The following is a 72,089-nucleotide window of genomic DNA, read 5'->3' as shown; positions in this document are numbered from 1 at the left end:
ACCTTAAGAACCATTCCAGAGTGTGCCACTCTAATTAATGGGATTGCTGTATCCCTCAGGTATGTTGGGTAAATTTCTTGAATCTATGAGGGTGGGTCATTCAGGTATACCAACCTCTGCCTCACTTTGTTACTGCCATCTACCGACTTCCCAGTTACCACTCTTCATTAATTGACAATGATAGGACCTGGATCTTTCTCTCTACCCAGTTACTATCATAATTATGGGTGATATCAAGGTTCATGTAAATGTAAATGAGCCATCCAGAAACACAGACTTGGACGTCCACAATTTCAGTGACTGTCACTTCTTTCTATTTGTCCAAGTCACACCTGGAATCTTACTACCTACATCACATCAGAAATTCTGAATTCCATTAGTTGATTATGGGTCTTAACATCTTTCTACTTTTCTTGTATCTATTTCCACTAAACTTACTTTTTGACTGCAGGGACCTCCAGTTCCTTAACCCCATAATTTTTTCATACTCTATGGGTACCTTCTAAAGCTCCCTTGCCAATCTAGTCTGTGATAACATAACTGGTTGACTCAATTATTTTTTACCAGTATCTTTGACACTTTTTTATTAATATACTTTCCCTGCTACAGCAACTATACAGTAAATCTCCAGCCCAAGATTGATGCAGCATTATTGCTTATATATCTCTTTATATATGCACATGTTTCTTAGCAACCCCTATTGACCCTTTGGTTTGCTCTTGGTAAGACTGCTCTTCAAACCTCTCCAACAATTATTTCAAACCTTTGCCATTCTCCCCAAAACTCCTCCCCTTAGCAGATTACCAAGGCCCCTATGTCATGGAGAAATTGAAATCATCAAGCTTACTCTCCATCACCTTCTGGCTTTTAGTCAGCAGTTTTAATGTACATTCGAGCTCACATTCTCATTCATATCTGCATTCTTGACTCCTTTCCCAAAGTCTAAGAACATAAGGTAAACCTTAAGGTATCTAAGGTCAATGCCAATACTTAACTCACCCCCTTCTGACTCCTTGGACCCTTTATCAGCCATCTTCTTTTCTTAAAGTTTATTTATTTATTTTCAAAGGAAAGGAGGGAAGGAAGGGGGGAGGGAGGGAGTGAGCAAGTGGGTGAGAGACAGAGAAAGAGAGAGAGAGAATCCCAACCAGGCTCCATGCTCTTGGCACAGAGCCTGATGTGGGGCTCAAACCCACAACCATGAGGTCATGACCTGAGACAAAATCAAAAGTCAGATGCTTAACTGACCAAGGTACCCAGACATCCCAGCCATTTTGTTTTTGTTCAAATATCAATTTCTTCCCACTTGTTCCTTCTCTTCAGCCTATAAACATGTTCATGTTAGGTCCATAATAAAAATCAATCATCTGGACCACATGATTTTTCTAGCTACTGTTTATCTTATCATCACCAGCTTATTAAGGTTGTGCTTTCTGGGGCCACTGGGTGCCTCAATTGGTTAAGCATCTGACTTTGGCTCAGGTCATGATCTCGCAGCTTGTGAATTCAAGCCCCACATTAGGCCTTCTGCTGTCAGTATGGAACCTGTCTCAGATCCTCAGTCTCCCTTTCTCTCTGACCCTTCCCCTATTGTGCTCTCTCTCTCTCTCAAAAATAAACATTTAAAAATTTCAACTTAGAGATATCACCTTATACCTGTCAGAAGAGCTAAAATCAAAAAGACAAGAAATAATAAGTATTGGTGAAGATGTGGAAAAAAAAAGAACTCTTGTGCACTGTTGGTAGGAATGTAAATTGGTACAGCTATTGTGGAAAACAGTGTGGAGTTTCCTCAAAAAAAAAAAAAAATAGAAATACTATATGATCCAATAATTCCATTACAGAGTACTTACCCAAAGAAATTAAAACACTAATTTGAAAAAATATATACACCCTTATTTCATTTTAGTATTATTTACAATAGCCAAGACATGGCTATTGTATCTTGGAAGCCAAAATATGGAAGCAACTTTATTGTCCATCGATGGATAAATGGATAAAGAGTATGTGGTATATACAAACATGTATATACATACATACACACACATATACAATGGACTATTACACAGCCATAAAAAAGGATGCAGTCTTGCCATTTGAGACATCGATTAACCTAAAGGATATTATGCTAAGTGAAATAAGTCAGACAGAAGAAGACAAATACCATATTATTTCACTGATATGTGGAATCTAAAAAACAAAACAAATGAATAAACAAAGAAAAAGGCAGAATCTGACCTATAAATACAGAGAATTGATTGCCCAGAGGGAACGGGGAATGATCAAAATGGGTAAAGGGGACAGGGACACACCAACTTTCAGTTATGGAATTCATAAGTCATGGGAATAAAAGGCACAGCACAGGAAATATAGTCAGTGATATTGTAATAGCATTGTATGATGACAGACGGTAGCTACACTTGTGGTGGTAATAGCATAATGTTTGGAGCTTTGAATCACTATGTTGTACACCTGACACTAATATAAGATTGTGTACTAACTATACTCAAATAAAACAATTAAAATAAAAAAGTAATTATTTTATTTTTATACATGAACAATACACAATCCAAAAATGAAATTTAGAAAACAATTCCATTTATATAGTACTAAAAAGAATAAAATATTTAGGAATACATTTAACACAGGAAGCATAATACTTGTACACCTAAAATTATAAAATATCATTGAACAATATTAAAGAACACCTAAATACCTGGAAAGACATCTGATATTTAGGAATTGGAAGACATTATTATTAAGATAGCAAAACTCCCCAGATTGATCTCAATTCAATACAGTCCATTTCAAAATCCCAGGTGGATTCTTTTAGAAAATGACAAGATGACCCTATACTCCATATGGAAATGCAATAAACAGAACAATCTTTATAGAGAAGAATGGATTTGGAGGATACACTTCCCAATTTCAAAACCTACTACAGTGCCACTGCAAACAAGAAAGTGTTGCCCTGGCATAAGAGTAGATATAAAGATTGAAAAGTAGAATTGAAAGTCCAGAAATAAATTCTCATATTTATGGTCAAATGATTTTGGATGAGAATGCCAGAAGATTCCATGGGGAAAGAATAGTCTCTCCAATAAATGATGCTGGTATAGATGCAAATGCAAAAATAAGTATGAAGTTGGACCTTCAGGGTTCAGCCGTACATGTAGATGTTGTCATTACTCCCAATCTTATACAAAACAACAACAACAAGAAACAACCTTGAGCAAACTAAAAATTAATGACTTTTTCTTGGACTCGTGAGGGAGCTGAGGTTGCCAGGCAAATGTCCCCTCAGAAAACTGGACATTGAATGAAATCCAGAGAGTTACTGAGATCGGCTTACCTGGAGCACAGGAGCCATACTTTAATAGGAACTCTTTCATGGTAATTCTGACAAATCATTGGAGCTGAGTGTGGACTAGTATGAGAGAAATAGACTCCTGGAGTCTGTGCTCTTAGGGGTCTCTCTTGCTTTCATGGGCTTTACTTCTCAGAACCCCACCAGGTTCTCATGGTGAAGAGCCAAGAAAGACAACCTCATAGCTCTGACAGATAATGAAGACATTTTCTAAGACCTTTTCTTTTCTTTTCTTTTCTTTTCTTTTCTTTTCTTTTCTTTTCTTTTCTTCTCTTTTCTTTTCTTTTTTAAATAAAGCCAGAATCTCTTCCATAACAAAGTCCTATTCTCCAGGCGAATTATTTACCAGATTTATGTACTGGGAAGAAGTACACTGCCTTGACTCCAGCTCCCTGGATCCTTCCTGTCTTACTTAAGGGATTGGGGGTGGGGGTGGGGGGTTCTAAGAAGAACTCGTGAAGGTCACATCCCAGGGGCCCAGGCACATTAAAACACTGAGATTTACCATACAATTACAGAGCGCTTCCCTTTCCCAACACCTCACCACCACAAACACTGACTCTGTCTAAGGAAGAGAGAATCCCAGGACAATTGGGGAGACAAAAATCAAAGACACAACAAAAATGTGAAGCCTCTGACACCTATAGCCACAGCAAACATTAAATACAGCCCAACTCATAGTAGATCTACTTGCTTCATTTATTTTAGTCATTCATAAATTTACTCACCCTATCATAAACTCCTGTATTGAACATGTGATGGGTTACATAGCAAAAGATGTCTAACCTTTCTAATACTTTTCACCTTATATAAATAATTGTATTATTGTATCACTTTAATTTCTGCCTATCTTATTGCCCCAGTTTCAGTTGAAGCCCTTTAAGGACAACATCTATATTTTACTTTTCTGTACTTTCTATGGGTAGTCTAACTCAGTGCAAAGTGAGTAAATGAATGAATAAATGAATGAATGAGTTGGCTTAAGATTGTCTTTGGAGGGGCACCTGGGTGGCTCAGTTGGTTAAGCGTCCGACTTCAGCTCAGGTCATGATCTCACAGTTTGTGGGTTCAAGCCCCGTGTAGGGCTCTGTGCTGACAGCTAGCCCAGAGCCTGAAGCCTGTCAGCCTGTCTTCGGATTCCATGTCTCCCTCTCTCTCTGACCCTCCCCTGCTCATTCTCTCTCTCTCTCTCTCAGAAATAAATAAAAATATAAAAAAAAAAAAAGATTGTCTTTGGAGTTATGAGGGAGTCCTTAGGGGAGGTGCTGCAGTTCTGATTATAAGTATTGTTCTGATAGAACTTTCTTGGTCCTGAACACCCTCCTCTAGGGAAGGAGTATGGTACAGTGCGGAATGTTCTAGAATCAGGAAATCTGGTTTTAAGACTTGAATGTGCCATAAGGTAGCTACGTGGCCTTAGAGAGCTCAACTCAGGGCTTTTTTGCAGATCTCTAAAATAAACATCCCTTTCAGTTCTATTGTTCCAATATTCTTGAAGTCACTAGTCCTTATTAAAATGGAAAAAAAAATAAACTCTGAATTTAGAAAATGAATATTTCTTTTCTTATAGCCTCTAATACCTAGGACCTATTAAATCCCTGACTAAGACACTGTTTAAAGTGCATCACCTGTATTAACTTATTTATTCCTATGAGATAAAATTATTTTATCCCTCTTTTACATATGAAGCACAGAAAGGTTATGTAACTTACATCGCTGGCAGCAGAATTAAATTCAGATCAGGCAGTCTGGTTCCAGTAGCTGTGTTCTTGATCCTAATATTTCTCCCATGCCCAAGGGTAGTACCAGCCTTCTCTTCTGCCCTTGGAACCACTGGCCTCTTCCATCACCATATAGTTCAGTGGAAAGATTAAACTCCTATCTCGATGCAAAGGGATAATTCAGAAAGATGTTGTGAGAGAACACAATTCCCGGGAAAGCAAAGACATATTTGCTAATGCCTTCATTTGGGGTAAGGGCCTTGGTTTTACTTGATATTAGCAGTCCTGGATTGGGAAATCAATGTGTGGAGAAGCTTTTGACCTTTTGGACAGAATGCTGTTCTTTTCCCAAAACCATATCAAACATGAGGTTGAAAGGTGAATCCTTTTGTTGCAACATCACCTATTTTGCTCCCGCTAGGAGGGTTCTGTTGGTTTCAATGCTAGAGAAGCCTTCCCATATCAGTCCTTCCACATGAATTGGATTTAGGAAGCCACCATGACACCCCTTCCACACATTCCTCACAAGCTCAGAGGTATATCAGCTTTAAGAAACCTACCGAAATGGTTAAATAGCCTTTTAAAACTAGGTAAGGAAGAATAAATAACCAGGAACTTGCCATCCTATGAAACATGTACTTTGAATCCAACAAAGTATACAGAGAAACAGGTAAGATAAAGTTAATTCCAGAACTAACAAAGGTTGTGATCAACATTCAGTGTCACTGAGCTCTCTTCCTGTTAGCACAGCCACATATTTCCCTCTCATTCTTCTTTCCAGTCTTATCTTCCCTTTTTTCTCCCCAGCTCCTCTCTCGACCTGTCCCTTCCTTTCCAAGCACCCACAGAACTGTCATATTTCCACCTCCTAGGTCACTGAGAAAAAGAGTCTCATATGAGCACATATAAAAAATCCTGAATATCTATATATGTATAGCATATGCTTACACTTTGAGTTTTTTCATCCTTATAATCATTCATTCATGCATTCAACAGATTATTATTCAGTGCCTATTGAGTCTTAACTCTCTTACCCTACCTCCTCACACACGTATGTATATACCTTAGGACAGATGTATGTGTTTCCGAAGGACATTGGATTTAGCTGGAGAGGCCCAGCAGAAATTTGGACGTGTTCTCGATAGTTTACCACTGATCATGGATTTAGGGTTTGGTAGAAGCCAGGTCTACAAATCACAAACTTGGAAAACCAACTGTTTGGGAAAACTAGCAGAAACAAAGATCTTCCTGTCTGGTGCTTTTAATGCCTTTCTGGAACTTTCTTTTGGAGCTCTGGGTAAAGCTCAAGTACAGGGAAGAATCAAACAGTGTCCTTCTGTCAGTCCCTCTTATCTGTTCACTGAAGAAGCCCTACAAACTTGGTAAATGTTTCCAATGCCAACCCATCAACCAATGGCTTATATACTATCATAGATAGGAGATTATATATGAAGTATAATCATACCTCATAATAGGCATGGCTTTTGACCAACCATATTATACCCTTCCATTTCTCAGGTAGTTACCGGGAACCTCCTGCACATCCAGCCTGATGCTAGGTGCATCCTTGGTCCTTTAGACACGTACAACTAAGGTGGGAAAGCCATACAGACACAAATCAGATAATGGATGCAGCATGATAAAGTGGAAAGAGCCCAAGATTTGGGGCCTTACGTCTCCACTCCACCACTTGGTAGCTGTGAAATACAGTTAAACCTACTTCAGAACTGTTATAAGCATTGGCTCTGGATGTTATGTAAACTATGTATGAATAGAAAATATTTTTATGGTGTTTAGAGAATATTGAAAACAGGGTAGCATTCCTTATCAGGTTCACTACAATCCCATGAGGCAAGCCAGTGTTTTGCAAACAAAAATTAGCCACCCATTGGTGGATCATGAAATCAATTCAATGGGTGCTGACCAGCATTTTTTTAAAATGAAATAGAACAGAAAATACCAAATTGTGTCACATGTAGTAAAGTTAAGTTTTCTTTCAGGTAACTTTTGTCTCTAGTACATATTGTGTATTGTGATGGGAAAATAATTTTTTAGTATGGGTCACTTTCAAAAACTTTGAAAAATGCTGAGGAGACTGCATGTCTCATAAATGTTCATAGAATTATTTGGATTCAGCCCTGGTACCTCTCTAATGATTCAATAGCTTGATTTCTAACTCACTCAATCTAGAAATTCTTGATTTCTATACTTGCTCAGCCCCATGGGGCAGTGCCTATAGGTATCGTGTGCTCAAGGATCTAAAGGGAAGGAGAATGACCAGGAACAACTGGAGACTATTGGGAATATTTAAATGCCACATGGGTAATAATTCCTCTTCAGTAACAGGAGGTCACTGAAAGGAAGGTGGAGCTATTAGGGGAGATTTCCAGAAAGTCCACTGAAAGCAAACTCTAGAGAAAGAGTGACATTTGGCTCACAGAAGGACAAAAGGGAAGCAACTAGAGTAGAGGCCAGGGCCTGAACAATCTGCCTGGGCCACTGTGTGGAGCCATTCTCCCCTTCTTGGGTCCTCGTTTTCCTGGTTGACCCCAACTACCAGCTCTCAACAAGCAGAGCCTAGATCTTCTCTTCCTTGGATCATCTTCCCAGTCCTGACCCTGGTCAGTCACTATACATAGTCTCTATAGGCCAGGACAGAGTAAGAAATAGGCAGTAAAACAATCTGTAATTGAAGACTTGCCACATTTGTGTTCCTGATGTACTGTAATTGAAGTGAACCTTTGCCTCTAGGGCATTCTCATAGTAACCTGATATCTGCACTGGTGAGCTCTCAGTGACACATTCTGCTTCATGGCTTGGTGTGGCTCCACTCTTAAGGACTACCAAGGCATGGGGGGGGTGGGTCTCTGAGACAATGCTGAAGGCTCTGAACCAGGAGTTAAAGTCATGTCACAGGTCACATATGCTTTAGAAAGTATAGCCTCAAAATATCTCTCAAAGCATGGTTTGAGTCCATAGCTTTGGGACCTCCTTCTCCATTCCCCTGTCACTTACACACATCATAATTCTCTCCTCACTGTGAAAAAGACACAATTCTAAAGCCAGAGCATGGAGGGGTGCCTGGATGGCTCAGTCAGTTAAGCATCCGACTTCAGCTCAGGTCATGATCTCACAGTTTGTGTGTTTAAGCCCCACATCAGGCTCGGTGCTGACAAGCTCAGAGCCTGGAGCCTGCTTTGGATTCTGTGTCTCCCTCTCTCTCTGACCCTCCTCTGATCATGCTCTGTCTCTCCAAAATAAATAAATGTTTAAAACATTTTTTAAAAAGTAATAAAGCCACAATCAACTGATGAATGGATCAAAAAGATGTGGTTTATCTATACCATGGAATACTACACGGCAATGAGAAAGAATGAAATCTGGCCATGGGTAGCAACATGGATGGACCTTGAGGGTGTTATGCTGAACGAAATAAGTCAGGCAGAGAAGGACAGCTACCATATGTTTGCATATATAAGAGAATTAGGAGGAACTTAACGGAGGACTGTGGGGGAGAAGAAGGGGGGAAACAGGGGAGGAGAGGGAGGGAGGCAAACCATGAGAGACTCTTGAATGCTGAGAACAAACTGAGGACTGATGGGTGTGGGAGAGAGGGGAAGGGGGGTGATAGGCATGGAGGAGGGCACTTGTGGGGATGAGCACTGGGTGTTGTATGGAAACCAACATGACCATAAACTATTAGAAAAATAAAAATAAAAAAAGTAATAAAGCCAGAGAATGGAATAAATTTGAAGCTACTTCCTGTATTCTTTCTATAACACGAATTCCAGGCCAAGTCCATTGGTTCTGGACCTATGCCTCAGTGCACAGGTTCTCTGACTCACTCCAAAGATTTCTTGGTGGCACAAGAGCAATTAACTATACTATTTATTAAAGGACAATGATATTCTAATACCTAACATCATAGGCAAAGAGCCAAAAACAGGGTCAGCCTGACAGCAGTGACCTCACTCATGACTTATCCAGTGTAGTCAGGTTTGGGCTGCTGTTGCTTGCATTTGATTGTCACCCACATCCACCACTCATTATCTTCTTGGAATCCTTCTCTCCCAAACACAAGAACAAGAGGCAGTGGCAGGAGAGCACTAGACCTCTGGTGACAGCCAACACAAGAGCATTGAGTCTCTAGGAGGTTTTCTTCTGGTGCTCTGGAGCTCCCTGTGGATGAGAGCACCAACTCCAACCCCCAGTAAATTATTTATTCCCAAGCCACCTGAAAGTCTACTCCAGGCCAGTCACTGCACTAAGAAGTTTAGAGATACAGAGAAGAATTAAGTATGAACCTGATCTTTTAGCTGATACAGTAAGCATCTTAACTAAGGAGTTGTTGGGGGCCATGGGTGGGTTTCAGGGGCTTCACTCTCTTGAAGTTTTGTGCAAAACTTGCTGGACATTTCTAGGTTTTTATAGAAAGAAGATACTAGCTCTTATCAGATCAGCAAAAGGCTCTGTGTGTTGCCAAGTTTATCACATAATTAGTTTTCTCCCCTGTAGTTTTTATATATTTCTATATTAAGAAGAGTAGTCCTGTAACCCTGGGTAAAAAAATGAGAGGGGGGAGGTGCTTTTGAGTAACAGAAGCTGGCTTCTCTCTAGTTTACTGCCCCAATATCTATTTGTTAAGTAGTCAGTTATCAAACCCTTGTGATAGGGTATCCCTGCCTCCATGGAAATATGAACCTTGTGGAAGATCCATTAGAGGTGCTCTGACCAAACCCAAGGGCTGACCCTCATTTTCTGAAAATATAGTGCCATATGTCACTAATCCCTGTGACATTTGTGCAAGCATTCCAGTGTCTCTCCTACTGTGGCAGCAGGTTCAAAACAAGTAAATTGAAGGTTACCATTTTGTTATGCAACGCAGCCAATCCCACACGTTCTGTCATCAGTTTGAAGAGTACAGACTGACCCATGGCGGAGTCTGTCACTGTTACTGCTGCTTTTGAAAATATGGAGACAAAGGACTAGGTGGGCTATCTCATATCCAGTGAGGCCATCAGGTTTCTTTTTGATCTGGTTTATTGCAATCCAGAGTCCCATTTGGCTAATTGTTATTTGATTGCATTGTGTATATACAATCTGTTTTTTAAAAATTTGCATCTAAGAAAATCTAAAACTTACTCTTTGAAAGTAGCTATTTCTTTTTGCTTTTGTTATGGGAGAAGCATTTTTTCTTTATTTCTTTTCTTCATTAATGAGGATCTGAGGGGAAAGTTTACTTGTAGGAAGTGTCCTCTAAATCACTAAATAACTTTTACACAATTGCATAAGCTAAATCCAGGTGTTTTAATCAGAAGATTAACTGTGGCTCAATTTCACAGCTATAGTTTTCCTGAGTTCAAAGAAGGTTAATTCCATACGTAAATTGGGATGCTTCTTTCTCTGTATGAAAATACCTAATTATTTAGAGTAATAAGTTTCTTACAGATCATTAATACTAGGAAAGTGAATTCATTCACTTTTTAAAACATTGGTCTGACAAGTGAAAAAATTTAGGCTGTAGAAAACATAAGTTGTCCTCTATTTTTTCCAATATTCTAAATCAACAACTATCTCTATGTAAGTGGGTCATTACCAATAGAATAATAAAGAGTAGGAAATATTAACAGTTAACTACACTGTGTGACTTCTGTTATATAGAGCTGATTTGGAGAGTTGTATAAGAGTTGTATAAAATAAGATCTGGTTGGCTTCTAAAATAATAGAAAATAATATCATGCAGCTTTATAGTCAGTGAAAATCTAACATGATAATATAAAAATATCCATTTAGTTTATGATGCTGCTTTTCAATATACATTTAGATGATAATGGGAAAGCTGATTAAAGTTGGCCCAGTGACATTTTTCAGATAGCTGAGAAATAAGAAATATATTCTCCCCTTCAGAGCTTTATAGATCATTGGTATGAATTAATAGGTTCTTTTGCTGAAAAAGTGAGCCAGTGGTTCATGTACTAGGGTGTTTATATTTCCAATTCTATACTACTCTTCTTTTTCAAATCCCAAAGAATTTTACTCGAATAAAAATTACATCTCATTGCTTAACCATAAAAATGAATTAAGAAGCAGACTCTGTGCTTGTGGTCAGAGTAGCACAATATTTTATAAAGGGTAGAGGCAGAGGAATTCCACATAGCACTAAAGAACATTCTCCACGTTAAGTCTGACCAGACAGACAGATAGTAGAAATTACCAAAAACCATCAACTACATCAAGAGAATATGGATTTTTTCCCTTCTTAATTCAATAATGTTTGAGAGTTGTGAATAAAGTATGTGTGCGTGTGTGTGTGCAAACAGAACTTCTAAAAAGTGAACTGCAAATAATTCTGCAATAGAAATTCTCTTGGTTGATCTTTTAAAGTACATGTGTACTCTCTTAAAATGCCAATGTCCTTTTCAAATCCAACCGAGCATCCAGAAGCATTCCTATTAACACTGTGCCTTAATTCAAAAGATGATCCTTCCATGGAACAATGGAAACTACCTTAGAGGAAAACAGTCTTGTTGTCACATCTCATAGGCAACCAAAATGGAAAGGAGACAAATTGTTAATGATAGATGAGAAATATTAAGTTATGAATCTCCATCAAGACATGTGATTAACTATTTGCCACCAAATATAAAGATAGCTCCTTCCCACTCAAGATACAGAAGATGGAAAAGTTTTGTTCAACAAAGTCATTCATTTATTCATTGAACAAACACATCATGTTTGAGATGTTTGCAAAACACACAAATACAAAGGGGATTTCTCAGAGCCCTGACAGTCTCCAGGAAAGTTTATTAATTTCACCTTGCAGTCTCCTTGAAGCTCAAAGGAACTTCATCATCTATAACTGGGCAGAGGGGTCCACCTCTCTGTTTATTCAATCAATAAAAACTTGTTGAATATTTGCTATGTCCCAGGCACTTTGTACAACTTGTAGGTCTGCAATCTTTTTCTACCATTCATGCCTTCTTGCATCAAAAACACATAAAAGATACACACTGTAACATAAATGCTTCTGGGTACTTGATTATGATGAGGCTCACTTGGAGAAACTGGTTTTTACTCCTTATCTCCCTAAATGTAAGAGTAAATTCTGAGCAAGGTGTGTACTCTCCTCCCCATCTTCCAGTCCACACCATCACCATCTTACCCACCACCACTCTCTAAAAACTATATTTTGTTTTTTAATGGGTAATACTTATGACTGATGTAAAATACATTTAATATCTGTAATACTATATATACATATATATACCTACATATATATACTTACACACATATAGGTTCCTATTGGTTCAATTTCTCTAAAGAACTCTAATAAAAAGGACATAGGCATATACAAGCATACATTTGTATGTTGTAGCTATGTTGTACATGTATATGTGGTTTTACACAGATAACACACTATACCTAGTATTTTCATCTGCTTTTCACCTAACAGTGTATCTCAGAGACTGTCCTATACTGGTACACAGATAGAACTGCATAGTTTCCATTATGTATTTGTTCAGCAATTTATTGAATTGGTCTCCTATGAATGGACATTCCACATGTTTCTAAACTTTGCTACAATTTATTGAATTGGTCTCCTATGAATGGACATTCCACATGTTTGTAAACTTTGCTATTACAAACAGTGTTGTAGGAATATCTTTGTACTTCTCTCTCTGCCCCCTCCCATACATACATGTACGCTCGTGCTCTCTCTCTCTCTCTCTTTCTCTCTCTCAAAAATAAATAAGCATTAAAAAAAAGAAAGGATGTACTGACAGACCGGTGATGATAGCTAACACTTACCAACCCTTTGCCATGTTCCAGAGCCGGGACGAGTACTTTCTCTGCATTAACTCATTTAATAATCACAAAGCCTTATTAGGCAGGGACACCTACTATGATTTCCTTTTTATAGGTAGGGTAAAAGGAAGAAGACACTAAATAACTTGCCCCCTATCACACAGCCAGTGTAAGCCTTCAGTAGTGTGTGCTCTTAATCACTCTGCTGGTGCACTTCCTAAAAAGAATAGATACATGGGGGTGCCTGGGTGGCTTAGTCAGTTAAGCGTCCGACTTTTGCTTGGGTTATGATCTCGTGGTTTGTGGGTTCAAGCCCCGCATCGGGCTCTGTGCTGACTGCTAGCTCAGAGCCTGGAGCCTGTTTCAGTCTGTGACTCCCTCTCTCTCTGACCCTCCCCTGCTCACGCTGTCTCTCTCTCTCTCCTAGAAATAAAATAAAAATAAAAAATAAAAAATAAAAAATAGATACACGAGCAAAGGAACAACCAGTACCCAGCTCGGAAAAAATGGTGGGTTTCTGGGGCTGCCTTCCATCAGCTTGTTCTACAACAAGAGTAAGTTCCTCAATAGACCATCCAACATGTGGAAGCTCTGCCATCCTCCTTAGTCCATAGGTGTCCTTGAACCAAGTCCGGCTCACCATATGAATTAATCAAACATAGAAAATCTTTAGAAAGAGAAGTTACAAATGCTTCAATATATCAGTATAAGCCTATACACATTGATATACATAATGAAACCATCCAATTCTCTTAACTGGGCCCATATCTCAAAATGCTTTTGTTGATTGATTGATTGATTGATTGATTGATTGATTGATAGGAGGAAGCCTTATTCTTTTTGTTTTTTGAGCCTCAGCTTCATTTCTAGTCAGGTACTTCAACACCCCACTCTCAGCAATTCATAGAACCAGTAGACAAAATAAGCAAAGATATAAAAGAACTGAAGAACACCATCAACCAATAGAATCTAATTGACATTTATAGAATACTATACCCAACTCAGTAGAATATAGTTTTTTTTTCAAGTAATCATGAAATATTCAACAATATAGACCATAGACTTGGTCATAAATAAACCCCAACATATTTAAAATAATTGAAAATACACAGCATAAATTCCCTGACCATAATGGAATCAACCTTTGGCTGGGTTCAATCAGACTATTCAGCCAAGCAATATAATGCTATTTTTGCCTTATTTTGATATCATTTTTACCAAATATACTATTACCATACTGTTTTTTCATAGGCTGATTGATAACAAAAGTGTCATTTTTAAAAATCTCCTAAATAAACAAAAATATTTCTTCTAGCACTTCCTTGAAGAAACTTGATATCTCACGATTCTTTTCTAATTTACATTCTTTGCACTTAATCTTTTCATGCCAGAAACACCTTTATTTCTCTGTTCCCTACCCAAAGCATCCATAGTGTCAAGCATTAATCTGCCCTTCCAGATTAGACCCAGGTAACTGGCACCATTGTCTCTTGAGCTAAGTGAATTGCTGGCCTAGAGGTGGAAGGGAGTCTATAGCTCTCTGGGAGGCTGCCTTTAATCCCCCAGAGATGAGTTTACTCTGCAAGAAGAAAAATAGCTCCTGGAGAGCAAAAGTCAACAAGCTTTATCATGTTTCATCCTGAGTTATTTTGCTATTGTCGACAGACTGTCTTAATGTCCTAGGATAGTTGTTTTCTGGATTAGTCTTACCTTTGGAATAAGTGTCCCAGGATTTCATAGCTGTGTGGTCCCCAGAATGCATTAGCAATGCTGTCCAGCAATATGCCCTAGGAGCATTCTCCAACAATATTCCTCCACCCCAGCAAGCACCATGGCCAAAATCCAACTCAGGAAGCACTCAGACACTGAGGAAGCCATATTTAGCTCGGTGAGAAAGATTTAGCTCTGTGAAAACTATTTGGACCATAGTCCACAGTAAGGTCATCAGCTAACAGGATCTTCTTGAAGCTCTTCAAAACCCTTCTCAGGAAACAAAGAAAGTATGAGTCTGTATCACAGCCCACTATAAGGAAATCATGTACTTCTGTTTATAATCCCCATTCAGACTATTATGGGCTCAAGTATACCCCCCCCCAACAGACACACTAAAACTCATATGTTGTTGTGGACTGAACTATGTTGCCCCAAAATTTATATGTTGAAGCCCTAATTTCTAACGTAATAATATCTGCAGAACATCTCTCCCTCTCCTCTCCCCACCCCACCCCTACTCCCCTGCCATGTGAGGACATGGGCTTCCTGTAAGCCATGAAGAGAGCTCTCACCAGAACCCAACCATGCTAGCACACTGATCTCAGAATTCCAGCTTCCAGACTGTAAGAAAATAAATTTCCATTGTTTAAGTACCCAGTATTTTGTTATGGAAGTCCAATCAGACTAAGACATATTTTAAAGTCCCAAATTCCAATACCTCAAAGTGTGTGATTGTCCTAGAGAAAGAGCCTTTGAAGAGGAAATTAAATGAAATGAAGTCATTAGAGTGAGCCCTAATCCAATCTACATAAAAAGAGGAGATTAGGAAATAGACACAGAGGGAAGACCATGTGAGGACACAGGGAAGAGAACACAGCCACATATAAGGCAAGGAGAAAGCCCTCAAAAGATATCAATTCTGCCAACATCTTGATCTTGGACTTCTGACCTCCAGGGTTGTGAGAAAATAAATTTCTATGGCTTAAGCCACTCAGTCTGTGATAGTTTGTTATTGAAGCCCTATTAAAATTAATGCTCAGGCTATTTGATGAGTTGTTTTGGTATATTCCACATGTATCAGGATCATAGTCCATAAAATAACTCAAAACAATAGTTAATTCAAGATAATGGAGTACCAAAATGGTGGATGTGATAAAGAAAATACAATAAAGGAGGAGGAATAGGACAGACAACCCGAAGAAAAAGTGGAAATGAGAGCTAAGGCTAGGTGACCAGAGCAAGGTAGTGAGTGCACTGAGAAGGGCCCAAGTGAGGGCAGGGCATTGTGGGAGGAGACACACATAGGAAACAGTCTTCTCCACCCACGGAAGAATGATAAGGCAGGGGCGCACTGGGTGGAGGAAGCACAGGAGCCACCTGAGGAGAGCAACAGATGGGGGTCATCAGTGGGATAAACTCAGAAGCTGCTCTAGTTATGTGACTCCCCCACCTGTCTACCTCCCTCTTTTCAGAAAGGTTCTAGCTTCTCTGAGCAGAAGGTAGTAGTTCGTCTGCCCTCTAACAAGGAGACACAGCTCCGGCATTCACAAAGTGAGAATAAAGTAATTATCGGGATAATTCAGACATCCATCACCATTTTCAACTAAAATGTTCAGGTTAAAAAAAAAAGGTGTATGAGTCAAGAGGAATAGATTAATTTGAATTGCCTCAGTTTACCATTTTATATTGGACTTGTCCAAAGTAACTTATAAGGATGAACTTTAGCTGTGCTCATGGGTCAGCCAGTGATAGAGAATGCTATCAGCCATCACCGAGGGACTCAAGTCCCAAGACCTGGTCTGGAAGGAGAGGACAGACACATCATTTCATACTGAGTCATTTTCAGAGGTATTTTCTGGGTGTGATGCAGTGTCTTACATTCTGGAGTGTGAATTCAGTAGGATTAGCCATGCAAAGACCATTATGTATGTACAGAACCAAAATGGAAAAGAAGTGAGGTATCTGAGCCAGCTTCTCATGTATCTACTTGGGGAAAAGGCATGTAGAGGAAGGAAATTGCAATGAACAGTATTTACATAAAAATTTCATCCAAAAAGCAATGGCCACAAGTGCTTCTGCATGTCCATGCTTCCCCACAAGCACATTTCTCCAGAAATCTGAATGTTATCAAAAGCCTACCTTAGGAGGGGCACCTGGCTGGCTCAGTCAGATAAGCATCCGACTTCGGCTCAGGTCATGATCTCACAGTTCGTGGGTGTGAGCCCCGCATCGGGCTCTGTGCTGACAGCTAGCTCAGAGCCTGGAGCCTGTTTCAGATTCTATGTCTCCCTCTCTCTCTGACCCTCCCTTGCTCATGCTGTCTGTCTGTCTATCTGTCTGTCTGTGTCTCTCTCTCTCTCAGAAATAAATAAAACATTAAAAAAAAAAAAGCCTACCTTAGGAAATGCCACTCAGTCCCATCTCCATCTCTGGCCATGAGTGCTGTGATATTTTCATGTTGCTTCTCTGAGCATCCTCTCTGGGAGCCAGCTAAGTCTCAATACCCCATGCTTTAATTCTCTAACAAATGCCATAAACAGTTCTGGATTTCTTAATCTTCTCACTGAGATTCAATATGATGGCGTACAAACTACTTGGGGTTGGAAGTCAGAAAACCTGAGTTCTAGTTCAGCTAGTTATCGGCCAGGTGATCCTGGAATGTCATTTAACTCCAGGGAGCCTCAGACAACTCACCTGTGATATACAGCATAAAACGCACAGGGCAATTAGAAGAGTTCAAAGAAATAATGAATACCAAAGCCCTTAACAAACCCTCAGAGCAATGTGGAATTGCAACTCTTCTTAGTAAAACACTAGCTTACTTCCCCAGTTAGAAAGCAACTTGTGTGTGTATGACCAGAGTTACTGAGATGCAACCTTATATGGTTCACTGGATCCTCTTACACATTCATAACTGGCCCTTTCTTGCTTGCATAATGAAGACATTAGAACCTGGTGAGTTCTACGGAATTTAGCTCTGGCTTCCTTATTTATTTGTAAAATTGGTGGTTAAAATATCTATTTCCAGATTTTTTTCTTTTGAAGATTAAATGAGATAATTTATGAAAGTTCACCATCACAAGGATTGGTACATTTTTAGTGCTTGATAAATATTAGGATTTTAAAAAAATATTTATACTGATATGACTATCATTCTGTTGCCACTCAGGAGTGGAGAGAGAACGATTCTCCCCCTCAGTGTCTGGCTTACTGTTATCATTCGTATGCTGGTTTGTTTGAATAGTCCCCTTACTAACTCCCTGTCCCCACTCTAAACTCCTGTTCTTCTCCTCACCCCCAGAGTAACCATTCTAAGGTTTTTGATGTCACTTCTTTTATTTATTACTAGTTTTGTATGTTTCCTCATAGAACATGTCGAACTGTTTTGGGCGCAAACAAAAACTTCATTTCTCTAAGCAGAAAAATGTTAGATCCTTTCTGCAGAAAAAGGAAGAAAGACTATCACAGTATTGTGGCATTTGGGACCCCACAAGGAGCTTTGGATTTCAGCCTTAGAGACCAAAAACACCTTTTTCCCTACTGTAGAGACAAGGGCTCAGGGCCTATCCCCCAGGGACTCTGGCTCTCAGTCCCAGGTGACTGGTCACTGCTTGGAAAGCACCAGGGAGGAGCAATACTCTGATAAGGGACTGATCCTGCTCATTGAGCAATAGGACTGATGTCATCCTCACAGGGAACAGGTCACGCCCCATTTGCAGGTAGCAGGAGAGGTTAGTCAGGGGCATGTACAGGCATCTATGCATTTCTAAAAATAAGGCTCAAAAGTAATCTTTTATACACAAAAACAACTCTACATGGATCACAGACATAAATACAAAATCTAAAACTATAAACATTTTAGGAGGAAATATAGTTTCTTCTCAAGTTAATTTTCTTGGCCTTGTTTTAAATAACATTTTTTTAAGTATGACACCAAAAGACAAGCAACAAAAGAAAAATAAATTACACTCCATCAGAATTTAAAACTTCTGTACTTCAAAAAAACACCATCAAAAATGTGAAAGCCACCCACGGAATGAGAGAATATGTTTGTAAATCCCATATCTGATAAGAGACTTACATCCAGAGTATATGAAGAATTCTTGCAACTTAATAACAGAAAGTCAAAATAACTCAATTAAAAAATTCAAAGCACAAAGGATTTGAATAGACATTTCTCTAAAGGACATTTGTCAAATTGCCAATAAGAACATTTAAAAAATGCCTAACATCATTAACTGTCATGGAAATAACAACTGAAACCACAAGGAGATACTGCTTCATACCCACTAGGATGGCTAGAATCAAGAAGACAGATAAAAGTAAGTGTTGGCCAAGACGCAGAGAAATCAGAACCTTCATACACTGGTGGTGGGGATGAAAAATGGTGCAGCCGCTTTGGAAAAATCTGAAGTCTGGCTGTTCTTCAAATAGAGTTAACCATATGACTCGGCAATTCCACTCTTCCCCAAGGGAAATGAAAAAATATTGTCAAGCAAAACATATACACAAATGTTCATAGCAGCATTATTCATAACAGCCACTAAGTGGAAACACAAATGTCCACCAATTGATGAATAGATAAATAAGCTGTGGTATATGTCAAATAACAGAATATTATTTGTCAAAGAAAAGGAATGAAATGCTGCAACATGGATGACCCTTGAAAACCTTATCTTAGGTGAAAAGATGCCAATCAAAAAAGACCACCTATTGTATGATTCTATGTATAAAATGTCCATAACAGGCAAATCTAGAGACAAGAAACAGACTTGTGGCTGCCCAGGGCTGAGGGAAATCAGAATTGAAGGGGGTGTTAGCTAACTGGTATGGGATTTGTTTTTGAGGTGATAAAAACGTCTAAAAATGTACTGTGGTAAAGGTTGTACAATTCTGTGAATATACTAAAGATGACTGAACTGTACTCCTAAAATGAGTATTATTTTATGGTATGAATTTTGTCTTAGTAAAGCTGTTAAGGAAGTTCCTTTCCAAGATAGATCTCAGAACACTAAAGGTCTGTCATTATTTAAAGTAAATTTATTAAGGCTAAGTGCCCCCACTTTAAAAACAAAGAAAAGAAAATAAAGACAAGGAACCCCAGATACTAAATGGCACATATTTTTACTCACTTTCTGTTTTGGAGACCAAGAAACTAAAGTAGACTGAATTTTCGGGCTGGCCTGACTCTCCTACCCCTTGCACTAATAGAGAGGAAGGTTAGGTGAAGACATCAGACAATCTGCTAGTTACTTGGTTTTGACTTCAGAAATCAGTAAGACAGAGTCAGAGAATCTTCCAACCCCAGATTGGCATCCTGCTCAGCTTTCCCTGTAGTGAAGGGTCTGTGACCTGGACAGGGGACAGAAACAGAAGAGATGTGGGATAGGGCCACAAAGCATTGCTTCCCACGTACAGGACCATCTGACCATCCGTGGATAAGCAGCCTGAGAAACTTTCCTTTTAGGGACTTTAAATTGCTCTGCAGACTGGAGCGTTCTCTAATTTCACAAAACTGCACCATTTAGGCAGTCTCCTAATGAGTGCCCAGGAATTCTCAGACTGTGGGGACACCTATATTGGGAGATGAGTAAGATTCAATGACCTTAATGGCCCTTTGAGCCCCCAAATCTTTATCATATTATTATATATATATATATTATATAATTAGTTACATAACAATATTTATTCTAAATACAAATCCACAAAAAATCAATTACATTTTTCACTTTTAATGAGCAGTAGATTATAAGGAAACACACACTAGTATCAAAGACTCATCTTCATAAAACAATCTCCAAGCAATTTTATGTAGTCAACATAGATTTAATGCAGTTGGAGTAGAATGGAATTTTCTAGCTTATAGTCCAGAAGACCCAATCTCTTGTCCTACCTCTTCCCTCGTCTTGGAAACTACACACCACTCCAGGCTGTCTGGGCCTCAGTTTCTCTATGAATCTAGAGTCAGTCTCTTAAGATCTCTGTGTCTAATGTTCTATGAATCCCTGCTCCTTTAGAGCTCTGGACTAGGAGAACTCAGCCCAATACTCACTGCCTTCTATACAAACTAGGGTTTGAATGGCGTATGCACTGTATTTAATGCCAAATATATACTGTGCACTTTGTATAGTAACCCACAGTTAAAGATTGAATTAGCCAGAAATCCCAGTCCCTGGCCCTCCCCCCGTGCCAAACTTCCCCATAGACTCAGCTGTGTATCTGGGTTACTGGCCCTTAGGACATCATAGTTTCAGCTTCCTGCCACTGTTCTTTTTTTTTTTTTTTAATAGTTTATTGTCAAATTAGTTTCCACATAACACTCAGTGCTCATCCCCACATGCCACTGTTCTTTCAATGACGCCACACAGTCCAATTACCAAATCCTGCCCACCATCCAAGATACAGCTCAAGTCAGGACCTCTGAGACCCGCAGTCCACACACTGGGAACTTTATGTACACTAGCTATTAGCTGTGATGTTATTCATGCCCTTCTCTTCATCTGTAAGTGCTCAGAGGACAGACTGCTTACAGCCTCCCTAAATACTTGAAAATCAATGGCTGTGTGGCAGTGGTGAGGCTCATTTAGCCAGCCAGCGATCTACTTACCCTCAGGACTGGTCTCAGCCTTCTGAGGGCAGTGAATTCCAGTCCATAGTCCTGTGAGAACATAAGGAAAACTTAAGAAAAAAAAAACACATTAATAACAACAAGTCAGCAAAAAGCCTCTCAAAGAACAAGTTAAGGTATATCTAAGGAAGCTTATCTGAGGTCAAGGCAAAGACAAAGACTAAAGTCAGGCACAAGGAAGAACTCCCTGAGAATTCTCCAGTCCCTCTAGGAAGCATGCCCTCTCTTATTTGGAAATCTGTTTTAAATGAGCAGAGGATTTAAATGAGCATTCTATTTCTTAGATACAAGAATGTAAGTCTTTATACAGGTAGGTGGCCTCTCAGAAAACCCATCCTTTTCAATGATTCTAAATCCTCAGCCCCAGCTCCTAATCATGAGGTGTGAGCCCAGTGTAATTTATAAGTTTTTTCTTTTAAGTTGCCAAGTCTTCACAGTCAGAGCTGCAGTGGGCATAAGAGGTCACCTAGTCCTTTCCACTCATCACACAGGTGAAGGACAGACACTTAGAATTTTTGAGATGGTTCCATGATACTGCTTCACTTCTCTCTCCTACTGATTCAAACGCACTACACATTCTGAACTGAGATATAGACACATGCAGGTAGCACTCAGGAGCAAAAATGAAGTGCATGTATAAAAAAACACCTGCCTCACAAGTACCATCTCACATTATAATCATAGAATGTATTCCCTAGCCACCACCTGCCCAGCCTCCTACAAGGTATTGGTGAGCAGAAAAGACGAGGGATACAAAGGTGAAATCTACACACAGTTCCTGCCCTCCTAGCTTATCTCTCTGGTTGGCAAGGTAATACGTAAACACATAAAAAATTAAAATCATATTAGCAGAGAAAAATATAAGTTCAGGGCAAAAGCAGAAGGTTTGTACAAAGGCTCTACATGAAGGGTTGTTCACAAAAGGAAGTGAGAAGAGATCAGGGTTAAAAGCCTTGAAGTCCACCTGGGCTGGATCCAGAGGCAGGTTCCTCCCAGTAGGTGGGGCCGAAGCCTACCCTGGAAGGTGAATGGGTGAGAGGTGCATCTTCAAGGAAGTGGTACTTCATATGCACAGAGTCTCATGGCAGGTAGAACAGCGCTGATGTCTGAGTTCCCTCCCCCGGTGATAACAGCTACTCAACATTTTGGCCTTATCTCTTGGATAGCAGAATAGGCGGGTGAGAAAATTTCTTTTTTGCTTCTTAACAGGAGGTTAATCAGCCATTAGTAATGTCTTCATTTGGTTCACATTGGCCGACCCCACTACCTTCCACCTATCCCATCTACCTAAACGCAATCATGTTTTTCTTGACATTTCTCGTGTGTGTGTGTGTGTGTGTGTGCATGCATGATGTGTGTGTGCCTACATGTACAGACCACACTGGACATGCATGGTTCCATCTACAATTTTAAGGTTTACTTTCCAGCTTCTGGGCATCATTTGCAATTACAATGCAGTCAGACGCAGAAAAGAGAAAGGCTAATTAGTCATTGTCAATACCGGTCCCTACTTTCCAGATGAGTTTTTTGAACAGCATAGCTGAGAATAATTTGTATCAGATTGTATTTCCTTGTTTTGTGTCACTGAGAAGATTTATTTGGCATCATGGTCACTGTACATAGATATCCTAGAAGCATTGGGGTATAACTGAATGACACAGATTCATTCATTAGTATTCAGCAAATTATGTACTAAACATCTATATCAGTATGTGAACTGCACTGAACTCAAAATATTAGGCTTCTGGGGACCCTGTAATAACGTCCATAGTTCCCTAAACTTGGCCAGGATCCTTTTGATCACCTACACTTAAACAGAATGCATAGTTTCACTTCTAGAGACTACAAATGCAATATTCAACGTTATCTAATTCCTTGAAATTCCACTGGTCAGGTGGCTTTCTAATGGCAACACAGAGCTCTGTGTTTACTCAGACTGATGGTTCACCCACAGGGACTTTGCATTCATGAGCTGATAAATCACAGCCACTGGCTAGGATTAATCTTCATGACACCAGAAGGTATGTCTATTGGAGTCACTAGGCTGCCTGCTGTCGGAAGGCCCCCACTTACCTCAGAAAGGACAGTGATTTCAAACACTCAGAGATATAAGGAATCATCAAGAGACAAAGGGATGCTCGGTCACAGCTATGCATGGCCCTTCTGGGTGCCCTGTTCTGCCTCTGTTTTGCCTCAGCCCTGATTCCCTATTTTTGTTCTATTAATCCCTGCTTCTGTATACATCGTGGTTAACTAGTTCACTAGGTATGCTACAAATATACTTCCACTCTAATACACACATTAATAAATAAGTAACACTTTTTTTTTTTGGCCAGGCATCATGCTATCAGCACAGTTATTTACATAATTGTTCCATTTATTTCTCCCAAAAAATCCTAGGAGGAACATAGATATTTTTAATCCTATTTTAGGGATGACTTAACGGACTCACTTGCCCAAGGTTACAGACTTCGTAAGAAAGCCAGGACTCAATCTCTGGCCTTATTGAGTTTAATGCACTGCTTTCCTTCATATCAGCTGACCTTTCTGGACCAGGAGCTCTCCTGTTATAAAGAGTACAGTTTATAGCGTAAGACTTCCTGAATCCTAATTCCATCTGAGGTCAGTATAAAACGAGTGGGTATCCTTTGAAACTTAGAACTTGTTTAGGAGAGCGAACTGAGAAAGGGATGAAGGTGATATCTATGGTCACAAAGAATGCTACCTTTATAAATAGCTTTTGACAAAAGATCTACGGAAATCTGTAATTTAAGAAAAATCTACATATGAACCCTCTTAGCTTTACTGTCAGAGTACTCAACTCAACTCAAGGATTCAACATTTGCTTGGTGGTGCTTGTGTACTGGACCCTGTCAGAGGATGAAGCCCAACCTAGGGTGACTTTCCAGAGGAAATGAGGGAAAGGAGGAAGTTGAACCTCCCATTTCCAAGTCTTGGGCTTTCTTCTTTAGAGATGATGACAGCTCAGAAGCATTTAAACACCCCACAATTTCCCCCTGCATCCGAGTTATCAGATTCTTTTTTTATTAATATAGTTTATTGTCAAGTTGGTTTCCATATAACACCCAGTGCTCATCCCAACAAGTGCCCTCCTCCATCACCCATTTTCCCCTCTCCCCACCCCCCATCAACCCTCAGTTTGTCCTCAGTATTTAAGAGTCCCTTGTGGTTTGTCTCTCTCCCTCTCCTTAACTATTTTTCCCCTTCCCTTTCCCTATGGTGCTCCGTTAAGTTTCTCCTGTTCCACAATGAGTTAAAACATTTGGTATCTGTCTTTCTCTGCCTATCAGATTCGTTTTTGATTCCCAAATCACAAAAGTGATGTGGTCTGCAGACACAGAGAATAGCACACTGACTTCAGCTCTCATCTTCATTTGGTTTTTAACACCTAATTTTTTCAGCCATCCTCTTTAAAGTGAAAACCCATTTCCAGAAATACTAACACCAGCTCCTCCTGCAGAAGGTCATAAAATAGTTCTAATCAAATGCTCAGAGAAATGGGGTTGGGGGCGAACCCTTTCTCCAGCCTTTCCACAATTCAGAGGTGCAGGTATGGCCTGCCAAGACCTCTTTTAACCATATTAATAGAGCGTGGATACAAAGCAACTGGCCACTGCAGGGAGTTTAGCTGCCCAAGGAGTTCGTGGCTAAAGACAACAACACATAAATGAGGAGAAATGTGGACCCAAGTGCCAGGAACAAGCCAAACGTTGTTGTTCCAGGAGGAACCCTTCTGGAACCATCCTTCTCACCACCAGAAGACCTAAACACGTCACAAGTAGTTTGTTCCTCCTGAACATACAAGCACCAGCTCGTGACCATAAGTGCTGGCCTGAGCAGCACCTGCTGATGTATCCAGCAGTCCCCTGTTCGGCTTCATTGCTGGAGCTCCTCACCCCCACCCCTGCTTTGCACCCCACCAGCAGTTACACCCCAGGCACTTTCACACTCCTGGCAGCCTACCTGCAGTGTTCTGCACCAATCCCCTGTCCGTGCATCTTGTGTCCCCAAGGAGACTGGAGGTACCCTGTGGACAGGCCAGTCTCAGCCGTGGGTCCATCCCCTCACTGTGCCCGCCCATCCACCACGCTTTAGGATGGCATCTGGGTCAGTAACCCAGGGCTGCTGAATATCCATGCGATGTTGGATTCCCCACAGCTGGGAAAGGAAGTGCCCCTTGGTGAATGTCTCCTGTGGGAAGAAGGGAAGGATGTGTGGAGAAGGTTCTGGGGTGTTTAGGGGCAACAGGCCCTGTCCACCCACCACCCAGCATCTCCTCGCTGGCCTCCCCATCCCTGGAGGAAACTCAGGAGCTGCTGCATGTAGGGAAACCGTCCTCTCCTCAATTTTCCAAGAAGATAAGGGTGGCGGGGGAGGGGGAGAGTGGTAGTCGGGTGGGCACCTCACTAGTTTCTTGACCATTTGGGCACGTAGACTCTTGCTGTGATTGAGACTAGTCCCTCAGGACACCCCATCAGGCCTCCTTCACCTGCCCCTCTGATCCCTCTCAGTGGGCTGAATCTCAGGCAGATGATCCACAGCCACAGCACTGATGAACATGAGGGGCACCCTGCCACCCCAAAGTTCACCAAAACGCAAAAGAAAGGAAAATGTCCCAACCAAGAGGCTGTTAAGGACTGGACCAGAAATGGCTACAAAATCAGAGCAGGGAGCAGAGGTAGGTTCTGTCCACGTGCCCAGTCATCTCCTGAAGGCACCGACGGGCCCTGCCAGGGCTCTCCGGTGCAACGCGCCCTCGGCCTCGGGGCCCCACTCTAAGCAGGCCGGAGGAGAGGCCTGCCGCGGCCCTGGCTGGATCTGGGCTCAGGCCCCTGGCCGGCCCCTCCTGCAGCTCAGAGGCCAGGTGAGCCCGGTGTGCAAAAGCAAACAGGCCCGGCTGCCCTTTGGACCTTTTGCAATTCGCCGGGCACGTTCTGTAAGCCCGGGCGCTGCGCGGCCTGGGCGGGAGGCCCGGTATAAATGGGGCGCGGGCGCCGGCCGCGCATTCCTAGCTGNCATCGTCGGAAGACAGGAGACGCCCAGCAATGTCTTTCTCCTTTTCTTACAGAAGACGAGGTGCCGGAAAATGTCAGCCCCGGCTGCGCAAGTAAGGCGCTTCCCCACTGGGCAGGGCAGGGCGCCCCCAGCCCCCAGGCCACCCTGCTACACGTCTGCTCACTAAAATGCTGGGATGCTGGGATGGGTGTGCACCGCTCTGAGCCCCAGGAAGCCGGTTCTTTGAGCCTCTGCCTACCTCCAAGGGAGCTCAACTTTGTTCTACTTGCGGTTCTAGTCTGTCCCAAGAGCATGGCCTGGGGGCAGCGGGGGGTGGGGGGGGGAGGGACTGTCACACCGTGGGCCCGTGGATACTTTAAAGAGACAACACCATCTGCTTATCAGTGGCTAATCATTAATTCGAAGCACAGGAGGGTGAGGAAATGCTTACTTTAACCTTTGTGCAGAAATCCAGACCCCTGTTCCTTCTATTTACCTGACCTCTCGGGGTCAAAGGAGCTGGCCTTGCGGTGGTACCCAGTGAGTGATCTCCCGAAAGCTGGAGGCTGGCCTCCGATGGGGCAGCACTGCCATCTTGTGGCCATCTGGCGTCACTGCATCCGTGCTCATGCCCCAAATACCCTTTTTCTCAAATTGAACAAACTCCTCTCCAGCACAATGGAAACCTCCAGAAATTCCCTCTTTGAGGCTTTTTTTTAAGACAGATACCCAAAAAACGGAATGAACTCTGCCTCATGGATTTGTTATAACTAAAAAAGAGCAGAATTGTGGTATTTTCAAGCCGAAAAGGCATTAGAGGTATTTGCTGCTCTCTCCTGTAGACTTTCTGAGCTGCATTGTTTAACACTCCTCTCCTTGCACCTCAGATGAAACATTCAAAAAATGCCAGCAAATTTAAACATTACCCTAAATGAAACACAGTGGGGAAGTTACATCGGTAAAGGGAAATTAACTATAATGCAGTCAATTAAAAATAATTTGAGTCCAGAGGCACCTGGGTGGCTCAGTTGGTTGACTGTCTGACTCTTGATTCAGCTCAGGTCATGATCTCACAGCTCCTGAGTTCCTGCTTGGGATTTTCNTAAATAAATAAATAAATAAATAAATAAATAAATAAATAAAATTATTTTAGTTTAATTTCCATTTTTCATGATCTGGGCCACCGTCCCTCTATTCCCAGAGTTGACAATCCTTGGGGGAGTTATCTGCTATGTAGTTGACCTATTTCTCCTCATTTTAGAAGCAACTCGGTTCAAGCACCTCCGGAAATACGTGTACAACTATGAGGCTGAGAGTTCCAGTGGTATTCCTGGGACCACTGATTCAAGAAGTACCACCAGGATCAACTGTAAGGTGTGCAGGGAAGGAGGGAGGCACGGAGCCCACGGCTGAGCAAACCCCGCTCGTGCTGGGACGGCTGTGACCTGGAAGTGCAGGGACTGGCCCTCAGTTTGAAATCAGCCACCTTGCTGAGTTGTCTGCCACAGAAAATTTTGCCAACCAGATTGATTTTTCCATGAGTTTTCAAGATGTCGTTGGAATACATGATCTAGAACATCAGCATTGCAGGACGGTAGATTTAATGTGATAAGAGAAGCCCAGTGGGTGAGCTGAGGGAGGTGGGCATCTCAGGAAAGAATTCTGAAGTGCACTTTTTATACGCTAAGCCAAACAGAGTCTTTGCTACAAAGAAAAAGAAAAAAGAAAAATTTAAACATGCAGCTTGTTGTCAAGTAAAATTTTACCTGTGGTTCAGATGACTGTATTCATGCCCATGTTGATATGGAATGGATCTAAGGGCCACTAGTGGGGTTTGTGTTGGGGAAGAAAAGTCAGGCTGAGACGCTGACCAAGGGCCCCATAGTCTGTGCTGTCATCTAAGGTAGCCATTCGCCACATATGGCTATTTAAATTGAGTGAAACCTAAAATTCAGTTTCTTAGCCACCCTAGACACATTCCAAGTGCCCATGGCTAGCGGCTCTTATATCAGACAGCACACATATAGAACGTTGTCATCATTGTGGAAAATTCTTGAACAGTGCTAGATAACACCTAAGGATCTCCATAAACACTAGCTCTGTGTGAAGGTCTGAAGAGGCCCTAATAGATACAAACAGTTGGGTTTTTAGGGGGTTTTGGTGACATTAAGGAAACACTGGTGCTGAAACCAATGATAGCCTGCTTCCTGCTTCCTGTTGTTCTTCCTCTTGCTCTTAGGCATCATTCCCTCTACAAAAATATGTCCTCCTTTACATGCACAGGGGCGGATGTAAGAAACTTGGTGCCTCAGAATGTAGAAAAGGCCAAAAACAGGACTAAGTCTATTGATTCATGGAGGACCCAGAAGGCACGTTAAGGACACACATAGTGTGGGGAGCAGATATTACAGTCCCCAGTGGTACTTCCCGTGGTGTCCTGATTAAAGAGTAAGGCCTGGGCTGCGGAGGGCCTTACATTCTTGATGGAGAATCTTCAGGGGCTGCTGTGTCTCCTCAGGTTGAGCTGGAAGTGCCGCAGCTCTGCAGCTTCATCCTCAAGACGAGCCAGTGCACACTGAAGGAGGGGTATGGCTTCAGCTCTCGGGGGAAGCTGCTGCTGCACAAGACCAAGAACTCTGAGGAGTTTGCTGCTGCCATGGCCAAGTAAGGCACAGGCCTGTGCACACTTCTGACTCTGGGAGTTGCTGCACATATCATGCATGTGTGTGTGTGTGTGTATGTGTGTGTGTCCAGCGAAGGATGAATGTATGTGTTTATGGGAGGCGCGTGGGTGAGAATAAGTATTTTATTCCGTATTTACCATGGATCAGAGAATTGCTAAATTGTCACAAAACTCAAAAAGAGGGAAGCATTATTTACCCTCCCCTAGTGAAGTTCCCCTAATTATCATTTAAATGTGTTTCTTAAAAAATCTCATGCTTTAAAACTCCTTGAGACAATAAGGCTGAGGTGGTTGATTTAAGTAAGTGAATTCTTGTTAGAAGAATTAAACAAGACAGGAACCCGGTGCTCTTCGGTGGGGAGGGGTGGGTCCCAGCAAGACTTGTTGGTTTGTCTACGCTTGGTGGTGCAGGGTCTGTTCAGTGCAGGGACCAAGCCCAGCCTCCAGTCTAGAGCATTCTGCTGGTGCACGCCAACCAGGCCACTCTTGGTGTTTACAGCTGGTGTGTCTTCTGACTGATCAACGTCTGTGTGGAACCGGCTGTTAAATATTTGAACATCACCCCTGCCTCCAGTCCAAGTCACAGTTGATGGTGTCTTAAGCGTGTGCAAAATTCAGTTTCTTAGCCACCCTAGACACATTCCAAGTGCCCATGGCTAGCGGCTCTTATATCAGACAGCACACATATAGAACGTTGTCATCATTGTGGAAAATTCTTGAACAGTGCTAGATAACAACTAGGGATCTCCATAAACACTAGCTCTATGTGAAGCTCTGAAGAGGCCCTAATAGATACAAACAGTTGGGTTTTTAGGGGGTGGTAGAAGCTCGTTGATCTGGTAGCATCAGACACAGGCAGTGATAGAAGCTTGTTGATCTGGTAGCATCAGACACTCCCTGCCCCTCTTCGATTTGTTACACATTAGACATGAAAGCCAGTGCTTCCGCTTCAGAGTAAGACTTGATGCTTCTGTCTCTCACCAATATTTTTTTCCAAGACCTAAACATGTATGAGATAGGAATGCAGTGACAGGAGGGACTAGTAGTTACTTTTTGGTCCTTACCTTTCTCCGAACAAAAGGGACTCCTGCTCTTGATCATCACGAGGCTTTCCAAGCCTACACGGCTGTGTCTGAAACTTTCAACAAGGGTGTTGAGCTGTAGGAGTCATGCCTGGCCCCCTTCTCTCCCTGCTGACTTAACTAGAAAAGATGCAGCCCTGAATCGCCAAAAGGGAGTCCCCAAAGGGAAGCCTCTAAGATCATAGTGACATGGGCTTCAGACATAATCTGAGACCACATAAGAGTGATTATCCAACAAACATATGAAAAGAAGCTCAAATCCACTAGTAGTCAGGAAGTGTAATTAAGGTAACAACATGGTATTTATCACCTTACGCCCGTAAGACTGCAGAAACTTAAAACAGCCACAGCACCTGTTGCTGGCAGGCCTCCCGGGGAAAGTGTACTCATGCATTGCTGGTAGAAATGAGAGCCAATAGTCATTATCTGTTATAATTAAAAATACTTATTGCCTTTGACACAGCAATTTCGAAAGTCTGGGATTCTAGCCCATGAAAAGAAAAGCAGTAATGTGTGAAAAGCAGTACTATATGCATAAGGATGTTTATTTCAGTGTTGTTCGGGTGGGAAAAGAAGACCCAGAAATGCCATTAAATAGGAGAGTGTCTGAATAAATTATATATAACCATAAACTGGGAATGCTCTATAGCTTTAAAAAAAATCTGTTAGAGCTTTACCAAATGAGTCAAAGGGTTTCTATGGCATAGAATGAAGTGAGAAAAACAAGAAAGAGAAAAAGGTGGAAAACACAATGTCGTCTGTATAAAAGAAGCAATGAAAAAACGTTTATGGGTGAATGTTTCCACCCCCACACGTCTGTGTGGGGTTGCCTGTGTGTGAGGACAGAAATGGAACACCCAGTGGGTCGTTCGGTGAGGAGCATATCAGCAGAGACTGATGTGGGTTGCAAACAGAGACGGGATGCGTGAATCAAGCAAAACAGGTAAAGAAGTAAAAGAATGCCAAAAATATACACATATTTGTATGCTTTAAAAAAATGTACGTCAATGTGTAGGTATATTTGTAAAGAAAAGATGCAAAATAAAAAAAAAATAAGTTAAAAAAAAAAAAAGGAAGCTGCAAAGCGACCCAGCTTACATCTAACAGGTTCACAGTGGAAAAAGGACACTTCTGTGACCACACTCTCTCTGGAACAGGTATGAACTCAGGCTGGCCATTCCTGAAGGGAAGCAAGTTTCACTTTACCCAGAGAAAGAAGAGCCTAAACATATCCTGAACATCAAGAGGGGCATCATTTCTGCCCTCCTTGTTCCTCCAGGGACAGAAGAGGATGAACAAGTGTTGTTTCTGGTGAGAGTTCGGAGTTCACAGTGGCCCCTTGAACTCATCTTCACGTATGTGAGCTCGGGCCCACTGTCTATGTAGAGTGGATTATTCATGTAGCTCCGTGGCTAGTGACACAGTACCCAAGGCTCCCCCTCTCTCCTGGGCCGTCTGAGCAAGTTGGCTTCATTTTATTTATTTATTTTTAATGTTTATTTATTATTGAGACAGAGAGAAACACAGCATGAGTGGGGGAGGGGCAGAGAGAGGGAGACACAGAATCTGAAGCAGGCTCCAGGCTCTGAGCTGTCAGCACAGAGCCCGACATGGGGGTCAAACCCACGAACTGTGAGATCATGACCTGAGCCGAAGTCGGCCACTCAACTGACTGAGCCACCCAGGTGTCCCAAGTTGGCTTCATTTTAAAGCAGTGTTTGAGGAGTCCTGACCACCTGACTCTTCTTCTGTTTGATTTTTTTTTCTATCCCCACCAAGTGTTACACAGAAAAGCCTGTGTGTGTTTAAAACACAGAAAATAATTGAATCTGTTGCCAGCCTCTCTTAAGAATTTCAAGTTTCAATCTGAGCTAGGATTCAATTTACTTGAATCCTGGGAACATTTCTAAGAACTTACTGTGTTCTAAGTTCTATACCATACTACACTTGGGGAATACAGAGACGCATCCTGCAGAGGCCTTTCCTGGGAGTTCTCGCGGGCTGGGGAGAGAACCAAGACACATTAAATACAAGGCAGACTGGAATACATGCCATGAATGAGCAATAGAGAAAATGCTCTGAGAGCACAGAATACAAAGTCAGAGTTAGCTGGGTCCTGGGAGGTGAGGCTGGAGTGCCTCAGAATCAGAACCACCCTTAACTGGCTTTCTTATTCCACCTCTGGCGGCCAGATAACAGCAATGCCCACCCTCTGCCTAAGAGGAAGAAAGTCCCCTCTCCATCCATGTGGCTCCTGCCTTTTCTCCAAGGCTCCTTTCCCACCCCCTCTGAAACACCCAAGGCTGTTTTCCCATGTCCGTCTGATAAATCTGTTGTATCTTCTGCTCCCATAGGATACTGTGTATGGAAACTGTTCCAGTGACTTAACTGTTGAAACAAAGAAGGCAAATGTGGCTACAGGAATCTCCATCCAAAGGAACCTGCAGAAGTGTGATCGCTTCAAGCCCATTAGCACAGGAGTTAGTCCACTTGCTCTCATCAGAGGCATGGTGAGTTTCACATCCACATTGCTCCTTGCACTGAACACAGTCCTCTTGGTTATTAAGATTCCGGAATGTTTCAGCAAGTATGGAACTCAGAGAAGATCCAACCTAGCCTCATCTTCAGAGAGACTTTAGCAGGAAACTGAGGGCCAAACCAGGAAAGGACTGCCAGAGGCCACATGGTCTTTTATTAACTGAGTTGAGACGAGAATCAGATTCCTGACTCTCAGTCCATAGCTCTGTCTTTCTGGCCATTATTCTGTCACTAGCACCAATCCTTCTGCCATCAATGGAGAGTGATGATTGCCCATTTTTGAGAAGGTTCTGGGGCTTAATATGGGGCAGCAAAGCCACCTGCCACTCCTTCCTGTAAGAGGACTGGATGTCCCCACCTCTAGGCATTTGACCTCTGAGGAAGTTCCAAGACCTGTGTTCTGCTCTCCTCTCCCTCACTCCCATGGAGTGATATTACCAAGACCATTCCAGTGTCCTTCCCTTTCATCCCGTATACAACCCTGATCAATACCTGGCCCCTATGCCTCCTGTCTAGGCCACCCCCTTAGTAGTACCTTCTCTGCTGTCACCTCAACAGGGCTCATTTGGCACCATATTACCAAAGCTTCCCGAATGCCTTGTAATATCTTCTGGGATGTGAATCACAGCTTGTCTCAGTAAATCAGAAGGTGTTGAGCAATCACTGCCATGCTTGGCAATGCATTGTCCTTGGGGCCAAAAATAGGGCATCTGATGACCACAAGGGCCACAGTCAAAAGGGACCAACGCACTGGCTTATTCTGAGCACCTGCTGTGTGCTCAGACCTACTCTAGGCAGCACCAAGGGTCAGAGACAGCAGCAGATGAACCATGGACCTTCCACTCAGGGTACTTACAGTCTAATACAGAAACAACGTTCCTACACATGTCAATAAAGGACAATAAATGGCATACTTGATAAAGTTATACACTGAGCAGTAAAGATAAGCAATCCTAACCCCAACCAGGAAGGAGAAAGCACTACTCAAACAGCGCATTGGGCAAAGCTGCTGGTAGATCCACTTAGAGGGAATGGTGGATGAGCATCAAACAGTCTAGACTCAGAGATTTGTGGAGGATGTGGAGCATGAACCTGAAAGATACAAAGGATGCAAAAGTGTACGAGAGCCTTAAGGATGGGCTTCTAGGCAAAGAAAACTGAAGAAGCAGTAGTTTGTCAAGTGTTAATGTGTGGTGAGTAGGTATGCATACAATACCAGGTTATACACACTTTGTACAGGACAAGAGGTCCATGGGAGTGGAATAAGGAGAGTCTACAGCTTGACTCAGCTTGGCGTATGCCGAGTTGCTGCATCCTATTGTCTAAACGTCAAGTACCAAGTTCCCTTCTTTAACTGAGTGTATCTAGTGGTGCAGAACTCCCATCTCCCATCTTCCTTGAAGGTAAAGATCCCTTGCAGAAGAATCAGGTTCAAGCCCCAGGAACTGATCAAAATGCTTTTCCCTATTTCCTTCACAGATCAGCCCCTTGTCAGCTCTGGTGAGCAGCAACCAGTCCTGCCAGTACACTCTGGACCCCAAGAAGAAGCATGTGTCAGAAGCCATCTGTAAGGAGCATCACGTGTTCCTGCCTTTTTCCTACAAGTAGGTCACCTTCTGTACCCTGATTCATCTTTTATGGAGCTGTTGTGAGATGAGTGCTTGTCAGGTGCCCTGTTGTAGGAGAGGCTGTGCCTGGAGGAGGCTGTGAGGAGCTACAGAGCACAGCCCACCCCCGTCGCCATTTTCAAGCAAACAGACAATTCAGCAGGAAAATCTTAGGCATGTAGAACAATTTGATATCAACAAAAGGTATCTGAGATCCATACTTTAAGGGTTATGGATCAGGAAAAGCCAGGGATCATTGCCAGATACCTTGGTTAGAACGGTTTTATGGAGAATTTGGGATGGGCACCAGAGACTTGTATATCCCAATCCATTTTGAAACCTGATCCATAAACTAGTATTTACTGAGCAATTGCTTTATTCTTGTCATTGTGCTGAGGGAAATACATGGGAATTTCAAGGGATAGAATTAGTCCCTACACTCTGGGCACTCCAGACTGGTGAGAGGTGTAAGGTACAGATGTCCTTCTGATAGAAAGATAGCTAGTATGTCCAGGTGGAGGTGGGTGGTGTTCATTGTCAGGGGAGGGGATCAAAGAGGCTGGATTTAATGGTTTGAAAAATAGGCAGGATTTGAGTAGAAGTGGAGATGAGAGAAACACTCAACGTGAAAAGAATAGTGCACTCTGAGGAGCTGACCATCCGTGACATGATGTACTTCCTTTGTTACCAGGAATAACTATGGGATGGTGGCACAGGTTACACAGACTTTGAAACTTGAAGACACACCTAAGATCAACAGCCGCTTCTTTGATGAAGGTAAGATTTTATGTGCACATAGTTGCCAGGGCCGGGAAGTCTGCCCAAGACACACCATGTATCATGGCTTAGCCTCTTGCTGGGTCCTAGGAAATATCTGCTGATTAATGAGTCCAGTGAGCTTTGGTGTTCTGGCTGTGGGCTGCTCTGGTGAGCAAACACATTCCTTTCAGAATGTCTAGTGGCAGTGGGACCAAAGAAAAGGGATGTGTCCTAAAGATACCCAGATTTTCATAAATAGGAAATTGGCCTCCTAAGTCTACCTTTGGTAGATCCGACAACTTCATACACCCTGTGATATGACCTGGAACCTGGATGCGGTGGGGAAGTGGGAGAAGACCTTTGGGGTTAGGAATCTGTCTTTAGAGCAGGAAGGAAGCTTCGCAATCTCTAGTCCAACCCTAGTCCTGCATTTGCCTTGTATTTAAATCTGTCTTACGCATTCCCTCATTGTTCTCAGCAACCTATGGTGGTAGCTGTGTGGGCTTTCATACCCACTCTACAGAGGGGGAAATGACACATGGAGAGGTCTGTGATGTGTTCAAGGTCTGAATATTAGAAGTGATGCAAAATGAGCCCTCAGGTCTAGCCTAAACCAGGACTCTTTTCATTGTACCACATTTCCCTTGTTATTCCCCCACATTTCCCACATTAATGCCCAGTCTGGCATAGGTCAGAGCAGGGTGATGGAGGAGACACAGAAGCTCATCCCCCTCCCCCCCCATGAGCTGATCCCACTGGAAAAGATGGTAGGTGAGCACCAATGGGTCTAGCCTCAGCCATATCACTTCCTCTACTTCCTTCCAGTAAAGAGGTAATCTGATATCAAATTCAAACAAGCTTGGATTCAATTACAGCTCTGCCTCTTACACTCAGAGAGGTCTTAGGCAAGGTGAGTTGCTCATCTTTGGGTCTTAGTTTCTTTATCTTTAAATTGAAGAATAATAACAACCCACATAGACAGTATGATGAGTAAACACATTAAAAGACTTTGAAGTCAGACACCTAGCACAGAGCCAGATACATAATAGGCATCGAGTACAGGATAGTTTTCTTTTCTTCTTTGCTGATACCTCCCTTTCCAGTTTCTATTAGACCAAGAGGTGGTTGAAATGTACAGATAAGCAGGAATCCCTTTGACACTTTCTTCCTTCCAGGTACCGAGGAGGTGGGTCTTGCCTTTGAGAGCACCAAATCCACATCATCTCCAAAGCAGGCCGAGGCCATTGTGAAGACTCTCCAGGAACTGCAGACATTACATGTCTCTGACCAGAGTGCCCAGAGAGCTAACCTCTTCAATAAACTGGTTACTGAGCTGAGAGGCCTCAACAATGAGGCAATCACATCCATCTTGCCAAAGCTGATCCAGGTGTCCAGGTATTTCTTTAATGGTTGCAACTATATCTTTTGTATGACCTATGGTATCTGGCTGCACCTTCAAACCTTGGCCAAGCAGAAAAGCTCAGGTGCCATTGAAATATCAATCCAGTTAATCAACTAGTCAATCAGTTAATGTTTGCTGGATAGAAAAATATCAGCTAGCATGCTTAGAGTTTCATAGGGCACACACATGTGTGTATGCGCGCACATGCACACACACACACACACACTGCATTTAAGGCAGATACACATTTGTGTGTTAATATGGGAGACAAATACTTTACACATTTTAATGGGTATCTTCTAATCCCTCATTCTATTGTGAGCACCTTGGAAAGTTTGAGAGAAAAAGACTTCTGTGCCTTCTGGAAGCCTAGGATAGTGGAGAGAGAACTCGGGCAAGCAAAGTAATACCGAGATTTCTCTATACGTCAAGGCACTGGCTCTAAGTGCTGGCAATGTCAGAGGAAGCACTGAGGACTGAAATGGGGCCATGGCAGTGTTTGCCTCGCATGTTCTATGTTCTGAATGAAGGATGGTGATAACAATCCTCTTTTGGTGATAAATCTGGGGGTCCTCCTTCAGACTTCCTCTGTGGTGCTTCACCAGGGGATAGTGCTTGTAGGGAAGGCTTCCTGGTTCCTGGGATACAAGTTGGATTTTGGAAGACAGTCAGATTTGGAGAGTGAATACAGGAAATCAGGGCACTCCCGACAGAGGAGCATCATGAGTCAAGGATATTGGAGCTGCCTGAAGGCAATCTGTGTAAACTTCTCTGCTCTTTCTTTCTCAGTCCCATCACCTTACAAGCCTTGATTCAGTGTGGACAGTCCCAATGTTACACTCGTATCCTCCAGTGGCTGAGAAGTGAGAAGGCCAACCCCCTTCTGATAGATGTTGTGACCTACCTGGTGGCCCTGATGCCAGAGCCCTCGGCCGATAGGCTGCAGGAGATCTTCAGCACAGCAAAGGAGCAGCAGAGCCGGGCCACTTTATACGCTCTGGGTCACGTGGCCAACAAGTAAGTTTCATATTGGTCCTCCTCACAGGAGTTGAGGAAGACCCCACATCCCTGTACTAAGGTTATATCCCACCCTTCACTTTCAGACTCTCATGCGTACACTGTTTTTCCACTGGCCATTTTGAGAGTAAAGCCCCGAAATAAGATATCTGCACACACAAGTTTGTATTTTAAGATAAACCTAGCTATCCTTGCTGAATCCTAACTCTCATTCGGTAGCTATCACCAGACAAACCCTGTGGTGACCCAGGACTTGCTGGACGTTGCTGATTACCTGTTGGAACAGATTCGCGATGATTGCACTGGAGACAAAGATCACACCTACTTGATTCTGAGGGTATTTTTGGTCTTTTGTATAATATGCATCATTTCAGAACCATTTTCCTGGACACCCCCTACTTCTCTTTCTGCACCCTGATTCTCCCTCATTTCTTTTCACTGCAGGTCATTGGAAATACTGGCAGAACCATGGAGAAGGTAACCCCAAGACTCACATCTTCAATCCTGAGATGTATCAAAAGTTCAGAGCCATCACTGCTGATTCAGAAGGCTGCCATCCAGGCCCTGCGGAAAATGGAACTTAACGATGAGGTAAAGTCCACAGAGGAAGTCTGAACGTAAAAAGTTTACTCAGATTAACAAGGACTTGGAATGAGATTCTAAATCTCTCATCATTCTGCTTACTTTATTGTGCTGCTTTCTAATTGCCAATTTCAGCAAGCCTATTGACCTGATTGTGGACAGGAGAGAAATATTGGACCATGCTGCTACTCTAGCACTCAGAATACAATATTCACCCCACACTCTCACTGTCCCTTCTCACCTTTATTCCCACATTGAAATAATTTGTGTTAAATCAGCTTTATTTTCACCTAGTAGCAGCTCTTCTTCAAGTCACAACTTGAGTACATTAGTACAGTTGAATGCAACATGCATTTGACAGGAATCTTCTGAGACCCTTCCTTGAGCTGGTTGTTCTGAGGGATACTGGTGAGAAGATTTAGTACCAGCATTTGAAAAGTTATCAGAAAGAAATTCGACTTGCATGTAGTAAACCACTAGCAGACCCCACCAGTGTTTGCCAGGCGTGGTCTATGTTCTGACCATAAGACAGTAATAGTCTCCTTTTCTGGCTACAGGTCCGGGAAGTCCTCCTTCAGGTTTTCCTCAATGATGCCTCTCCAGGGGATAAGCGACTGGCTGCCTATCTCATGCTGATGAGGCGCCCTTCCCAGTCAGATATTAACCAAATTGCCCAGCTTCTCCCATGGGAACAGAATGAACAAGTGAAGAACTTTGTGGCTTCCCACATCACCAACATTTTAAACTCAGAGGAACTGTATATCAAAGAGTAAGTAAGAGTAATGTTCCCCCATCTGAAACAAAGTGCTAGAATTCTAAACCTCATTCCTAAAGGCTACTGCCTGCCCTTTATGGAGTGTTCTTTCTTCTGGGCAACATTCATGCAAAAGTGTACCAGACCTGAGCCAAGCTCTTGAGCAAATGAAACCCAAACCTTTTAGTAGCAATTGGCAATCCCTATTTCTATGGAGTGGGAGAAACAATGGATTAGTAACATGATGTGTAAGCTAAAAATAATACTCCCTCTTTCCATCTAGCTTGAAAAGCTTAGTGAAAGACGCTTTGAAAGGATCTCAACTCCCAACCATCATGGATTTCACAAAATTTTCCCGGAACTACCACCTTTCCAAATCCATTTCCCTTCCATCGCTTGACCCAGTCTCAGCCAAAATTGAAGGAAATCTTATATTTGATCCAAATAATTACCTTCCTAAAGAAAGCATGCTGAAAACAACCCTCACTGTCTTTGGATTTTCTCCAGTGGACCTCTTTGAGGTATGTATGATACTAAGAAGAGGCTTACGTCCTCTCTCCTGTTGTGTACAAAACCACAAACAGAAAGTCAAGGGAACCATGAGCCAGCCTGGGGAGGTACTGTAGTCAGGCAGTTCATTTATACCAACTGTTTGAGGGCTTCTTCTTTCCCTCCTCCCTTGCCTTCCTGCCTTCCAGCTAGAGGTCACTTGAAGCATGACTCTGTAGTATTAATGGAAATGCAGATGTCTCATAGAAGCCCTTAGAACCAAAGTCCAAGAAAATGCATGGGCTGTGCCATCAGACTGATCTGGCTCAAACCCTACATTCATTCCCAATCCGAATCTTTTGCTTGGTTATTTATCCTCTCTGAACTTTAGCTGCCTCTTCTGGAAAAGGGCAGATAATAAGTCCTGCCTTTCAAGATTGTAGTAAGATTTAAATAACACGACTCCTGTGGAGTGCTAAGTTCAGCTCCTACCCTGTAGTAGTCATTAAATACTTGTTTAATTAAATGGACATAAAGAGAGGAATTAGAGGCTGACATACAACAAGGAAAACTGATGTCATTTTCTTGCCTGATTTTCTTTCTCAGATTGGTTTGGAAGGAAAAGGCTTTGAGCCCACATTAGAAGCTCTTTTTGGAAAGCAAGGATTTTTCCCAGACAGTGTCAACAAGGCTTTGTACTGGGTTGATGGCCAAGTTCCTGATCATGTCTCCAAGGTCTTGGTGGACCATTTTGGCTATACCAAAGATGATAAACGTGAGCAGGTATGTTTTTGTTAGGTACTCCCTCAAGGAAAGCTTTGGGTCTCAATGCAAAAACGTTTTATCCAAGCCTAGAAATCATCAAGGAGCTATCTAGCTGAAGTGACAGTTATGACTGTTATTAGCCAGTCCTGAGGAGATAAGGACTAGTGTCCTCTGCAATTATAAGCCTACTGGAGATTCAATGTGCACAGGAGCCAGACTTATTAGAGGCACTCCTCTGGGACATGGGTTTGAATTCTGACCACACTGTCTTCAAACTACCTAGAAAAGCTGCTTGATATTATGTTTGTCTGTTTCTACGTCCCCAGAGTGCTAATAATCCGTGCCTCACTGGGTTATTTAAAGACTAAATAAAATAAACTTAAAATAAAATAAAGACTAAATGAAATAAACTGCTAAACAGGTGCCTAACTGGTACTGATTGATCAATAAGCAAATACTATTATAATTTTTGAATTTATATTTCATGATTAACTGCTTTCTTTGGCTCCTACTCATATCAGTGTACTAGCTAGTGGGAGCAAGCCACTTTGAAGCCCGTGTAAGCTCCCACTTAAGGAATAGAAAACAGATTGCATAATCTGGAGTTCCTTATTCTTTAATTTTTTGCTTTACCCAAAATGTGGTTCAGGCATTGGCATCATATCAGGCTTGTTAGAAATGCAGGTTCTGAGGCCTCACCAGGATCTACTGAATCTGAACCTGCATCTTAAGGACATTCCCTAGGTGACATGTTCACACATTTCAGTTTGAGAAGCAGGGCAATAATTTACTCCTAGATATTCACAGGTGGCCCCTCCTCCACCTTCTAATTTACTTACTGCCACCTGAGGCTGAGGCACTTCTGGGTCTATCAATCACTGTATTCTTTCTCAATCACTAAGCATAGACTAAATCTATGGAATTTTCCTTATCTCGAAGAACTTGTCTAGGATGGAGTGTTTTTCAAGCATTTGGCCAATTTATACCGTAGCTACAAATTTATACAGTAGCTACATTTTCTCAAGAAACCCCTAGTATTCATCTCTCATCAAAGAAGAAAGGGGTACACTGGGAAGGGGTGACGGATAGACAATGTTCTACTCCTGGTTAGCTGTAGGAATCCTGCAATCTTCTTATGGTTACATTTATTCAAATTAAGAACAGTGTGGAAACATTGCTATCCATGATAAGACGTCAAGATTGTCGTTGTTTTTCATCTCAATTTGGAGGAGTTGTCTATCTTTCAGTAAAAGGTGGGAGTCTGATTTCAATGGCTTCCCTATATCCCCACCTTGAATACTTGTGTTTAGCCCATGATGGGTGCAGCAGATGGGCCCCACATCAGGACTCTAAATGTTTGACAATGCTGACATCCCATTAGACATTTTGTCATTAAAATCCCAGGACATGGTCAATGGAATTATGCTCAATATTGAGAAGCTGATCAAAGATTTGAAATCCAAAGAATTCCCAGAAGCCAGAGCCTACCTCCGCATCCTGGGAGAGGAGCTTGGCTTTGTCAGGCTCCGTGACCTCCAGCTCCTGGGAAAGCTGCTGCTGAACGGTGTTCACACTCTGCAGGGGATCCCCCAGATGGTAAGTCGGCCAGTCCCTGTGATAGGGCAATGAGATTAGCCCACACTCCTTTGAGATCTCTCAGACTCCTTGAGATCCCGTCCCACAAACCAGAGGGAGTCCTGGTCCTTCCTTCAAGGAAACAGGTTTGCCTTGAATTTCAGAGAGGAAGATTCTTAGATTGCAAAAAATTGGTAACATTTAGAAATTAGGCCATTTGTAATGATAGGTCTATCTTTTAGAGCATTCATTTGTTCATCTGGAAAACAATATTAAGCATTATCTCCCTATATCTATGTTACAAGTTCCTTTTAGCGTTGAAATGATGATTATGAAGGAATGTATTTGATAAACTACAGTCTGCTATTTAAATACGAGCTATAATTTTTGCTATTACTAATTTATTAATAAGGGAGAAGATATCCAAATATATTCCCTGGTATTTAGTAAATAATAATGTTGGCTTTAAGAAAACAGACCTCAAGTTATTTTCTAGAAATGTTATTTAAAAAACAACAATGATGCATATGTCTGTCATCTCAATAGCTCACTGGTTTCAAAAAGAAATGGTTTTTCTTGAAAACCATTCAAAAAGAAATGGTTTTAACATAATATATTATACTTAAGTAAAACCTCATTTATGTTGAGACTCCAAATAACTGGAATTAAGCCATGCCATTCAAGGCTACTTAAAGTGCGTAAAGCTTTGAGGCACGGCAATATTCTCAAGGGTCTCCAAACCACTCGTTCAAAATAACATGGTATCTTCCCAGGGAAATTTCTTATATCCCAACCTGTCAAAACCAATAATCATTAATTTTATCAAATACTCAGATAATCAAAATATGCTAGTCTGTTCCTTTCTGGATAAAAAACAATTATTGTGTGATATGTGGGAAGTCACATTTCACAAACCCCACTTTGATGAGGCTTACTTGTAGTTTCTATCCCCTGTTGGATCCGCAGATTGGAGAGGCCATCAAGAAAGGTTCAAGGAGTGACTTGTTTCTTCACTACATCTTCATGGACAATGCCTTTGAACTCCCCACCGGACTCGGGTTACAATTGCAAATCTCTTCCTCTGGAGTCATCACTCCTGGAATCAGAGCCGGAATGAAGTTGGAAGTAGCCAATGTAAGATCCTATTCATTGTTTTGATTCCTTAGGTCATTCTTTTCCTCCAAGGTGGGTTTCTTGTACAATTTTAAAATACGTGACTAGTCCATGATGAAGTACATCATCACTGTAATTGCCTTATTCATTTTTATGAAAAATTTTAGGATTCCACTAGGAGGCACCACCTTGCTAGCTCCTGGCAGTAAGGAGACTGTTATTCTCTCAAAAAATGAAGATTCCTGTCATCTTTTCATCTTGTTATGCTCAAAGTTAACTGGGGCCCTTCAGCGCTGGGTGTCAGTGTCTGGCTCTGGGGATCTAAGAATGTGGCTTTTCTTCCTCCAAAGAAATCAGAATAGGGGCACCTGGGTGGTCAGTCAGTTAAGCACCTGACTCTTGATTTTGGCTCAGGTCCTAATCTCATGGTTTGTGGGCTGAAGCCCCACATCAGGCTTCGTACTGACAGAATGGGGCCTGTTTGGTATTCTCTCTTTCCCTCTCCCTCTGCCCCTCTGACATGCCCCCACAGGCTCTTAGATAGATAGATAGATAGATAGATAGATAGATAGATAGATAGATAAACAAACTTAGAAAAAAGGAAATCACAATAATGTTTCCTGAGGTGTCAGCTGTCCAGAGATATCTGCCCATGGGTGGGGGCAGTTGATCTGACTTCCAGGGGCCTGAGGTATTTAATGAACCTGAACAGGTCGTTTTCTGACTTACAGAAGCAGGCAGAGCTGGTGGCAAAGCCCTCTGTGTCTATGGAGTTTGTGACAAAAATGGGCATCATCATCCCGGACTTTTCAAGGACAGGGATCCAAGTGAACACCAACTTCTTCCACGAGACAGGCCTGGACATGCAAGTTTCCCTGAAAGCTGGGCAGCTGAAGTTCATCATTCCGGCTCCTACGAGGCCAGTCAGGCTGTTCAGTAGCAGGTAGTTCCCTCTTCAGCTCTGACCAACCAGTGGGAGAGAGAGAGCTGAGACGGGTCCGGTAGCATTTGGCTGCCCAAGACAATTTGGGGCCCTGTGGCCCTTGGGGTGTGGGGGGGCGAGAGCAATGTGAATTACCTACTTTTCACCTAGCCTAGACTCACTACACAATTACAGTTCCCTCGACTGTCCACATTTTACCAAATTGAGATTTAGAATTTACTAATCAATCACTTCTTGTTAGGTTATTTTTGTTATTGTTTATTTGTTTTGAGAATGAAGAAACACGAAATCTAGAGAAATCATTCTTGGGAAATGAACATTTTTATGCAGGAAAGACACCAGAAGACATACCAATCTGTGGTAGCCAGCTCAGCGGACAGAGCAGGAAAGTCTTAATCTCACGATTATGGGATGTAGCATATATGGAGAGCTCCATTTCCAATGATATCCTCAAACATTGATTTACCTTAGTTTCTATATCTTGGACACATTAATTTGTTGATTCAAAAATAGTAAAAATGGTATTTACGTGCCAAATATATACGAAGCATGCTAAATGAGATACACAAGGTCCCTGACTTTCTAGCACTTACAGTTGGTTCCCTGTAGGACATGAAGTGAAGCAAACCCTAAGTATGAACAGAGGCCTAAGAGGAAGCCCAGGAGGACATAAAGTTCTATATGAGGTAGCCTGGAGCCCCCAGGGAAAGCTTTCTGAAGAAATCGATGCCTGAGCTGAGACCCGAAGACTGTGTTGGAAAACAGAAAGAAATAAGTGTTCCTAGACCAAGAGAAGAGAACAGCCTGAAGGGAAAAGAATGTGGTTCAGGAGCTACAAGAAACTAAAAATGTGATGTGGCGAAGTGCACAGGGGGCAGGGAGGGAGGTGACAGAGGCTGGCAAGGATCAGCCTTCTCAGCCATCGGAAGGGTGCTGGACTCTTCCGAAGGCAAAGGAGTTTAAAGTGGGAGCATAAATAAAGCAAGTTTGGTGTTTCAGGAGACATCTTGTGGCTCCAGAGTGGGGCAGGGATGGAAAGGAAGTGTGACTGGAGACAGGAGACTGGCTGGAGTCCGTCACACGTATGGGTTGTGGGTCTGCACCAGAGGGCCGGGAGAGTGCGGGGAGGAGTGAGCCTACTCCAGAAAGTCTTAGGAGGTGGAAACAAGAGCACTTGGTGATTGACCAGATGTGGGTTTGAGGAAAAAGAAAGAGGAAAGAGCAGTGAGGGTGTCTCTTGCTGAAATAGGGAAAGTGGCTGGTTTGGAGGAAGCTGACAAATTTGGTTTGGGATATGCTGCATTTGAAGTCCTGGGAGACAACCAGTTTGCATCTCCAGTGGCACTGGGACCAATGAATGGGTCTGAGCTCGGTCAACAGGCTGGAGCTACAAATACCGGTTTAGTATCTGCAGGTAGAGGTTGTTGAGCTCAAACAGCGATTGGTGTAGGGTAAGATGTGAAGGACTAGCACAGAAATGTGGGAAATGTTAACGTGTGAAATGAGATTGGAGCAGCAAAGAGTGAGAAGGAGTGGCCGGAGAGACACAAGAAGAGCCAAGCCCATAAAGAGTCACAGAAGCCCAGGAGTGGCCACCAGGGTGGATCGCCCTATTGGCAGCCAAAGCTGGCACTCAGGGCTCTGGCCCCCCAGAAAAGCTAGGTTTTAGTGCACCCCCAAAATAAGGACACAATACTGAGGAAAGCACATGATATTTCAAAGAAAGCATCCTTGGATGAAATCGGGACATTGTTGAAGTTTGTTGCACTTACTGACTTGTTTAAGTACACACTTGGGAGAAAGGACTCTAATTAATCTGACCATAAGTAAGAAGCTCTACTAAATGCTTTTGGGAGATCAAGGAAGACAATGCCTAAAGATGTCCATTGGAATTAGAAGCAAGACAGCAATTGGAGATGCTGATAGAAGCAATCTCAGACGCAGGATAACAGTTCAGTGAGAAGCATTTTGAAAGAAGAGAGACCACAAAGGTGGACAGGTTTCTTGATTGGGAGGGAGACAAGGAGGGGCTGACAGGGAAAGAAAGGGGTGTGAGTGAGTGTGTGTGCACAGGCGTGCATTCATGCAGTGGCAGAGGTGACTTGGATGTATTGAATGTGGGAAAGAAATGGAAAGAAGCCAGTATAGTAAGAGTTCCTCCTAGCCTTCTTTTTGTGGAAGGAAAGGGGAAGACCTGAGTTTAGGTCCCAGTGATGATTATGTAACACCTCTGAGTCTGTTTCCTCTGTAAGAGAAGGCACCTCCTGATGTCTGCTGCTGTGGGGATCACAGGTAACAAAAGTAAACAACTTAGTACAATGTCTGAAACATAAGAATCACTGTGTTTGTTAGCTTTGCTGATGTTCATACTTAGTTGTTTCTGAGCAAATCAAATAATTTGGGGTGGGTGTGGACAGAGGGGAGAGAGAAAGCAGGTTAAGGGGGCAAATATTAGCACTGGGAGAATCAGTGATGTTCACTTCAACTCATAACTTGAAAGTAACTCGGGTTTTTGCTTTCTTCACCAGTAACACGTTGCATTTGGTCTCTACCACCAAAGCACAAGTGGTTCCACCCCTCACTGAGAACAGGCAGTCCTGGTCGTCTTGCAAGCCTCTTTTTACTGGCCTGGACTACTGCACCTCGGGCGCTTACTCCGACGCCAGCTCCCCAGAATCCGCCTCCTCCTGTCTGCTGACCGGGGATACCAGGTCAGAGATGCTTGATGTCCCCACCCAGCTTCTGCTCATCTCCTACATTGTGGTCATCTGGCAGGGAGAGGAAAACCTGCTGTGTGTTCTAAGAGGCGTTAGGGGTTTGCACCACCTTTTGATTCGTTACAGTAGTGGTCCTCTATCCCAATACACCTGAAGGGTACTTCTATTCCTACCTAAACGTTGAGTGTAGGGCAGAGTTTCTCCATAATCAAGGAGGGGTGGGGCAGGCCGGTAAGCAGTCATGACCCCTAAGAGCTCTTAGCTCAAAAAATAAACCAAAGTGATTCCATCACACTCCTTCAAAGGAGCCGTAGCATTGCCAATGAGAAATAGTCCTTTAAAAGCCTCTCTTTGTAGATGGTGTCCCCTTTTTCCCTTATGCATTAGATGATGGGATCACAGCAGAGATTCCAATTTGCTCCTAATTCAGTGTCCATGTTTCTGAGCCTCCAGACATGTTAGCACAACTTTTCCTGGAGTCGCTGATGTGTTCAAAGCCCTGGCCATGCTTAAGGGCTCCTTGCCTTCAACTCTTGCCACTTTGACTACTTGTTCTCAGCTTTGCTAACACAACCAGCCAGCTCCTGCTCTGTTTGTCCAAATACCTGGGGGTCTCCTCTCACTCTGGACTCTTGGAGGGACCGAAAGGGATCAGAGGGATCATCATTAGTTAGAGACAAAAGCCAATGTTAAAATAAGGACTTTTTTGTTGTGGTTGCGATAGATGCTGAGTTGTTTGGGGGGGGGGTCTTTAACCTCATCGCTGAAAGCTCTAACCTTATGCACCATATACACTGTGACATCTTTAGATTTGATCTGGAACTGAAGCCCACTGGAGAAGTAAAACAGTATTCCGCCAGCGCAACCTACGAACTGCAGAGAGATGGCGGAGCCTTGGTGGACACCCTGAAGTTTGTAACTCAGACCGAAGGCAAGTATCTAGAAAGGGCTCCTGCATCTCTGCCTCAGCCTCAGGTCCAGGACTCACAAGGAGAAATTATTTAATTTTAATGTAGTTAACAAATATTTCTTGGTGCCTGAAAAGTGTCAGGCCTGTTCTGCGAGCTGAGGCTAGAACAATAAACAGTGGTGATAAAGTCTCTGTCCTCATGCAGTTTACAGCAAGAAGCCAAAAATAAGTAAATGTTCAGAATGCCATACTGGTGTGGGGGGAAAAATAGAGCCTAAAGGGGTCTAGGTAATATTCAGGACTGGCTGAGAGGAGGAAGGATGGGGGAAGACAGTGCCATTTGAAATGACAAGGGAAAGTAGCACTGGTGAAAGAGAATAAAAAAGAGACTTGAAAGAAGTACGGGGATAAGCCACATGGAAACAGTGTTACAGGCTGGGGGTTAGCCAGTGCAAAGGTCCTGAGGCAGGTGTGTGGCTGCCATGTTTGAGGAAAAGGAAGGAAGCTGGTATGATTGAGGCAGAAAGATCAGGAAGGAAAATGGTAGAAGATGGGGTCATAGAGAAAAGCATAGGAAGGGCAAAGATGGTCTTGTAGGCCATGGTAAGGACATTGGCTTTTACTATGAGTGAAATACAAAGCCACTAGAGACTTTTCATGAATTGATTTATGTTTTAATTGAGGAAAGACTTTAGGGGGACAGGGACAGAAAAAAAACTAGTATTTAAATTCTTATAATAATCCAGGCCAGAGATGTTGGTGTTTTGGATTAGAGCAGTGGCAGAGGAGATCTAAGTAGTTGGATTCTGGGCATATTTTGAAAATCAGGCTTCTCAGAATTTGCTGATGTGGTGGATGTTAAGCGTAAGAGAAAAAATGGAATCGGGATGAATCTTAAGTTTCTTGGCTTAAGCAACTGAAGAATGGAGTTGCTGTTTACTGAGATAGAAAAGGCTGACGGAAGGGCAGGTTTTAGGGGATGGGGGCCAACTTAAATGTTCACTGTGGAAGATTTTGTAATGTAGAACTATTATGTCACAAAATCAAATGAGAAAAACAAAATCCACAGGAAAGGGGGTACATGCTGGAAAAAAAATGTCACATAACAATGTTACTGAGAGGTGCAAAAAGGGCACACTTGTGAGTTAAAGAAAACCTAGGAATCTCATGACAAAGGAAAAAGTCTGGGATGGGGGAAGGCAGGGCAGGGTGGCAAGGAGCCAGGAAGAAAGAGGTGGAGAGTCACACAGAGATGTCATATCTGCTGACTCAGAAGGACCTCGAGCCTTCGTTGCTCTCTGACCATACCAAGTGTCTCCCATGTCAGGGCCTGGAAGGCTCTACCCCCTGTAACATGGCATAACTCAGCCCCTCTCTTCATTCGAGTCTCTGCCCACATACCACCTCATCAGAGAGAACTCTGACCACCACACATGAACTAGCACCTCTCGATCCCTCTCTTTATTGTCTTACTGAGTTTTACTTTTCTCCATCAAATGTATTACCATCTCACATAAATATAATGTGCTTATTGACTATATGGACACCCCCCACCAGAATGTAAGCTCCATGAGCGCAAGGTCTCCCCAGTGCCAATCACATGCCAGGCAATCAATAAATATTTGCAGACTAAACAAATGCACAAACACCCATAAAATCCTGAGCTGTGTCCTCGCTGAAGCACAGTGAATACTTAGGGTTTCTCTGCCTTTTCCTCTCCTTCCTTCCTAAACATAGCTTCTGAATGCACATCTTGATTCTCTTGTACACACTTTCAGGTGTGAAGCAGTCCGAGGCTACAATGATGTTCAAGTATAACCGGCAGAGTATGACTTTGTCTAGTGAAATCCAAATTCCAGACTTTGACGTTGACCTTGGGACAGTCCTCAGAGTTAGTGATGAATCTGCTATGGAAAAAAAGTCTTACAAGCTCACTTTGGACTTTCAGAACAAGAAAATCACTGAGGTCACTCTTACCAGCCACATAAGGTATGAAGGCTCAGGGGGACCTGACCTGAGGTACAGGCCCCTGTGGTTCCTTACTTTCTTCCTTTTCATCTTGAAAACTGACCAAACCTGGACCATCCCCCGTCTGTGGCCCAAGGGGCGGATAGAGCCCTCAGCATTCTGACCCTCTGTACAACGTCCAGTGGATCTTCCTACCATTCATTGGGCGCTTACTATTCATCAGACACTGTGCTAAAGGAATTATCTCAGTTCTCATAAGAAACTGCAACATAGGTCTGAGTTTCCCTGTTTGACAGATAAGAAAATGGTGCTGAGAGGGGTTAAATAATATGGCCAAAGCAATAGAGCTAGTAAATGATAGAATGGGATTCAAACAGGTTTTGAAAATCTTTTCTTTCACCCGTACCTCCCTGGAAAGTCCTGAATTTGTGAAGTTGGCCTCAGACGTTAATGAGCTCATTTTGGGGGGCATTCATGTATCTCCTTTCTATCTCCACAAATGGTACTTCTGTTTGATCCCATGCGTCTCCTTAGAATGGGTAGTCATTGACGTCAAATGATTTTTTTTCAATAGCTATGACAGAAGTGAAGAAGGAAAAATCAAAGGTGTTATTTCCATACCCCGTCTGCAAGCAGAAGCCAGAAGTGAAGTCCTCACCCAGTGGTCTCCCTCAAAACTACTCCTCCAAGTGGACTCGTCTGCTACCGCTTATGGCTCAACAATTTCAGAGAAGCTGGCGTGGCGCTATGGTATGTCCCTCCTCTCCACGTGGGTATTTTCAGAGAGCACCTGGACTTGGGTTAGGGTCTGGTACCAATGACAACTGTTTCATATGTGCATTTTCAGATGAAGAGAAGATTGAATTTGAGTGGAACACAGGCACCAACATGGATACTAACAAAGCAGCTTCTAATTTCCCTGTGGATCTCTCTGATTATCTTAAAAGCTTGCATATGTATGCCAACAGTCTCTTGGATCACAGAGTTCCTCAAACAGACATGACTTTCCGGCACATGGGTTCCAAATTAATAGTTGTAAGTACAAATCAGTCAGTTGATAAGTACATGGTTATAAGGACTAATTACATACTCAACCCTGAGTTAGGTGAAAGAGGGTATCCAAAGATGGATAAGGTATGCTTCCTACCCCAGGGAATTCCTGAGGAGCAAAGAAACACTCATGCATGGTTAGTTACCCAATTACACCAGGCTGTATGTGATACATACCTAATGAATAGTACTAGGCAGAAGAATTTACTATGCCTATAATATCAAAGGAAGCTTTAGGAGCCTGGCTAGCAGTTTGACTATGTTATATATTCTAATAAAATACAGGAAGAGATCTATGACTAGCAACCAAAATTCATAATTTTATGTGATTTGTTTTTAACCTTCAGTGCATCATCCAGTTTAATGATTGATCTGTCAAATATGGATTATCACCTAATGTTAATTGTACTTGGAGGCCCATCCATCCATACTTATTGCTCTAAAACCTTCTATTATTTTATAGGCAACAAATACATGGCTTCAGAAGGCTTCTGAGAGTCTTCCTTATGCCCAGAACTTGCAAGATCACCTCAGTGGATTCAAACAATTGTACTTCCAGAAAATGGGATTGCCAAACTTCCACATTCCAGAAAACCTCTTCTTGAAAAGGTAAAAAAAAAAAAAACGAACCAGAAAAATTTCTTGAACCATAGAAAGTAAACAGGATATTTTACTTATAATGTAGACTGTTTTTAAATTTACATTTTTAAGGGAAATAACTTAAGCATCTTAAGGAGATTAATAACTGTAGCATAAGCACTGTGACATTTTTGCATTATTGAACGTGGATCTGAACGTGAACATCAATCCAACCAGAAAGAACCTAAGGAAGTAATTGGGGGATTCTGGTACATTCACCCAAAGAGGTTTTATTCACTGCAACCTGAATTTGAAAGCTGTCTAATTTTCCTCCATTAAAAGTGAACTCCCTTTGTTCAGGATCAAGATATGCTCATAATAGGTTGTGAGGATTTGAGAGTGGCTAGAGAAATTGCTGACTTTAGGCTGGCCATGGAGCTCTTGAAGGTCAGAACAGCCCTGGAGCATTGCATGAAGGCAGCACCTCAAGGGGATATTCACTTTTGCACTATAGCCCCATCCTTGTGGGGAAGTCAGATTTCAAACTGCTCAGTCCACTTCTCCATTTCCAAACGCACATGGAATGCTTTGCTTTATTTCACAACAGTAAAAAAAAAATCAGAGCATGAGCTGAAAAAACTATAGTCTTTTCTAGATTGACTATTCTCTGTATGATCTTCAGGGTTAAGAAAACAAGTGATCTGGGAGCACCTGGGTGGCTCAGTTGGTTTAAGTGTCCACCTCTTGGTTTTAGCTCAGGTCATAATCTTATAGTTTGTAAGTTCAAGCCCTGCATTGGGCTCCGTGCTGTCAGTACAGAACCTGCTTGGGATTCTCTCTCTCTCTCCCTCCCTCTGTCTCTAGCCCTCCCCTGCTTGTTCTCTGTCTCTCTCTGTCTCTCCTGTCTCTCTCTCTGTCTCTCTCTCAAAATAAATAAACTTTAAAAATGAAAAAAAAGAAAACAAGTGCTCTGTGGGGCACATGGGCCTTTCCATAGTCTATGGCTGAGCAGCAAAATTTAATAGACCAAGTAAGTGTAAAATGGCTCAAGTCCACCAAAGTCTACTGAAGATAAGAGGAAAACATGTCAGTTTCAATCGACCCAGGACCCTCTTCCTTCACTACTAGTATATCTAACCAACAGGCTTCTTTGTGCTGTAGAGGAGATAGGCCTGTGTGACCTTAGAAATGGAGAAGGCTTATGAAGCATCCTCCTGCCGAGGAGTGGGGTCCTGGATAGGCAGTAGCTAGATCCTGTTGGAGTCATGCAAACAACAGTTCATTGCTTACACCATTTAAATTCTGCTCTTGTACATTAGGATAACTTATCATCATATTCCAGGAACATAGTACATATGCATATGCATAGTACATAGTACATATACATATGTAGAAGCATAGTATTGAGAAGATTACAAAGTGCTTTTAGGTATCTCGTGCCAGTTCTGTGAGGTCAGCAGAAAGGGTACCATTATTCTCACGACACAGATAATATCTCAGAGAGGCAGACACACAGACGTGTCATCATTATTCAGTGGAAGCTAAAACTGTAACCCCTTATCACTGCCTCTCACACCTGCACTTTCCACAGATCCAGCTGCCTCATTTCAGTTTAGCAAATATGAAGTATCAAGTGTCACATGTGTGTAAGATACTAGATGAGGTGCAGTGAGAAAATAAAAACCAGTTAAGGTATCATCCTTCCTCCCAGAAGACACCATGTGGACACTGACAAATGAACAAACACATGCTAGCTATGTAAGCAGAATTGTGGAATGTTCTTTGAGATAGATGTAAAAGACTGACTCTTTGAAGGGTTTTGAATGGATTTGAATGTTTGATGAACAGAGGTAAAAGGCACGATTCCGAGCACAGAGAGTAGCAGGAGGAAAAAGTGTGGTATGGGATTGGGAATGAATGCAGCACATGCCCCATTACTTGGAAGGTCAGATGGCAGCAGACTTTGAATTCTTGATGTCTGACTGTGGCAGACATTGTCCTTGTTGTTCATTTCAGCGATGGCCGGGTCAAATACACATTGAACAAGAACAGTATGGAAATTGAGATTCCTTTGCCTTTCGGTGGCAAATCTTCCAAAGATCTAAAGATGTTAGAGACTATTCGGACACCAGCCATCAACTTCAAGTCCGTGGAATTCTACCTGCCATCTCAGGAATTCCAAATCCCCACTTTTACCATTCCCAAGTCGTATCAACTGCGAATGCCTCTCTTGGGTGTTCTAGACCTCTCTACGAGCATCTACAGCAATTTGTACAACTGGTCCGCCTCCTACACTGGCGGCAACACCAGCACCAACACCAACCATTTGAAGCTTCAGGCTCAGTACTACATGAAGGCTGACTCTGTGGTTGATTTGCTTTCCTACAGTGTGCAAGGTGAGCCATGGTCAGACTAATTCATCACAGGCTCTGGAGGGATAGCTTCCTCTGGGAAGGAAAAGACTTGGCTTTATTACAGATAATAAACTTAGAAGCCGATTCATTTATTCAACTAATAGAAGTATTTATTTAAGCATATACTATGTACCAAGTATCCTACTAGGGCAGTAACATAGAAAGCAGACGGCTAAACTGGCAATGAAAATTCAATGTAGGAGGTGCTATGATAGGGTATAGTAGAGAAGTAGAGAAGTATAAGGCACAGAGAAGCACTTGATAAGGGAACCCAACAAGGTTGCAGTGGTCAGGGAAGTCTTTTGCTGTCCTATTTTATGTTTGTGATACTGATGGAGGAGACTTGCACAACTAACCCAGATCAGTGGAAGTTTATTTACTTTGGTTGGGCGGCGGGGTGGGGAGGACTTGATTATTTGAAGACTCTGAACATAGAAATTGGTCTGGAAATTTTATTACTTAATTTAACTAATGTGTTTTAATTTTTATGTCAGGATCTGGAGAAACAACCTATGACCGCAGGAACACATTCACATTATCATATGATGGGTCTCTACACCACAAATTTCTGGATTCAAAGATGGTATTCAGTCACACAGAAAAAATTAGAAATAATCCAGTCTCCAAAAGCTTGCTAACATTTGATGCTTCTAGTGCCTGGGGACCTCAGATGTCTGCGTCAGTACATGTGGACTCAAAAAAGAAACATCACTTGTATGTCAAGGAAGTCAAGATTGATGGGCAGTTCAGAGTCTCTTCGTTACATGCCAAAGGCACATATGGTCTTTCTTATCAGAGGGATTCTACCACTGGCCAGTTAAGTGGAGAGTCCAACCTGAGGTTTAACTCCTCCTACCTCCAGGGAACCAACCAAATAATAGGAAGATATGAGGATGGAATTGTCTCCTTAACCTCCACCTCGGATCTGCAAGGTGGCATTGTTAAAAATACTGCTTCCCTAAAATATGAGAACTATGAGCTGACTGTGAAATCTGACACGGATGGGAAGTACGAGGACTTTGCCACTTCTAACAAAGTGGATCTCACCTTCTCTAAGCAAAATGCATTGCTACGTTCTGAATATCAGGCTGATTACAAGTCATTGAGATTCTTCACCCTACTTTCTGGAACGCTCAATTCCCATGGCCTTGAATTAAATGCTGATATTTTGGGCACGGACAAAACTAATAGTGGTGTTCACAAAGCAACACTAAGGATTGCCCGAGATGGAATGTCTACCAGTGCAATGAGCAACTTGAGGTATAGTCCACTGGTGCTGGAGAATGAGGTGAATGCAGCGCTTGGCCCCTCTGGGGCATCTGTGAGACTAACAATGAATGGCCGCTTCAGGGAACACAATGCAAAATTCAGTCTAGATGGAAAAGCTGCCCTCACAGAGATATCCTTGGGAAGTGCTTATCAGGCCATGATTTTGGGTGTTGACAGCAAAAATATCTTCAACTTCAAAATCAGCCAGGAGGGACTTAAGCTTTCAAATGACATGATGGGCTCCTATGCTGAAATGAAGCTTGACTACACAAACAACCTGAATATTGCAGGGTTATCACTGGACTTCTCTTCCAAACTTGACAACATTTATAGCTCTGACAAGTTTTATAAGCAAAATTTTAACTTACAGCTACAGCCCTATTCACTTGTAACTACTTTAAACAATGACCTGAAATTCAGCGCTCTGGATCTGACCAACAGTGGGAAATTACGGCTAGAGCCCCTGAAGCTGAATGTAGGTGGGAACATAAAAGGAGTCTACCAAAATAATGAAATAAAACACATCTACACCATTTCTTATGCTGACTTATCCGCAAGTTATAAGACAGACACTGTAGCTAAAGTGCAGGGTACAGAGTTCAGCCATCGGCTCAACACAAACATCGCTGGGCTGGCTTCAGCCATTGACATCAGTACAAACTACAATTCGGACACACTCCATTTCAGCAACATTTTTCACTCTGTGATGACGCCATTTACAATGACCGTTGATGCACATACAAATGGCAATGGGAAACTGAGTTTCTGGGGAGAGCATACTGGGCAGCTGTATAGCAAATTCCTGTTGAAAGCAGAGCCTCTGGCCCTTACTCTCTCTCATGATTACAAAGGATCCACAAGTCACCATCTCCCATTGAAGAGCAGCATCAGTACTGCTCTTGATCACAAAGTCAATGCCCTGCTCACTCTGGCTGAGCAGACCACCAACTGCAAACTCAAGATCCAGCTGAACAAAAATGAATACAACCAGGACTTCAGTTCTTACAATACCAAAGACAAAGTTGGTGTGGAGCTTAGCGGACAAGCCCTGGCTGATTTTGCCATGCTGGACTTCTCGATTCAAGTGCCATTTTTCCTCAGTGAACCCACCAACATAATTGATGCTTTAGGGATGAGGGATGCTATTGATCAGCCCCAAGAATTCACTATTGTTTCTTTTGTAAAATATGATAAGAATCAAGATGTTCACACCATCAACCTCCCATTCTTTAAAATCCTGCCAGAATATTTTGAGGAGAAACGAATGGTCATTATAACAGCACTGGAAACCATACAGAGAGAATTGAAAGTCATCAATATTGATCAATTTGTGATGAGATACAGAGACGCCTTGGATAAATTCCCACAGCAAGTTAATGATTATCTGAATGCATTAAATTGGGAGAGTCAAGTTGCGAGTGCCAAGGAAAAACTAACTGCTTTCACAAAAAAATATAGGATGACAGAAAATGATCTAAAAATTGCATTGAACAATACCATAATCGACTTTAATGAAAAACTATCTCAACTACAAACATATGTGATACAATTTGATCAGTATATTGAAGATAATTATGATTTACATGATTTTAAAACAGCAATTGCTGAGATTATTGATCGAATCATTGAAATATTGAAAACTCTTGATGACCATTACCATATCCATGTAAATTTAGTAAAAACAATCCATGACTTATATTTGTTTATTGAAAAGATTGATTTTAACAGAATTGGAAGTAGTACTGCATCATGGATTCGAAATGTGGATACTAAGTACCAAATCAGAATCCAGATGCAAGAAAAATTGCAACAGCTCAAGACACAGATTCAGAATATAGACATGCAGCACCTTGCTGAACAGTTAAAACAACAGGTTGAGGCTACGGATGTCAGAGTTCTTTTATATAAGCTGAGAACTACAATTCCATTTCAAAGAATAAAAGAAATTATTGAGCACATCAAATACTATGTTATCCATCTCATGGAAGATTTTGTAGTAGCTGAGAAAATCAATGCTTTTGGAGCCGAGGTCCATAAGTTAATTAAGATGTATAAAATAGACCAACACATCCAGGGTTTAATGGATGCATCAGTACAATTGGCCAATGAATATAATTTGGAGAAGACTGTTCAGCAGCTAAGTAATATCCTACAACAAGTTAAGATAAAAGATCACTTTGAGAAATTTGTTAGGCTTATTGATGATGCTATCAAGCAATTTAAAGAACTGTCTTTTAAAAAAATCATTGAAGAAGTAAACAGATTCCTTGATATGTTGATAAAGAAATTAAGGTCATTTGATTATCACCAGTTTGTAGATGAAACCAATAACAAAATCCGTGAAGTGACTCAGAGAATCAATGATGAAATTCAGGCCCTGGAACTTCCAAAGAAAGCTAAAGCACTACCACTGTTTGTGGAGGACATCAAGGCCATGGTCTTAGTCCATCTGGAAAACATGAAGGACATCCATATAACCTTATTCTTTGATTGGTTACAGGAGGCTTTAAGTTCAGTATCTTTAACTTCCATGAAAGCCAAATTCCAAGAGACTCTGGAAGATATACGAGACAGAGTGTATCAAATGGACATTCAGCAGGAAATTCAGCGATACCTGTCCCTGGTAGGCCAGGTTTACAGCACACTTGTCACTTATATTTCTGATTGGTGGACTCTTGCTGCTAAGAACCTTAGTGACTTTGCAGAACAGTATTCTCTCCAAGACTGGGCTGAAAACCTGAAAGCACTGGTAGAAAAAGGGTTCACTATTCCTGAAATCCAGACCATCTTTGGGACCATCCATGCCTTTGAAGTCAGTCTCCGTGCTCTTCAGGAGGCTACATATCAGACTCCTGACTTCATAGTCCCCCTGACAGATTTAAAGATTCCATCAGTTCAGATCAACTTCAAAAGTTTGAATGATATAAAAATCCCATCCAGGATTGCCACACCAGAGTTTACCATCCTTAATACCTTCCATGTTCCTTCCTTTACAATTGACTTGATAGAAATAAAAGCAAAGATCATCAGAACCATTGACCAAATGCTGTCCAGTGAGCTGCAGTGGCCAGTTCCAGAAATTTACCTGGGGCACCTGAAGGGGCTAGACACCATTCTTGCTGGAATCACTGTGCCAGACTTCCATTTTCCGGAAATCACAATTCCAGAATTCGTAATTCCAAATCTCGATTTAAAAAATTATCAAACTCTTGACCTTCACATACCAGAATTCCAGCTTCCCCACCTGGCACACACAGTTGAAGTCCCTTCTTTTGGCAAGCTGCATGGCATTTTGAAAATCCAGTCTCCCTTTCTCATATTAGATGCAAATGCCAACATTCAGAATGTAACTACTTCGGGGAACAAGGCAGAGATCGCAGCTTCCATCACTGCCAAAGGAGAGTCCAAATTAGAAGTTCTCAATTTTGATTTTCAAGCCAATGCACAGCTTTCAGACCCTAATATTAATCCACCAGTTATGAAGCAATCCATGAAGTTCTCCAGCATGTACCTGAAAACAGAGCATGAGAGTGAAGTGCTGTTTTATGGAAATGCCATTGAGGGAAAATCAAATACAGTGGCAGGTTTACACACAGAAAAAAATACACTGGAATTTAGTAATGGTATGCTTCTCAGGATAAACAATCAGCTTACTCTGGAGAGCAACACAAAGTACTTCCACAAATTAAACATCCCCAAATTGGACTTCTCCAGCCAGGCTGAGCTGCATAATAAAATAAAAACCCTGTTGGAAGCTAGACACATAGCATGGACTTCTTCTGGAAAAGGGTCATGGAAATGGGCATGCCAGACATTCTCAGATGAAGGGGCACATGAATCACAAGTTAGCTTTACTGTGGAAGGACCCATCACTTCCTTTGGATTGTCTAATAAGATCAATAGCAAACACCTAAGATTAAGCCAAAACTTGGCTTATGAATCTGGCTTCCTCGACTTTTCTAAATTTGAAATCCAGTCACAGGTTGAATCCCAGTATGTGGGCCGCAGTGTTCTAGCTGCTAAAGGCACAGCATTGCTTGGAGAATGGAAGGCGGAGATAACTGGCAATCATGACGCTCATTTAAATGGAAAAGTTATTGGAACTTTGAAAAATTCTCTCTTCTTTACAGCACAGCCATTTGAGATTACTGCATCCATGAAAAATGAGGGGAATTTGAAAGTTAGTTTTCCATTAAAATTGATAGGTAAGGTGGACTTTCTGAATAATTATGCACTGTTTTTGAGTCCTAGGGCCCAGCAAGCAAGCTGGCAAGCAAGTGCCAGGTTCAATCAGTATAAATACCATCAAAATTTCTCTGCTGGAAACAATGAGAACACCATTGAGGCCCATGTAGGAATAAATGGAGAAGCCAATCTGGATTTCCTGAACATTCCTTTAACAATTCCTGAAATGACTCTACCTTACACAGTATTCACAATTCCTCAGGTGAAAGATTTCTCCTTATGGGAAAAAACCGGCTTGAAGGAATTCTTAAAGACAAGAAAGCAATCATTTGATTTAAATGTAAAGGCTCAGTATAAGAAAAACAAAGACCAGTATTCCATCCCAATTCCTTTTTATGTGAAAGATTTCCAGGCATTGAGTATCCCAAACAATATTTTAATTCCAGCCATGGGCAATATTACCTATGATTTTTCCTTTAAGTCAAGTGTCATCACGCTGAATACCAATGCTGGACTTTATAACCAGTCAGATATTGTTGCCCATTTCCTTACTTCCTCTTCTTCTGTCATTGATGCACTGCAGTACAAATTAGAAGGCACCTCAAGTTTGACAAGAGAAAGAGGCTTGAAGCTAGCCACAGCTTTGTCTCTGAGTAACAAATTCATGGAAGGCAATCATGACAGTACTATTAGTTTGACCAAGAAAGCCATGGAAGCATCAGTGACAACATCTGCAAAAGTCCAAATTCCCACTTTGAGAATGAATTTCAAACAAGAACTTAATGGAAATACCAAGTCAAAGCCTACCGTCTCTTCATCCATTGAATTAACATATGATTTCAATTCCCCCAACCTGTACTCTACTGCTAAGGGGGCAGTTGACCACAAACTCATCTTAGAAGGCCTTACCTCTTACTTTTCCATTGAATCATCTTTCAAAGGAGATACCAAGGGTTCAGTCCTTTCACAGGAATATTCTGGAATTATTGCCAGTGAGGCCAGCACTTATTTGAATTCCAAGAGTACTAGGTCTTCAGTGAAGCTGCAAGGGGCTTCCAAAGTCGATGGTATCTGGAACCTTGAAGTAAAAGAAAATTTTGCTGGAGAAGCCACTATCCGACGTATCTATGCCATCTGGGAACACAATACAAAAAACCATTTACAGCTAGAGGGCTTTTTAACATCTGGAGAGCAAACAAGCAAAGCCACCCTAGAACTCTCCCCATGGAAAATGTCAGCCCTTGTTCAGGTCCGTGCAAGTCAGCCCAATTCCCTCCTTGATATCAATTACCTTGGCCAGGATGTGTCCCTGAGTGCTAACTCTGAGAATCAGAAGGTTAGCTGGAAAAGTGAGGTCCAGGTTCATTCTGGGTTTTTCCAGAACAATGTACACCTTTCCAATGACCAAAAAGAGGCACGCCTTGACATTGCAAGTTCCTTAAAAGTGTCCCTATGGTTCCTCAAAGACATTGCCCTACCAGTTTATGACAAGAGCTTATGGGACCTCCTAAAGCTAGATGTAACCACCAGCATTGATAGAAAACAGCATCTTCATGCTTCGACTTCCCTCGTGTACACCAAAAACCCCAATGGCTATCATTTCTCTGTCCCTGTGCAAGAATTGGCCGATAAATTCATTATTCCCAGACTGAAATTAAATGGACTAAATTCAGGTCTTGTGATACCTACATTCCAAGTCCCATTTACTGATCTTCAGGTTCCATCCTACACATTTGATTTCAGTGAAATAAAAATCTACAAGAAGCTAAGCACTTTGCCATTTGCCCTCAATATACCAATACTACCCAAAGTGAAATTCCCCCAAGTTGATGTGTTAACAAAATATTCTGAACCAGAAGATGCCTCTGTTCCTTTTTTTGAAATAACTGTACCTGCATCTCAGTTAACTGTGTCCCAATTCACCCTTCCAAAAAGTATTTCAGTTGGCAGTGCTGTTGGGTATCTAAATGAGGTGGCCAACAAGATTGCAGACTTTGAGTTGCCAGCCATTACCTTCCCTGAGCAGACTATTGAAATTCCTTCCATTAAGTTCTCTGTACCTGCTGGAATTTTCATTCCTTCCTTTGGAGCGCTGACTGCACACTTTGGAGTGGCTTCTCCCCTGTATAATGCTACTTGGAGCACTGGTTTGAAAAACAAAGTAGAATACATTGAAACATTCCTGAATTCTACATGCAGTTCAACCATTCAGTTCCTGGAATATGATCTAAATGGTAAGAAAATGTCCTGACTCCTCTTCTAGATGCTATATATTTGCAATGAGAGTTGTGAATAAATAAGTACATATTGTATATGACTGGAAGCACAATGACTCTCCATAGCAAAATTTTAAAAAGAAAGATATATACCCCACATACAAAAACCACCCTGTAGAAAATCTACTGACATTCAAAGGGAATCGATTCAAAGAAAATATTTTTTTTCTGTGATTATTTTTTAGGACCAATCATATCTCCTTCTATTTCTTCTTAAATGTGGGTTGCATGTTTCAAATATGTAAAGTATATAGTTAAGGTAGAATTCTCTTGGCTTTCACAATGAAAATACTATGTCCAGCAGTTACTAATCTAACAAAATATAACCTCTCTCCTCTACAGTTGTGGGAACACACAAAATTGAAGATGGCGTATTATTCTATAGGACAAAGGGAACATTTGCACACCGTGACATCAGTGCAGAATATAAAGAAGATTACAAATATCAAGGACTTCAGTATGGAACTTTTATGGAAATCTCATGCCTTTTCAAATCATTCTGATTTTTTTTTTCCATCTCCATACCCTTTTCACAATGGCTCATCTGCTTTTCTTCTTTCAGGGACTGGAAAGAAGAAATTCGCCTTGACATCACCAGCCCAACATTCACTGATGTTCATCTGCACTACCAACTAAGTAAGAATAGCCTCTCCTCCTTGGTGGCCTCCCCAGCCATAGGCACTGTGGCCTTGGACTTGGAAGACAATAACAATACTTTGAAATGGAACTTGTACTACCGCCCTCAGGTGAGTCCCATCTAATGTGTTACACACCCCAAGAGTGAGTAGAGAATTTGGCCATTCAATTCCACTCAATGTGAAGTATTCTCTCAGGGCTTTCCCAAAGTAGAGGAAACCAAGCAGTGAGTAGGTTGAACTTTTTCTCTAAGAAACTATTCTCCAGAATGTATTACAATGATTTTATTGATTGTAATTATTAGATGTACACACAATACCCTATTTCCACTATCATTTTATTACTTTTTGGAATATTTATAAAGATGAGGTTATGGAGCACCTGGATGGCTCAGTCAGTTAAGCATCTGACTTTGGCTCAGGTCACGATCTTGTAGTTTGTGAGTTTGAGCCCCATGTCAGGCTCTGTGCTGACAGCAGGCCTGGAGCCAACTTCAGATTCTGTGTCTCCCTCTCTCTCTGCCCCTCCCCTGCTTGTGTTTTCTCTCTCGCTCACTTTCTCTCTCTCAAAAATAAACAAACATTTTAAAAGTTTAAACAAAAAGAAAGATAAGATTATGTCCCATCACCTAAATCATGAGCAAATTCTGCTATGTACTGAATACAGTTTTCAAATAATGGTTTCCAAAGTATTTGAGGTTTCAGAATTCTTCCCCACAATAGAAGTGTTAGCTGAGATATGCCAAATTTCTCTCATGTACTCTACAAGCTCTGCTGGGCCAAATCAAAGATGCTATTAGTAGAGAAGAAGCAGCCATCAGGTTCTATTGCTAAAGTTTGTCATAGGTTTGGAGAATGAATGGCTCCTGATACTGGTATTCTAGGACTCTGCTAGATCATCTCTGGACTTTTTCCTTTTTCCTACTTCTCCTTTCTCTGAATTAGCCTTCTCCTCTGTCTTTCTCCACTTTTTCCTCCTCTTCTCCCTTCCCCTCCTCCTTGCCATCCTCCTCCTTCCCCTCTGCATCCTCCTTCCTCCTCCCCCCTCCTCCTCCCTCTTTCATAATTTTCAGTTCTAAGAAGGCCTTAATGTTAAGTGTTACTGTGTAAATGCCATGCATAATTTTATTCTTTATGGAGCATATGATAAAGAGGAATTAACAACAGTGAACTTGTTTAACCGTAAGTCAAACACATGAACTGACATATGAAAGATAAACCCCCTTCAGAATATGAAAGATCCTCTGATCTTTACTTTTAACTGCTAATGAAGTTTCACTGTAGTATATTATGTAATCAGGATAATTGAAAACATGTTCTTTTCATCCTTTTTTTTTTTTTTTTTTGGTTTTAGTACTCTCTAGATAAAAAACTCAACATATTCAAAACTGAGTGGAGGTACCAGGAATCCGATGATAAAAGTCAGATCAAAGTCAGCTGGGAAGAAGAGGCAGTGTCTGAACTACTAAGCTCTCTTAAAGACAATGTGCCTAAGGCCACGGGTGTCCTTTATGACTATGCCAACAAGTACCACCAAGCACACACAGGACTCGATATGAGAGATGCTTCTTTAAAACTGAGAAGAAATCTGCAGAACAGTGTGGAGTGGGCCTATCAAGGCACCACGAGGCAGATTGATGAGGTGGAGATGAGGCTCCAACGGGTAGCCAGAGGCACCACTCAAACCTACCAACAGTGGAAGGACAAGGCCCAGGATCTGTACCATGAGCTGTTGGCTCAGGAGGGCCAAACTGATTTCCAGGGACTCCAGAATAAGGTGTTTGACAGACTAATGGGAGTCACTGAGGAATACAAAGACGTAATCAGTCATCAGATTGACTCATTGATTGACTTTCTAAAGTTCACCAGATTCCAGCTCCCAGGAAAAGCCGGGACATACTCGAGAGATGAACTCCTCACTATGGTCATGAAGGAAGTAGGGCAGGTGCTATCACAGGTATATTCAAAAATCCATAGTGGGTTAGAAATACTGTTTTCCTATTTCCAAGACCTGATGGAGAAATCTGAGTTAATCAAGGACATAGAGATTAAATTTTCTTTTAATTCAGAGAGCTATAAACTAAGAAATGTAATCTTGGAGTTTGGGAGACTGTTGAAATCTTTATCACAAGAGCTCCAGAATGCATTTAATAACCTTCAGTCTATCAAGACTACAGAGATGCTAAGTAATCTTAAGATATATTTAGAAAGAGTTTTCCAAGAGATAGAAGAAGAAATTCAACGCTTAAAGGAAAAGAAATTTACTTATCTCATTAATGATATTCAACACATGATCAACATAATCTTCAAAAAATATATTCCATTTGTTTTTGAATTCCTGAAAATTGTCTTTAACAAGTTTAATGAACTTGTTGAAAACCAACTTCGGAAAATTTCTCAACAGCTCCATCAGCTCATAAAGGATCTTCACAAAGAATATGTTGATCCAAGTATGGTCATCTGGACAGAGAGGTATTATGAACTTGAAAAAATGATCATCAGCTTGATCGAGAAACCAGTGGATGTCCTTATGGACTTCCATTCCGAATACACTATCGGTGCTGCTGGTTTGGTTTCCCAACTCTCAAATCAAATTGAGCAGTTTGTGCAGAAAGATATCCAGGAATACCTTAGCATCCTTACTGATGCAGATGGAAAAGGGAAAGAGAAGATTGCAGAGCTTTCTACCAATGCTCAGGAAACAATTAAAAGCCAGGCCACTGCATTGAAGGAAATCATTTCTGATTACCACCAGCAGTTCAGATATAAACTACAGGATTTTTCAGACCAGCTCTCTGATTACTATGAAAAATTCATTACTGAGTCCAAAAGATTGATTGACCTGTCCACTCAAAAATACCACATGTTTTTGAGATATATCATTGAATTACTGAAAGAGCTACAATCGGCCACATTCAATAACATGATCCCTTACATAAAAGTTTCTCCAGGAGAATTTACTATCACCTTCTAATTTTAAATGCAATTCTCATTTATTCTTCTGTTCCTATCAAACTCTCATATAGTAGGGGAAAAACTCAAATTGTATGTATTAATATAACTATACAGTGAGCCAGCCTTGTGACAAGCAGTTGACTATAAACAGAAGCACATATGAACTGGGTCTGCACTGGAGCTGGCATCAGATTGCTAAAAATCTCTGAACTATGGGAAATAACATTTTTTGCAAATTAAAGAAAATCAGGATCTGAGTTCTTTTACTAAACTTGGGGGAGGGAAAACAAATAAATGAATTCTTTATTGTGTATCATAGCACTCACTTTGGCTCAATCATATCAAAAGATAGCAATGTCTGGCATTTCAAAACCTGTTGAAGAATACACACTTACTTTAGAGTAATACAATAAAAGGGGAAAGGAAGACTTTGAGGAGGGAAATATTTTGCCACCTAAAAAAATTAAAAGGTAACTGATATTGGATTGTATTTACCAACTGAAAAGGAAAAACTGTTTGCAAGAGCTTTCACATAATTTGATCCCAAGAAGCATCTCATTTGTCTTCATGTGCCGCACAGTCTTCCCTACCCACCAGTCTGTTTTTGCCAGGCAAGGCTGTCTGCTGGACTGAGATTAATCAACAGGCTCCTTATCTCACTCAGCCTGCCAGAATTGGAGAAAAGGATGGCTAGGAAGTTCTGGCCCTCAGGGCTTCATGATATCAGGGACCTCAGAAGTCTCCCTGATGCTTAGGCAGGATCCATTCAAGGCACAGAAAGTAAGAGTGGAAAAGGGGACATGGGGATATGTATTCCTAACATTTCTGGGATCAAGCACACATTTATGTTCTTGAATTTTCTCATTTCTCCATATTTAATATCTAACAATCCCAAGTAAAATAAAAATTCCTGCCACATCCACTTATCTCAAACTCTTGTTGTTAAACACTGGCAACCCCACAGTCAGAGCATCCAAGCTTAGCTCTAGGGAAGCTACCAAGGGAAAGCTACAAAGAAGCTATGTAGGACAACCATCACTAATATCTTTGGGAAGTTTAGCTCTTCCTTTCCTTTTAATGGTATTGAATAACAAAAGAAAGGTGTGATCTTTAGGGAATAGAAAATGGGAGATTACTATTCCCTTCAAGTCCTGTATGAGGTTTGTTCGGAAAAGACCCTTTAGATCCCAAAATACCTTCAACCTCTACCATATTTCATAAAGTTTTCACATTCCATTGGTGAAGCTCACTGTTAAAAGACACAAGCATTACCTGTAAAAGAAAAGCACATTAGCTTATTTCTATATTACCGGTATTTTTTGGAACTGAGGAGCCAGAAAGAGTCCCTAAGGAGGTAGAATATATGGTAGTGATGAATCTTGTACTCAAGGAAAGTCTGTTGGATAATCAGTCAATGGATGGCATTGATTCAATGGATGTCCATCTGATGGATGGACAGATGGATGGATAGATGGATGGATGAATGGACAGACAGTTGAGTAAATTAATGAGTGGGTATATGAAGGCTTAGTTCCAAATGTAATAGCAGGAGGAAAATTATGCCCAGGTACCAGGGCATCACATGAGTGGTCCTAGGCATAGTCCTACAAGAGTTTCCCTGATGAGCTCTGAGTAGTAAGAATGTACTAAGGGTTCAAATTGAAAGGAGGTCTTGAATTATGGCTTAAATTTGAGGGGAACAAGGAGTCCAAGGTTTCTGGTATTCACATGACAATATCTGTACCTAGAGCATGAGAGCAGGAATAAACACAAACTCAAAATGATCATGTAATCACACAATATGACCTATTCAGTTCCCTGACTAGTATCCCTTTTATGAAGTGCTCCTGGATGGCTTAGAATATCTTCATTATGCGCCATAAAGTTGGAATAGGGGATACTTGGGAGGGCTTGAACTTTGCTTGATTTCCTTGGTCTTCTACTACAAATCAGGACACACCTCTGGGTTCAATTACTGACTACATTCCTTATTTACTTATAGCTTTGGACAGCTTATTTCCCTTCTGCGAGCCTATTTTCTTAACTACAAAGTAAGGCTAATGTTTATCCTACCTGTCTTTGAAAGGCTGTTCATAAAAGTCAGTTGAAATAATAAATGCAAAAGAGCTTTGCAACCTTTAATGTTGTACAGAAAAGAAGTGCCATGATTATTAGGTGATAATGTAAATGAGATTATGGCAAGGAGATAGAATAGAGGCAAAGAGACCTATCCAGTTCAATAAACATTCATAAATGCTTCTATACACTAAGCACAAAGGATCTAGAGAGTAGATTAGGATTCAGTTCCTAGAATCTGTCCATTTATCAATCATAGGTGGAATGTATTGTCTCCTTATGGATATAAACAAAGCAACTATGAGGGTTTATAATAGGAAAGAACGAGAATCTAGACGTTTTCATGGAGAATGTTGGAATGAATCTTGAAGATACATTGACAAGTGATAAGGGAGAAAGGGTAGTCTAGATCAAGAAAAACACGAGGAAAGAAAGGATAGCTGGGTGTGTTTGGGAGACACTGGATCATCCAGTGGCCAGAGCACAGGAAAAGCAAGGGGAGGCAAGATTGGAAAGGCGGGACTGGCAATATTGCAGAGAGCTCAAAAGCCAGAGTGAAAGGTGGTAATTTCTTTGCTGGAAAAGCATCCAAGGACAGTTTGGGAGCAGGAAGGGTGATAGGAGTTGTGATTTAAGAAAACTGATAGGACAATTCATGCAGGATAAATTGTAATGGGATGAATATGGATATGAAGCTGTGCCAGGATCCGAATGAAAGATGCTGAGTGCCTTAGCCAAGTCATAGTTGCCGGACATGGTGAGAAGGGATAGAATGTAAGAAGCATCATGAAGGCCTAAATGATAGAACCAAGGGGCTCATTGTTTAGAACAGAAGCGATGGGTTCAAAAGCTGTAAGAAAGGGAGCTGCCTTGGTAAATCACTGGAATCAAGAGGGTACAAGAGGGTACAGTGGACTCCAGAAGAGTAAGGAAGAAGAAAGGGTGAAGCAGCCTTGAGAGTTGTGAAATTTTGAACCTGCATGATATGTAGGAGCTATTGGGCATCAACAGAAGCAGGAGGAAAGTGTTGGGGGCAGATTATTGGTGTAAAACATGGACTCACAGGGGCGCCTGGGTGGCTTAGTCGGTTAAGCGTCCGACTTTCGCTTAGGTCATGATCTCGCGGTTCGTGGGTTCGAGCCCCGCGTCGGGCTCTGTGCTGACTGCCAGCTCGGAGCCTGGAGCCTGTTTCAGAGTCTGTGACTCCCTCTCTCTCTGACCCTCCCCTGCTCACGCTGTCTCTCTCTCTCTCTCCTAGAAATAAATAAAACATTAAAAAAAAAAAAAAACATGGACTCATAGACTATCACAGCTGAAAAGGAACTATGGTAACTTTCAAGTTGCCGTGGTGTGCCCAAACAGAAATAACTAGCAGGCTATTAAGCTGCAAATGTGGGCAAGAGAGACAATATTCAAAGGAAGAGAGACAAAGGAGAATTTTAACTGAATATTGTATTAATTTTATGACCTTTTAAGTGTCTTTAGAAACTTAAGAAAACAAAGAGTTTGTTTTTCTCATGCAATTAATTAGGTATTATCTTGAGACTGGGCCAACATATATGTCTTTTTTTTTCTGAAGAAGTAATTTAAATTTATTGCGAGAAGAAAAACAGGAATGAAATACTTTATTGCAATTTTTTAATTGTGGTGAAATAGATGTAACATGAAAGTTGCCATTTTAATCATTTTTTAAGTGTACCATTCAGGAGCATTAATTACATTCACAATGTTGTACAGCTATCACTATTTCCAAAACTTTTTCATCATCACAAATAGAAACTCTGTATGCTATAGATTATTAATCTTTTAAAAACATACTGTGAGGACTGGGTGGCTCAGTCAGTACAGCATCCAACTCTTGATTTCAGTTCAGGTCATGATCTCACACTCTTGAAACCAATCCTTGTGTCAGGCTCTGCACTGGGCGTGGAGCCTGCTTAAGATTCTCTCTTTCCCTCTGCACTTCCCCGCTTCGAGCACATGCATGCACTCTCTCTTTCTCTCAAAAAACAAACAAAAATGCCATGAGATGATGTGGAAAGTCCTACAATAAACACAGATATTCTTTCCATAAAACCAATAGCCAACCTTTCAAACCAAGAAAGAAATGAAATCATGGAGCCCAGCCCAGGTCCCTGGAACTTTGGAAGTATGATCAAGTTGTGTGCTTTAGTTTGACTCCCAGTAACTGCCTAGAGTAGTCATGTTGTGCCCACAATATTATAATTAATGAATTCACTGGGAGTGAGCCCCACCAGATGCATTTAGAGCTAACTACATTTTCTTTGCTTTTCACTTGAAGGCTGGTTAGTTGAGGAGCTCAATTCCCCTTTATTGGTAAGCTGAGCAAAGCCCCCTTAACTTCTTATTCTATGTCCCCTTTCTGGCTCTAATTTATCACTTAGTTCCCAATTCAGTTAGAGAAGGGACCAAGTTGGCCCTCAAACGGAAACTACAATATGGGAGCCAGAGTGGACAGATGTTCTCTCTAAAAATGTCTAATAACCAGAGATAAATGTGCAGAAAAAGACCCTACCTCTTAGCTCATCTCCTTGTCTTGCTGTTTCATATTAAGCGGTCAATTACAACTCCCTTCACAGCATTCCATTTGGTGGTGGGATTGTTGGGTGGTCATCAACAAAAATCATTCCAATTCCTCATAAAAGTTGGTGGTATGAGTACACATGTTTCTGTAAGGAGAGGGCCCTGCCCTTCTCCTCCTATATGAACTGGCTCATACTTTCTTCAGGTCTGAGCAGTGCTTCAGATCAGTGATACCAGGGACACTAAGCACTAATCTCTGACCTTTGTGGCAATTTTATACCTTCAACTGGCACCACCGAGGCCCAGTTTCAGGTGAGAGGAACAACTCAGGCATTGGAGGTAGCCTGGTCCATGAGCTGCAGATTCGTGTCCTCATCCTTGTTTTTAAGCAGTGGCTAGAGCTATGGCTATGCAGCATGATTACTAAGCTGCACTGAGAAGTATTCAGAGTTTAGACTCTAGAGAGTAGCCTAAGGGAAGGGTAATCGGCAAACCACCCAGCTCCACCAACTCCCCCTGGCTACCCAAGCAGACCCCACCCCTTCTCTGATCTTCCATCAAGTAGGGACCCACTCAGGCTGACACGTATGTCCCTCTAGAGCAGTGGAGAAGCCAGAACAGCTCCAAGAGTCATTTATAGTGGGACTGGGCTGGCTGGCTGGGCCCTGTAGTCATTAGAACATTTCTGGAATTACACGATGTACCAGATGATCATAGAAAGAACAGTAAGAACAGGGTAAAGTGTTGCCTATAGCTCTACTCAGCTGAAGTAGGGAATCCTGAGGCAGCCTGTATTTCCCTCTTTTCACAAGAATGCCTAAGCACTGAGGCCAAATTCAGGCTTCACCATTCATGAGTTCTGTAACCTCAGGAAAATTACTTGATTTTTCTAGTTTCATCTTTAAAATGGGAGTCATTAAAGAACAGGTTGATCTACTTGGAGCAGTAGTAGAAAGTGGCTTCATCTCATTCATAGGGTTATAATGGAGATTAAATGAGATAATGTATATCAAGTGCCTGGCACACAGAGAGCAGACAAATTAATAGTGTCCTATTGGCAAAAGTAAAAAATGAATGGTATATAGTTACAATTATACACAATTATTTAAAGGGGTTTTATAGATATAATATGGAGTAAAAAGGTAAGTCTCAGGATATTAAACACAACACTTTTAATAAAGTTAAAATCAACTAAAACCAAACAATTTGTCTTCTAGGATTATAGTTTTAAAGAAAGTGAATGATATGGGGCACCTGGGTGGCTCAGTCAGTGAAGCATCCAACTCTTGATTTCAACCCAGGATTGAGCCCCACACTGGACTCTGCTGACATCACAAAGCCTGCTTGGGATCTTTTCTCTCCCTCTCTCACTGACCCTATCCTTCTCATACATGCACTCTCTCTCTCTCAAAATAATAAACATTTTAAAAAAGAAAGTAAATGATAAACTCAAATTCAGGGTAGTTTATACCTGATGGAAAGAGTAAGGGAAAGGAAACATATATTAGTCAGAGTCCTCCAGGAAAATGGAAACAATAGGATATGAGAAATTTGTTATAGGATTTGGCTAAGAAATGGAAAACAAGCAGTCCCAGGATCTGTCATCTGTAAGCTGAAAAAACAGGGACACTGGTGATGATGTCCAAGCCTGAAGGACTGAGAATCCAGAAGCTGGATTCTCAGCTCCTTGTCTTTCTGTTTGTTTTATCCTTATTAGGAAAATCATTCAGGGCCCAGCAAACAACTCTCAGTCTTCAAAGACTGGTCCAATCATCTCCAAAGCACACCCAGGCCATGTGCTTACTTACACTGGTTTCTTATTTCTTGCTGCCTATGTTGTTGCCCCAGACCAAACCCTGAAATCAACCAGGCCATTTGCAATGGGCTTCTGCTAAGGCCTTGTCAGTTTTTGGTTAAGTTTTNGCTGAAGCAATCATTCCCTTGTATAAAGCCTTGTGAAACAACTCACTCAGCACTGCCCTGTACTGTTTGTACACTGACTAACCATCTCACTGAAGTGACAGTTGAAGGCTTTCCTGCGAGAAGTAAGGGAGATGATTCATTTTTCAGAAATACCAAATAAAAGCTGTGCTAATTAACGGTAGGTTTACAACCTACTGGAAATATGTACAAACCCTCCCCATCCCCCACAATGGACTCCCAAACCCTTAAATATTTCACTTCCTGGTTCTTCCCCTCTCCCTTTCGCAGGCTTATTTTTGTGAGCTTTGCAATGAGCATGTACCAAAGAACAAAGGAGGAACTGAAAGTCTCTGCTTCACCTCAGGGAATGTACATTTGTTCCAAGTAGACTACTTTTTGCCATACATAGGCATAGGCAACATCCGAGTAAGGCTGTAATGTCTGTAGTACTCAGCCAATGAGGAATCAGGGGAGGCACTAGCCCACTAGGAGGAAACTACCTGCTGTAACTGCCCCAGGTGTGCCTGTCTGACACCCGCTCTTGCAAGAACGTTGATTAAAGCCTCGCTTCACTGTGTTGCTGGTCTCTGGGTCCCTCCTTTGATTGGTTTGATGGGTTTATTTCTAACATTTTTCTCTCACAAAAGCGTTTGGACAGTGAGGGGAAGGAGCTGAGGATCCATGAAGCTGACTTTGGTCCTTTGAAGAGAGACTATCTATGTCCTCCAAGGAGCCTGAGTTGCCGGTGGCTTCTCAGGGTGGTGGTGAAGTGAAACTGTCCTGTTGTTTCCTTTACAACTTCTCCCAGCCCTGGAACTGCCCCTGTCCCCCCAAGAACTTGCCCCCTGCCTCCTGACACCCCCCTATGTCTTGGGAACCCCCCGTGGAAATCTGACCTCCCACTTCTCCATCCAGTGGGGCAGCTAGTAAGGCAGTTGGCAGTTTCTGGGGAGACCTCTACTCAGAAGTTCCCCTGTGGCTGTCAGGAGGCCTGGCACCTGCTCCATCTCTGCTGCTGACCTGACCAC

At 41.8% G+C, this 72,089-nt stretch overlaps 1 protein-coding gene across 1 annotated transcript; it reads left to right on the top strand.

Moving 5' to 3' along the window:
- The first annotated feature begins 25,814 nt into the window (after positions 1-25,814).
- On the top strand, positions 25,815-64,831 carry APOB (apolipoprotein B). The gene is made up of 29 exons (XM_077751056.1): positions 25,815-26,241; positions 26,325-26,363; positions 27,513-27,625; positions 28,770-28,915; positions 31,174-31,327; positions 32,371-32,526; positions 34,034-34,158; positions 34,853-34,938; positions 36,096-36,315; positions 37,112-37,339; positions 37,559-37,676; positions 37,784-37,930; positions 38,479-38,690; positions 38,959-39,196; positions 39,771-39,947; positions 41,334-41,525; positions 42,471-42,638; positions 43,349-43,560; positions 46,089-46,271; positions 47,087-47,208; positions 48,966-49,176; positions 49,730-49,905; positions 50,003-50,190; positions 50,669-50,814; positions 52,801-53,180; positions 53,693-60,886; positions 61,271-61,385; positions 61,491-61,674; positions 62,918-64,831. Exons 1-29 carry the CDS (start codon positions 25,815-25,817, stop codon positions 64,535-64,537), a joined length of 13,677 nt encoding a protein of 4,558 aa, XP_077607182.1. The 3' UTR covers positions 64,538-64,831.
- Positions 64,832-72,089: the final 7,258 nt, after the last annotated feature.

Source organism: Crocuta crocuta, unplaced genomic scaffold, assembly GCF_008692635.1.
Source record: "Crocuta crocuta isolate KB4526 unplaced genomic scaffold, BGI_CrCroc_1.0 scaffold129, whole genome shotgun sequence".
NCBI lineage: Eukaryota > Metazoa > Chordata > Mammalia > Carnivora > Hyaenidae > Crocuta > Crocuta crocuta.
Note: the sequence above shows the minus strand (reverse complement) of the source record. Positions and strands in the feature narration are given on the sequence as shown.

Coding starts and splice junctions, on each gene's coding strand:
- APOB (XM_077751056.1), top strand. CDS start 25,815: ATGAGGGGCACCCTGCCACCCCAAAGTTCACCAAAACGCAAAAGAAAG. Junction 34,939..36,095: donor CAGCCGCTTCTTTGATGAAG/GTAAGATTTTAT, acceptor TCTTCCTTCCAG/GTACCGAGGAGGTGGGTCTT. Junction 61,675..62,917: donor ACTTGTACTACCGCCCTCAG/GTGAGTCCCATC, acceptor TTTTGGTTTTAG/TACTCTCTAGATAAAAAACT.